At 32.8% G+C, this 72,089-nt stretch overlaps 5 protein-coding genes, 1 non-coding gene and 1 pseudogene across 11 annotated transcripts in view; 5 read left to right on the forward strand and 2 right to left on the reverse strand.

Annotated features, from left to right (window-relative positions):
• Positions 1-2,545, forward strand: part of LOC110008843 (uncharacterized) — a 2,662-nt gene extending 117 nt beyond the window's left edge. Inside the window, exons 1-9 of the mRNA XM_020676951.3 lie at positions 1-258; positions 421-607; positions 724-857; positions 941-1,053; positions 1,144-1,381; positions 1,811-1,966; positions 2,061-2,140; positions 2,267-2,316; positions 2,403-2,545. The exon at positions 1-258 is cut by the window's left edge and continues 117 nt beyond it. Of these exons, the coding sequence (XP_020532610.1) occupies positions 1-258; positions 421-607; positions 724-857; positions 941-1,053; positions 1,144-1,381; positions 1,811-1,966; positions 2,061-2,140; positions 2,267-2,316; positions 2,403-2,545 (1,359 nt within the window). The remainder of the gene's footprint in view (positions 259-420; positions 608-723; positions 858-940; positions 1,054-1,143; positions 1,382-1,810; positions 1,967-2,060; positions 2,141-2,266; positions 2,317-2,402) is intronic.
• Positions 2,546-3,084: 539 nt separating this feature from the next.
• On the forward strand, positions 3,085-3,156 carry TRNAC-GCA (transfer RNA cysteine (anticodon GCA)). Its single transcript has one exon. It is a non-coding gene; the product is annotated as a tRNA-Cys (tRNA).
• Positions 3,157-25,913: 22,757 nt separating this feature from the next.
• On the forward strand, positions 25,914-31,147 carry LOC105627984 (uncharacterized). Of its 2 annotated transcripts, XM_089719423.1 has the most exons (9): positions 25,918-26,534; positions 26,638-26,824; positions 27,212-27,345; positions 27,567-27,679; positions 28,549-28,801; positions 29,647-29,799; positions 30,011-30,090; positions 30,288-30,337; positions 30,893-31,147. In XM_089719423.1, exons 1-9 carry the CDS (start codon positions 26,130-26,132, stop codon positions 31,027-31,029), a joined length of 1,512 nt encoding a protein of 503 aa, XP_089575549.1. In that variant the 5' UTR covers positions 25,918-26,129; the 3' UTR covers positions 31,030-31,147. The 2 variants fall into 2 exon arrangements, with proteins under 2 accessions (XP_089575553.1, XP_089575549.1); XM_089719427.1 differs by lacking the exon at positions 30,893-31,147 and having other exon boundaries at positions 25,914-26,534; positions 30,206-30,340.
• Positions 31,148-31,196: 49 nt separating this feature from the next.
• LOC105627985 (glycosyltransferase family protein 64 C3) lies at positions 31,197-34,755 on the reverse strand. Its single transcript, XM_012209270.4, has 2 exons — positions 34,283-34,755; positions 31,197-32,527 (listed from the first exon to the last, which is right to left on the reverse strand). Exon 2 carries the CDS (start codon positions 32,320-32,322, stop codon positions 31,294-31,296), a length of 1,029 nt encoding a protein of 342 aa, XP_012064660.3. The 5' UTR covers positions 32,323-32,527; positions 34,283-34,755; the 3' UTR covers positions 31,197-31,293.
• A 25,892-nt stretch (positions 34,756-60,647) lies between these two features.
• On the forward strand, positions 60,648-65,003 carry LOC119369117 (uncharacterized). Its single transcript, XM_037640380.2, has 9 exons — positions 60,648-61,097; positions 61,201-61,387; positions 61,774-61,907; positions 62,115-62,227; positions 63,096-63,348; positions 63,553-63,705; positions 63,917-63,996; positions 64,184-64,233; positions 64,745-65,003. The coding sequence occupies exons 1-9, from the start codon at positions 60,690-60,692 to the stop codon at positions 64,879-64,881; spliced, it is 1,515 nt and encodes a 504-aa protein (XP_037496308.2). The 5' UTR covers positions 60,648-60,689; the 3' UTR covers positions 64,882-65,003.
• LOC149498871 (glycosyltransferase family protein 64 C3 pseudogene) lies at positions 64,956-68,599 on the reverse strand (annotated as a pseudogene). The gene is made up of 2 exons (XR_016320114.1): positions 68,105-68,599; positions 64,956-66,379 (listed from the first exon to the last, which is right to left on the reverse strand). The product of XR_016320114.1 is annotated as a glycosyltransferase family protein 64 C3 pseudogene (transcript).
• Positions 68,600-71,872: 3,273 nt separating this feature from the next.
• LOC149498872 (uncharacterized) overlaps positions 71,873-72,089 on the forward strand; it is a 3,372-nt gene continuing 3,155 nt past the window's right edge. For all 4 annotated transcript variants that reach the window (XR_016320113.1, XR_016320112.1, XM_089719430.1 and 1 more), the window contains exon 1: positions 71,873-72,089. This exon is cut by the window's right edge and continues 197 nt beyond it. Coding sequence is in view for 2 of the 4 variants with exons in the window: in XM_089719430.1 (XP_089575556.1) it covers positions 71,897-72,089 (193 nt within the window). In the remaining 2 variants the exon portion in view is untranslated.

The raw sequence follows: 72,089 nt of genomic DNA on the forward strand, positions 1-72,089 counted from the left end.
GCAAGCGGGGACTCTTTTGGACTCCCGCCAGAATTTGAAATACATTATTACACACAAACACTCGATCATTTTAACTACAAACCAGAAAGCTATGATACGTTTCAACAACGATATATATTGAATTACAAGTACTGGGGTGGAGCAAATAATAGTTCACCCATATTTGTTTATACAGGCGAAGAGGATGATGTAACTTATGATGTTGATGCCATTACTGATCTTGCTGCTCGTTTCAAAGGTTTGCTGTTGTATATAGAGGTAGTGTCCCTTTCATTTTCATGCGTTTATTGCCTTAATTAGATGTGTTGCTCATTGTCATTTCTATAGCACACTGAAGGTCTAGCTGAGATGGTGGTTGTAGTTGCTGTTGAGTTGGTAATCTTCGTGATGTGGGATTAATGGTAATGTCATTTGTTGCAGCATCGCTACTATGGAGAATCAATGCCATTTGGATCAGAAGACCAGGCATTTCAAAATTCTAGTACTCTTGGATACTTCAGCTCAGAACAAGCTTTAGCAGATTATGCACAGGTGGTAACAGATGTTAAAAAGAACCTATCAGCAGAAAATTGCCCAGCTATTGCAGTTGGAGCATCTTATGGTGGAAGTAAGTTAATGTTATACCAACATTTTTTTTCACTGAAAATTCTTGATTCTGATCCATTTTTTCTTGTTCTTGATTCAACCTGACCTTTTCATGTTCTTGATCTTGTTATTTGTCAGTGCTTGCATCCTGGTTTCGACTTAAGTATCCACACATTGTAATTGGTGCTTTAGCATCATCCTCTCCTATACTCTACTTCGACGATATCACCCCACAGAATGGATACCATGTTGTCGTCACCAAAGATTTTAAAGTAAGAATTTAATCAAAATAACATTGAAACTTTAATGATTTGGAATATCTAATGATTCTAATTTGCATTGATAATTGATGCAGGAAACCAGTGAGAGTTGTTATAACACAATTATACAATCTTGGCCTGAGATTGACAGAGTTGCAGCTGAACCAAATGGGTTACTAACACTTAGCAATAAATTCAATACTTGCAGGTAAATCCATAAGAAACTACATATATAAAATAAATATTTTATGCTTTTTACTAAAATTAGGCTTTTGTTGTTTTATCTCAAAACTTGAAGGACTTTGAACTCGTCCAAAGAGCTCAAAGACCGATTAGCAATCTCATATATATCCGCAGCCCAGTACGACAATCCTCCGTATTATCCAGTCCAGAATATTTGTCATGCCATTGACGGAGCACCAGAAGGAACAGATATTCTTGGCAGAGTTGCAGCAGGTCTCCATAGATATCCTGGTCAAGGATGTGTTAATATATTTTCATTTGAGCTAAGCAACAAGAGTGGTTGGGATTGGCAGGTATATATCTATGTAATATTTTAAGCCTTAAAATTCACTTCTCTAATATATACTTTCAATTAAGTCGTTTATATTCATTTTTCTGATAAAGTTTAATCATGCTAATTCCAGAAATAAATATATTCTTCCAAAATTTTCTTTTCTAGTCACCTAGGTTTGACTGTTTGATTTTGAAAATTGTATGATTTAAACTTCAAAATTTGATTCACTGTCTCATATCAGCATTCTGATAAACTTACCATTGAAATTAGCTTGACTAAACTTTATTGGAATAGAAATTAAATGTTAACAGATCATTTTTTTTTTGTTAGAGCAACGGAGTAGCTCATAATTTAGTGATAATTTCAATATTTTGCTTCTAATATATTTTATCTTCTCCGTGTTTCAAGAAGTAGTAGTTATATATATATTTTTTAATGCTTCTTTCAGACATGTACTGAAATTGTAATGCCCATTGGATATGGAGACAATGAGACTATGTTCCAAGCAGAACCTTTTGATTTAAAGAACTACACCAGAGACTGTGTAAATTGTTTTGGTGTTGTACCTAGGCCTCACTGGGTGACAACAGAATTTGGCGGCCATGTAAGCTTTTCTTTTATATTATTCCTTTTCCTTTCTCCTTTCTTTCGATTCCAAAAAAATCATAACATTAAAAAAAAAAAAAAATCTTCCTCAGGACATAAAAACTGTACTAGGGAATTTCGCCAGCAACATCATTTTCTCGAATGGACTACGCGATCCATGGAGCTCTGGAGGGTAATTAAAGAACCAAGAATTTTGTTTTTCTCCTTTATTATACATATTATTATTCATAGTTAGCATCAAACTCATAAGCTCCATTTATTCTTTAACCTTTTCTTTTTGAAAAAAATTCAACAACAGAGTTCTTGAAGACATATCAGATAGTGTTGTTGCAATACATACAGAATATGGTAACTTCTGTTCCTAATTATTTGATTTTGATAATTATTTACAGAAGATTTGATATTAATTGAGATTTGTTATGGTAATTAACTAGGAGCACACTGTGCGGACCTATTTCCATCTAGTCCAGATGATCCTGTCTGGTTGGTGGAACAACGCGAAAAAGAAGTCAAAATTATTGCAGTTTGGATAGCAGAGTATTATGCCAAGCTTTCTACCAAAGAGAGAAGTGTTTAAAACAATCTCCATTTTATGTTTTATAGACTTCAGAGAGAGACATGAAAGTTTGGTTTTTGCTTATTCCTTAATATTCACTAAAGACTTGAGCTTTATATATGCCTTGTTAGAACCAACTGTAACAAAAACATAATAAACATATGTTTTGTTATGGGCTAGTTACAAATACATAAATAAATAATCATGAGGTTTGTCTTAACTTTTACTATTCGAAAATTAGCAATTTTATTCCCTGAGATCTATTAATGACTCACAGTAATACTTCAATGTTAAATGTTTAATGAGATGATTTCATTTTAATGTTTAATAATGCTGACTTATCACTTATAAAGTTGGAATGAAATAGTGATGGTAGCAAACCACAACTATGTGAATTCATTAATCATTTCTATTTTTGTTTTAGTTGCTTTAAGGGGAGAGGTTTGAATTAATTTCTTAGCTTTAATGAAGTCTCCATCATACAGTATGGAAGTGGAATTGTATGGGAAGATGTAATATTTGGTTTATTTAATTTTCTAACTAAACAGAAAACATCAAACGGGTCCTTAGCTCAGTGGTAGAGCAATCGACTGCAGATCGATAGGTCACCGGTTCGAACCCGGTAGGGCCCTTTTTTGGCTTTGTTTTCTAATTTCCTATGCTACTTCCTCTTTCTTTGCTTTTTGTCCTTATTTTTTATCAATTTTCAAAACTTTCCTTTTCCTTATTTTCCCCTTCTTTCTTTTTCTCAAAGCTTTTTTAGGTCATCAATAAAATGTTTTATTCCTGCATATATTTATAAATAATTTACTTCTATATGCATATATATTTTCTTCCACCATTGATATTTTTCCTTTCCCTTTTTTCTTCTCCCTTTCTTTCTTGTTTTTTTTTTTTTTTCAAAGCTTTTTTTCTACCCTGTTTACAAAGTGTGAGAGTATATATAATGTAATTTAATATTTCTTTGGAATTTTATTTTCATATTATGAATTTCTTGTATGTACAACATACTTGTTGAATTTTATTTTCATTTTCAAAGTTTTTTTCAACCCAAACCAAGAATTCATTCTTGTATGTCACGACATTATTTAATAAAAAAAATATTTTATTATATGAAAAAAAATTTATTATAATGAAAAGAAAAAAAAGATAATATGTCCATCACCGCTATAGCGTACATGCTTTAATAATTATATATTTATCTAGATAGATGTTTTTATATCTTTAAAGAGAAAATCTCAACTCAAAAGTGAAATTTTCTAAATTTTATTATTTAAATAAAAATGCAATTAAGCCATTTAATTTTATTAATTTCAAAAATATCATTGGAATCCATGTATTATACTTTTTCAACTAAAAGATGGAATAGGAAATATTATTTGATTTTGCAATTCATAGATTTCATATACTATTTTATAAAATTTATGGATTTCACATTCTATCGATCCAAATCACCTCTAATTCGGTTATTGGTTCCCTCTTTCTCAGTTCCATTGAAAGTTCTTTTAAGTATCGGTGCAACTATAATATCTCAAGTCAACTTAATTGTATTAAACAAAAATAAAATGACAAATAGATTTTAAAAACAAAAATTATTATAACCTATTTGAAAATTCTATGCATGCTTTTCAAAGATAGTATCTAAAAAGGAATAAAAATAATTTTCACACAATTGGAGTGAAAACCAAATCCTCTAAACTATGAAAAATTTTATTGACCACGATGGGTCATTTAAAAATTTTATTGCATACAATAGAATGATAATTTTTATTTAATTATGAAAAAAAAATCATTTAAAAACATTTTTTTAATTAAATTTAATGATTATATATCATAGTTTTATTTTGATTAAAATTTAAATGTAAAAATTTCATAATTTTGAAAATGATTTTAATATTATTAAATAAGCAACTAGTTCATATATATTAGACCATTCATGTACGGATAATTTAGGAAGTTTGTCTAGCCAGCTATTTCAATTTTCATTAGGATTTCTTATTAGATCAACGAACAATAATTGTTTTAGTTATAATAGTTTTATTCTATATTTGATTTTTAGAAGAGGATTATGTCCTCCGGCATTATTTGTATTGATTTAAATTTTTTTTTAATGAAATCCTAATATTATAAAAAAAAATAAAAAGCTAATTGACTATACATCACAATGTAATAGTGAAACATTTTGGCTTGGTGTAGATTTGAATGAGGTCAACATCACATAAGCTTAATTGAGCTTGGAATGTCCTCACTATATAGTGATTAGACCTTGGTTTTGGAAAATAGCTCTTAGAACTTTTCATTTTCGGACCCAAAGAGGAATCTTGGACCAGCTTGTTGCAATAATGGAATAGTCAACACGAATCTTTAAATTCTCTAATTTATTTGTTAAATAATCTTTAATGTAGCCCAGATATATTGTTCATAGAATTTGTTTGACAAGAATATACAATAATCAGAAGCGTACCTTGATCCATAACGGTAGATCTATGTTATGGGTTACCTCGTTGGGATAATTCGATTGTCACCGTAACAGCAGATCTACGTTTCTTCATTCTGGCCTTTTGTCCGTAAGTGCTCTCTTAATGGTCAGAGAATAATCAACAGCTGCGGGAGTTTCTTTTATGAACTCTCTCAAACAAACTATCTCCGTATGTGTTTGAGGGAGCCGTCACACTCTCTTGTTTTTGTGTTAACCCTAATCTGTTGATTCCTTTATCTTTTATAAGGTAGAGGAAGGGTATTAAAACCCTAACTAGCTCTTATCCATTAAGTCCAATAACCATCATCTTAGGCCACCTTAATTAGAACCAGTCCTTTAATCACATGGGCCACATATAGATTAAATAATCTAACAATCTCTCACTTGGCCCATGTGCATTTCTTGAATCTATCATGTTTACCTTAATTAGAATTAAGTTGATCAGATTATGGCGGTCACAGGTCATTAATCGACATGATTCCTTCCATATATCACAGACCACTTCAATTCATAAAACTTTAATGGAGAAACTATTCAACAAACAATACATTGTTACAATCAACTGTTATTGTTATCTCACTCGAACCCGGTAGGGCCCTTTTTTGGCTTTGTTTTCTAATTTCCTATGCTACTTCCTCTTTCTTTGCTTTTTGTCCTTATTTTTTATCAATTTTCAAAACTTTCCTTTTCCTTATTTTCCCCTTCTTTCTTTTTCTCAAAGCTTTTTTAGGTCATCAATAAAATGTTTTATTCCTGCATATATTTATAAATAATTTACTTCTATATGCATATATATTTTCTTCCACCATTGATATTTTTCCTTTCCCTTTTTTCTTCTCCCTTTCTTTCTTGTTTTTTTTTTTTTTTCAAAGCTTTTTTTCTACCCTGTTTACAAAGTGTGAGAGTATATATAATGTAATTTAATATTTCTTTGGAATTTTATTTTCATATTATGAATTTCTTGTATGTACAACATACTTGTTGAATTTTATTTTCATTTTCAAAGTTTTTTTCAACCCAAACCAAGAATTCATTCTTGTATGTCACGACATTATTTAATAAAAAAAATATTTTATTATATGAAAAAAAATTTATTATAATGAAAAGAAAAAAAAGATAATATGTCCATCACCGCTATAGCGTACATGCTTTAATAATTATATATTTATCTAGATAGATGTTTTTATATCTTTAAAGAGAAAATCTCAACTCAAAAGTGAAATTTTCTAAATTTTATTATTTAAATAAAAATGCAATTAAGCCATTTAATTTTATTAATTTCAAAAATATCATTGGAATCCATGTATTATACTTTTTCAACTAAAAGATGGAATAGGAAATATTATTTGATTTTGCAATTCATAGATTTCATATACTATTTTATAAAATTTATGGATTTCACATTCTATCGATCCAAATCACCTCTAATTCGGTTATTGGTTCCCTCTTTCTCAGTTCCATTGAAAGTTCTTTTAAGTATCGGTGCAACTATAATATCTCAAGTCAACTTAATTGTATTAAACAAAAATAAAATGACAAATAGATTTTAAAAACAAAAATTATTATAACCTATTTGAAAATTCTATGCATGCTTTTCAAAGATAGTATCTAAAAAGGAATAAAAATAATTTTCACACAATTGGAGTGAAAACCAAATCCTCTAAACTATGAAAAATTTTATTGACCACGATGGGTCATTTAAAAATTTTATTGCATACAATAGAATGATAATTTTTATTTAATTATGAAAAAAAAATCATTTAAAAACATTTTTTTAATTAAATTTAATGATTATATATCATAGTTTTATTTTGATTAAAATTTAAATGTAAAAATTTCATAATTTTGAAAATGATTTTAATATTATTAAATAAGCAACTAGTTCATATATATTAGACCATTCATGTACGGATAATTTAGGAAGTTTGTCTAGCCAGCTATTTCAATTTTCATTAGGATTTCTTATTAGATCAACGAACAATAATTGTTTTAGTTATAATAGTTTTATTCTATATTTGATTTTTAGAAGAGGATTATGTCCTCCGGCATTATTTGTATTGATTTAAATTTTTTTTTAATGAAATCCTAATATTATAAAAAAAAATAAAAAGCTAATTGACTATACATCACAATGTAATAGTGAAACATTTTGGCTTGGTGTAGATTTGAATGAGGTCAACATCACATAAGCTTAATTGAGCTTGGAATGTCCTCACTATATAGTGATTAGACCTTGGTTTTGGAAAATAGCTCTTAGAACTTTTCATTTTCGGACCCAAAGAGGAATCTTGGACCAGCTTGTTGCAATAATGGAATAGTCAACACGAATCTTTAAATTCTCTAATTTATTTGTTAAATAATCTTTAATGTAGCCCAGATATATTGTTCATAGAATTTGTTTGACAAGAATATACAATAATCAGAAGCGTACCTTGATCCATAACGGTAGATCTATGTTATGGGTTACCTCGTTGGGATAATTCGATTGTCACCGTAACAGCAGATCTACGTTTCTTCATTCTGGCCTTTTGTCCGTAAGTGCTCTCTTAATGGTCAGAGAATAATCAACAGCTGCGGGAGTTTCTTTTATGAACTCTCTCAAACAAACTATCTCCGTATGTGTTTGAGGGAGCCGTCACACTCTCTTGTTTTTGTGTTAACCCTAATCTGTTGATTCCTTTATCTTTTATAAGGTAGAGGAAGGGTATTAAAACCCTAACTAGCTCTTATCCATTAAGTCCAATAACCATCATCTTAGGCCACCTTAATTAGAACCAGTCCTTTAATCACATGGGCCACATATAGATTAAATAATCTAACAATCTCTCACTTGGCCCATGTGCATTTCTTGAATCTATCATGTTTACCTTAATTAGAATTAAGTTGATCAGATTATGGCGGTCACAGGTCATTAATCGATATGATTCCTTCCATATATCACAGACCACTTCAATTCATAAAACTTTAATGGAGAAACTATTCAACAAACAATACATTGTTACAATCAACTGTTATTGTTATCTCACTCAAACCATTATTGTATACATCTATAATGTGGATAACACATAAATAAGCAAAACATGTCTTTAATTGAATTCCCAAGTGTCACAATGATATGAGCAAAACAACCATTTGTATATATATATACAAGTTTAACCATCATGCTAACAAGGACTTATCTATAATGCCCATCCTATCAACATGGCCAGTGAAGATTTTGGGCGGTAGGCCTTTAGTTAGCGGATCCGCTATCATCAGATCAGTACCTATATGCTCAATTGACACTTTGTGTTTTTGCACTTCTTCTTTCACAGATAGGTACTTTAAATCCATGTGCTTTGTACCCTTAGAGTACCTATCATTCTTAGAGAAGAAGATAGCTGCGGAATTATCACAGTAAATTCTTAACGGTCTAACTATACTGTCGACAATGCCTAGACCTGAGACAAAGTTCTGCAACCACAATGCATGAACAGTGGCCTCAAAGCATGCCACAAATTCAGCCTCCATAGTGGAAGTAGTAATGACAGACTGCTTTCCACTTTTCCATGATACTGCTCCTCCGGCTAGAAGAAACAAGTAGCCAAATGTAGACTTTCTCGAATCTACACAATCGGCATAGTCTGAATCCGAGTATCCCACCAGTTCTAGATGATTGGACTTTCTATAAGTGAGTATATGATCCTTAGTGCCTTGTAAATACCTAAATGCTTTCTTTGCAGCTTTCCAATGGTCCATCCCGGGATTACTTTGATATCGCCCTAACATTCCTACGACGAAACTAATATCCGGTCGAGTATATGTCTGAACATACATTAAGCTCCCAACCATTGACGCATATGGAATAGACTCCATCTCTTTATGTTCCAAATCATTTTTAGGACATTGCATTTCGCTGAACCTATCTCCTTTCTGAATTGGAACTATTCCTGCGGAGCATTTTTCCATTCTAAATCTCTCTAATACCTTATCAATGTAAGCTTTTTGAGACAATCCTAACAGTCCTTTTGATCTATCACGGAATATTTCTATTCCAATCACAAAGGATGCCTCTCCCATATCTTTCATTTCAAAGTTCTTAGAGAGAAAACCCTTTACTTCATGCAACAACCCAACATCATTCGTAGCAAGAAGAATGTCATCAACATATAGGACTAACATAATGGGCTTGCTCCCACTGACCTTCATATAAATACACCGATCAACAGTGTTTTCTATAAAACCATATGAAGTGATGGTATTATTGAACTTAAGATACTATTGACGGAAGCTTGCTTCAGTCCATATATTGACTTCTTTAACTTACACACCAAGTTTTCCTTTCCTATGACCACAAACCCCTCTGGTTGGTCCATATATACTTCCTCCTCTAAGTCACCATTAAGAAAGGCTGTCTTTACATCCATTTGGTGAAGCTCTAGATCATAATGAGCCACCAAAGCTAAAATAATTCTTAAAGAGTCCTTTTTGGAAACTGGAGAAAATGTCTCTTTATAATCAATGCCATCCTTCTGAGTGTAACCTTTAGCAATAAGTCTGGCCTTATATCTTTCAATGTTGCCCTTAGAGTCCCGTTTGGTCTTAAAAACCCATTTACAACCAACTTATTTTGACCCCTCAGGCAACTCGACTAAATCCCAGACTTGATTGTCACTCATTGATTGCATTTCTTCCTTCATGGCATTAAACTACTTTTCAGAATTATCACATTCCATGGCTTTCTGGAAAGAGACTGGATCCTTATCAATGCTCAATTCACATTCATGCTCAAGTGAGTAAACCACATAATCACTAGAAATAGCTGGCCTTCTTTGCCTTTGTGACCTTCTTAATGTTATTTCTTGTGAAACCACTTGATCATTCGTGAATTGTTCATTATTTGTTGGTTCATCATTTATATGGTCATTTTGTGGGTTCGGAATGTTGTTTTGTTGTTCAACCGTGTTGTTAAACCGTGATACAACAAGTGGAACAACAACCGAAGAAGAGACATTAGGAAAATCCATTTGAGTTGGATTTTCAATCTGAATCTCTTGCATATTCACCTTACGTGGTTTACTACTCCCACTAATTTGGCCATTTTCAATAAACCGAGCATTACCAGACTCAACAATTCTCATACTATGGTTAGGACAATAAAATCTGAACCCTTTTGACTGTAACGGCCTAGCCCATGTGTGATATTGTCCGCTTTGGGCCACACAGGCCCGCACGGTTTTGTTCTTGGGGGAAATGGGAAACTTCCCAGGAGGTCACCCATCCTAGGATTTCCGTTAAGCGAGCACGCTTAACCCTGGAGTTCTTCCAACTCTCCCAGGATTTCTACAGAAGTAGCACTTCAATTCCTTACGGATTTGGCCCTCATTAACCTTCATTGGGGCACTGTCCCTTTTCTTGCCTTTCTTCCCTGATTTGTTGTTGCTGCTAGTAGCTCCATTATCAAATGTGAGATTGATGGAGTGTTCCTTCAATTTCTTTAATCTCCCTTCCTTTTATATCAACATGGCCTTGATTTCCTGAATGTTCCATTTTTCCTTAAGGGTGTTGTAATTCACCTGGAACTGACCCAAACTCAAGAGGAAGTGAGTTAATAATAAATTGAACTAAAAAGGATTCACTCACATCCATTCCCATTGATTTCAGTTTGGCTGCCAAATTCTGCATGCCAGTCACATGATCATGAACGGATTGTGACCAATCAAACTTCTTGGTCGTTAGCTCACTCATCAAGGATCCTACGATGGACTTGTCAGCTATGTCCGATTGGGAGTATTCCTTAATTTTCAGCATGTACTCTCTAGCATTGTCTATTTTGGGCATTGATGGCTTAACATTTTCAGCCATTGTCATCCTCATTAAGTTCAAGCTCAGCCTGTTAGACCGCTCCCAAGCCTCATAATGAGACTTGTCAGCTTCAGTGCTGGTCTTTGTAATGGCTGCTGGCTTTTCAGAGACTAATGCCAAATCCAAGTCCAGAACTCTGAACTGATAATGGATTTGTTCGGACCAATCAGCATAGTTCAATCCATTGAACTTAATCAACCCAGTGCCCATAGCAAACATGTTAAAAGAAACTGCAACATTACACATATATTCATACGTTAATGCTTTGAGTAAACATAAAATGGATTCAAACCAATAACAACTTTAATTATGCATCTAGATTCACCTTTGGGTAATATTTAAATGCATAGCTTTAATCAATAATGATGCCAAGAAGAAAAATACTTTAATAGACTTTCATTGTGGAGCAACTTGCGAGCCTTTATGCAAGTCAGAGAGAAGCACGCCCGTGTTTCATTACAGCACGCCTGTGCTCCTTTCTGGAATCCAGTTACTTTTTTTTTTTTATTCCATTCAACTATTTAATAATGCTCCATACAATATGCATGTTATCTTTGAATATACATTCATATTAATTAGTACAATGATAAGTCTCTTTAATGCCATTGACTATAATTAATGGTCTACCTTTGGGTAACCTAACAAATTATAATCAACGAACTCAATTGTTCAATTTTAACTTTCATATCATATAATGGCATCACACAAATATGAACAATTGAAAACTGCATAATCAATGTCTAAAACAATTCAAACAAGGCCACTTTGGTGACTAACAAGTTTTTCATTCATTAAACATTGATTTATGCAAAACTTTTATGAGATTGAATTAAGATCTCAAAACTTTAACGACATAACCCAATAATATGTCATAACCATTCTCTATAAATAACAACAAAATAATTTATAAAGCATAAAAAAAAACAAACAGTTTTCAACTTTCTATAATTTTGGCTTCGCTTATACCATATAAATCAATTTCACAATACGAAATTAATTTTCATTAATTAAGCCAAACAAAACGCTGTCAAACAAATCTAGAACAGGTATAGGCTCTGATACCACATGTTAAATAATCTTTAATGTAGCCCAGATATATTGTTCATAGAATTTGTTTGACAAGAATATACAATAATCGGAAGCTTACCTTGATCCATAACGGCAGGTCTATGTTATGGGTTACCTCGTTGGGGCAATTCGATTGTCACCGTAACAGCAGATCTACGTTTCTTCACTCTGGCCTTTTGTCCGTAAGTGCTCTCTTAATGGTCAGAGAATAATCTTTAATATAGCCCAGATATATTGTTCATAGAATTTGTTTGACAAGAATATACAATAATCGGAAGCTTACCTTGATCCATAACGGCAGATCTATGTTATGGGTTACCTCGTTGGGGCAATTCGATTGTCACCGTAACAGCAGATCTACGTTTTTTCACTCTGGCCTTTTGTCCGTAAGTGCTCTCTTAATGGTCAGAGAATAATCAACGGCTGCGGGAGTTTCTTTTATGAACTCTCTCAAACAAACTATCTCCGTATGTGTTTGAGGGAGCCGTCACACTCTCTTGTTTCTGTGTTAACTCTAATCTGTTGATTCCTTTATCTTTTATAAGGCAGAGAAAGGGTATTGAAATCCTAACTGGCTCTTATACATTAAGCTCAATAACCATCATCTTGGGTCACCTTAATTAGAACCAGCCCTTTAATCACATGTGCCACATATAGATTAAATAATCTAACATTATTAACTAGCTTCCACAACTAATAATGTTTTTATGTTTATGAAATCTCCAATTTTAATTTTCTGCTATTCATTTTTTTTTCTTATTGCAATGGTCCAGCACTACCAGCAGCCGCTTAATATGCACTTATATCCCGAACTTTGGAGCATATTTCATTTACATCCTATTTTGAATTTTGTGACAAACCACACCCCAAAATGATATGTTGCGATTGTCTATACCATGAAATTAAATTGATGGTTGATTTATAATAAAAAATACATTTTCATGAGACCTAATGAAAAATCCATTTTCTGTTTGTTGCACTCCCATGTGTACTCCATTTTCTTCAGAATATACATATATTAAAATTAAGGGTGTTAAAACGGGTTTGACACGCAAAAATGATTCGCCTAATATGCGAAATACAGATTATGGTTGAGTGTAAACAAGTTCGTATCATAAATAGGTCACCAATTTATGAGACGAATATGTATCATGTCGCGAGTTGACACATTAGTTAGGCGAGTGACTCGTTTATTTTAAGAGTTAATAAGTAATTTTAGTGTCAAATATAGATACTTTAACTAAAAAATATTTAAACTTTATTGTTATATTAATTTTTATTGTTTTAGTCACGAATCTTAAAGAATCTATAGATTTTATGTATAAAAATTATTTTCAAATATAATTTGAGTTAAATAAATTAAAATTCAAAAATATTATAAGCAAGTTAAGTGGGTCATATACAGATCAACACGACCCACTTAACCTGTTTATGATATTAAGCGCGTTACATTGATTGTGTATGGTCAGCACGATCTACTTAACTTATTTATGAATTTGACACGATTATTAAATGGTTATATTCGTATTGACCATAATCTTGCTGTGTGTTGGAAATTTCCATTAGGTCCCATAAAAATATATTTTTTTTATTACAAATCAACTCTTAATTTAATTTTAGGGTGTAAACACTCTCTATCTTTTATTTTAGAGTGTAATTGTCATAAAGTTCAAAGTAAAGTTTAAATGTAATAAATTTCAAAGTTTAGGGTATAAAAGAATATTAAGCCATTGGTATTGGCATCACATTCCCATGTTTGGTAGTCATTTTCCTAGAAAAATTGAATTTCTAAGCTTATAAGTTCTATTCTTACTCTCCAAATGTATATATAAACATACTTTTCCATCACAAATAGTGGAAAATTATGACAATTATACTACTTTCCAAAAAACTTCTACCGTCATCCAAACATCATAATACAACTTTATTGTAATTTTTTTTTTAAATTTCGCTTTTCAATAATAAAATAGAATTTCGATTACTAAACGCCACCTTAAATAAATGGAGCAATTCTCCCTTTTTTTTCAACTGAGAATCTGTTCGGCAAAATTAACTGTTTTGATAGCTATTAACTGTTTTGAGTAACTTTTCATAAAACGTTAAAAGCTAAACATAACGAGTTAACTTTTCAAAACATGCTATTTTAATGTCTAAAAACTACTTCAAATGCTATGTGATCAAACACTATAAAAAATATCATTTAACATGTTGCCGAATACAATCCTAGTGTCATCACTAATTATATACAAGAATCCAATATCACTGAGTCAAAATAAATTAACTTTTATAAGTGGAAATTTATACCAATATTTTGAATAGTATACATACAAGAAAAGGACTATGGAAATTAAGTGAATGACATGGACCCAATGATGGATCTACACTTTTATTGATACTTTTTTCTTAATTTTTATTGTAATTTTTTTTAAATTTCACTTTTCAATAATAAAATAGAATTTCGGTTACCAAACGTCACCTTAAATAAAGGGAGCAATTCTCCCTTTCTCTTAAAACCTAGGGTCTGTTCGGCAAAATTAACTGTTTTGATAGCTGTTAGCTGTTTTGAGTAACTTTTCATGAAACGTTAAAAGTTAAACGTTACGAGTTAACTTTTCAAAAAATGCTATTTTAACCTCTAAAAACTACTTCAAACGCTATGTTATCAAACATTATAAAAACTAACATTTAGCGTGTTGCCGAACACAACCCTAGTGTCACCACTAATTATATAAAAGAATCCAATATCACTGAGTCAAAATAAATTAACTTTTATAAGTCAAAATATATACCAATATTTTGAATAGTATACACACAAGAAAAGGACTATGAAAATTAAGGGAATGAAATGGACCTAATGGTTATCAATTGATTTTTTTTTTTCATAATTTTTATTGTAATTTCTTTTTAAATTTCACTTTTCAATAATAAAATAGAATTTCAGTTACCAAACGCCACCTTAAATAAAGGGAGCGTTTCTTCCTTTTTCTTCAACCTATGGTCTGTTTAACAAAATTAACTGTTTTGATAGCTGTTAGCTGTTTTGAGTAACTTTTCATGAAATATTAAAAGCTAAACGTTACGAGTTAACTTTTCAAAAAATGTTATTTTAACCTCTAAAAACTAATTCAAACGCGAAGTTCCTAAACACTATAAAAAGTAGCATTTAGCATCTTGCCGAATGCAACCCTAGTGTCACAACTAATTATATACAAGAATCCAAAAATCACTGAGTCAAAATAAATTAACTTTTATAAGTGGAAATATATAGCAATATTTTGAATAGTATACATACAAGAAAAGGACTATGGAAATTAAGGGAATGACATGGACCCACTGCTGGATCTACATTTTTATCAATTGATTTTTATTTCTTAATTTTTATTGTAATTTTTTTTAAATTTCACTTTTCAATAATAAAAAATTTCGGTTACCAATCGCCACATTAAATAAAGGGAGTAATTATCCCTTTCTCTTCAACTTAGGATTTGTTCAGCAAAATTAATTATTTTAATAGCTGTGAGCTGTTTTGAGTAACTTTTCATGAAATGTTAAAAGTTAAACGTTACAAGTTAACTTTTTCACAAAATGCTATTTTAACCGCTACATACTAATTCAAACATTATATTCCCAAACACTATAAAAAATAGTATTTAGCGTGTTGCCGAACACAACCCTAGTGTCACCACTAATTATGTACATGAATCCAATATCACTGAGTCAAAATAAATTAACTTTTATAAGTGGAAATATATACCAATATTTTGAATATTATACATACAAGAAAAGGACTATGGAAATTAAGGGAATGAAATAGACCTAACGGCGGACTATATTTTTACCCATTGATTTTTTTTTCTTAATTTTTACTGTAATTTTTTTGAAATTTCACTTTTCAGTAATAAAATAGAATTTCGATTACCAAATGCCATCTTAAATAAATGAAGCAATTCTCCCTTTCTCTTCAACCTAGGGTCTGTTTGGTAAAATTAATTATTTTGATAGCTGTTAGCTGTTTTGAGTAACTTTTCATGAAACGTTAAAAGCTAAATGTTAAGAGTTAACATTTCACAAAATGCCATTTTAACCTCTAAAAACTAGTTCAACCGCTATGTCACCCAACACTATAAAAAATAGCATTTAGCGTGTTACCGACCACAACCCTAGTGTCACCACTAAATATATACAAGAATCAAATATTACTGAGTCAAAATAAATTAACTTTTATAACTGAAAATATATATCAATGTTTTAAATAGCATACATACATGAAAAGGAACATGGAAATTAAGGGAATGACATGGACCCAATGGCGGATCTACATTTTTATCAATTGATTTTTTTTTTCTTAATTTTTTTTTGAAATTTCACTTTTTAATAATAAAATATAATTTCGATTACCAATTGCCACAGTAAATAAAGGGAGCAATTCTTCATTTCTCTTCAACGTAGGGTCTGTTCGGCAACATTAATTGTTTTGATAGCTGTGAGCTATTTTGAGTAACTTTTCATGAAACGTTAAAAGCTAAATGTTACAAGTTAACTTTTCACGAAATACGATTTTAACCTCTAAATACTAATTCAAACGCTATGTGACCAAATATTATAAAAAGTAGCATTTAGCGTGCTACCCAACACAACCTTAGTGTCTCCACTAATTATATACAAGAATCCAATATCACACGGTCAAAATAAATTGACTTTATAAATTGAAATATATACCAATATTTTGAATAGTATACATACATGAAAAAGACTACGGAAATTAAGGGAATGACATGGACCTAATGGCAGATCTACATTTTTATCCATTGATTTTTTTTCTTAATTTTTATTGTAATTTTTTTTTTGAAATTTCACTTTCAATAATAAAATAGAATTTCGGTTACCACACGCCACTTTAAATAAAGGGAACAATTCTCCCTTTTTCTTAAACCTAGGGCTTATTCGGCAAAATTAACTGTTTTGATAGATGTTAGCTGTTTTGAGTAACTTTTCAATAAACATTAAAAGCTAAATGTTACGAGTTAACTTTTCACAAAATGCTATTTTAACATCTAAAATCTAGTTCAAACGTTGTGTTATCAAACACTATAAAAATTAGCATTTAGTGTGTTGCCGAACACAACTCTAGTGTCAACACTAAATATATACAAGAACCCAATATCACTGAGTCAAAATAAATTATTTTTTATAAGTGAAAATATATACCAATAGTTTGAATAGTATACATACACGAAAAGTACTATGAAAATTAAGGGAATGATATGGACTCAATGGCAGATCTATATTTTTATGAATTGATTTTTTTTTCTTAATTTTTTTAATACACAAATAATTTTTTAAATTGACCCCTCTTAAAAGCTGCGAATAATTTTTTTTTTTTTTTTTATGATCGTTTATTATATATTGACCCGGAAAATTTTTCTCCTCAAACCGTTACTGCATGGACCAATATTATATTCCATCTTTTGCAATGCTAATCTTACATGATATATTTCAGTTTTTTTTTTTTTTTACGGAAAGCACAAAAACAATTGTTGCTGGCAATTTTTAGATTGAAAGCGTGAAGGTAACTTCTAGCAGGGGATTTTAAGTGCACTCAATCATATTGTATATACAAGCAAAAGAACTCCGCAGGTTGCTGCGATGCTAACATGAGATTATGTTTTTAAAAATTTATTCTACCATAAATATACTAATATTTTGAAATAATTATAATTAATAATTTGAAATATTTCATCAAAAAATTTTTAAATTGTTTTACATTTTGTTTAAAGAAATAAGAATTCAAAGTGGCAAATCATTTAGACTTGATGATAGAATTATATATAACTAGTCAATAGTCATGTATCCGTGTTATGCACGTTTATAATATATAATTATTAAAATTTTAAATATCATCAAATATAATATTATTGAAGCTTTAAATACCTGAAAAGTGATAAGAGTAATATTATTTAAACCTCGTAGTCAAACTTCTATTATTCCTATTCCTTGATCACAGGGATGTTTACTAAGATAGTGTAAAACGTATTCCTGTATTGTAGGCATTTTGTTACTGCTCTTGTATTTTATATACTCATCAATAGCAATCTGAAAATCATTATCCCTTCCATCTGTTTGCCATTCTTTATGGTATCAGAGCAAATTTAAGGTTTCAATACCGTGTGTTTTTTTTTTCCCATGGCGCCTTCTACCACTTTTGCATCATCTTCTTCTGTTATTCCCTCAATCCAGAATCATGTTACAGTGAAACTCACCACAACAAATTATATTCTATGGAAAACCCAACTTGTGCCTTTTCTTCATGGTCAACAGCTGTACCATCATATTGATGGTTCTATCTCTTCTCCTCCAAAGTTTATTAATGATCTTCCTAATCCTGCTTTCCAAGACTGGTTTCTCAAAGATCAAACAGTGTTGGGCTGGATTCTTAGTTCTCTATCTGAATCGGTTCTGTCACAAGTTGTCGGTGTCAAAACTGCTCACGAAGCTTGGACTCGGCTTCAAACGACTTATGCATCTGGCTCTAGAGCACAAATTCGTACAATAAAAACTGCTCTTTATACCTTGTCTCGTGATACCGAAACTATTGCTGTCTATATGAATCGAGCAAAACAATTATTCGATCAATTACTTGCTCTTGATGCTCCTATTTCTGAAGATGATCTCATCGATCATATTTTAAGGGGGCTAGGTCCCGATTACAGACCTTTCACTCGAAATATTGAAGCAAGACTCACATCAATTTCATTTGATGATCTCTTTGGCTTGTTATTATCCGAAGAAATGCAGATTCAAAGTTCCAATACCTCACTTTTTACACCAGCAGTTGCTCACTTTACCAATCGGCAGTCATCTCGTGGAGGTTATAGAGGAAGGGGACGAGGTGGCCGGAGAGGAGGCTATCAATCCAATGGAGGTCGTGGAAGAAATCAAAATTTAGAGAATTATTGTCCTACCTGTTACAATTGTGGAGGCAGTGGTCACACTTCCAATGTTTGCCCCAGTCCTAAAATCACCAACCAAAATACCAAACCTGCCAGCAACTACTCTTCTTCACCAACTCCATCCAATAAGCCGTGGATTGTGGACAGTGGAGCAACCCATCATCTGACATCTGAACTGGAAAACATGGCCATTCATTCTGAGTATTCTGGGACTGATGAAGTAGCTCTCACAAATGGTAAAAACTTGCCAATTTCTAGTATCGGTTCCAATCATATTTCTCTCAATTCTCATAATTTTTCTTTAGATAATATCTTATATGTTCCCACTTCTAACACCAATTTGTTATCTGTTCGTCAGTTTACAGTTTCTAATGATGTCTCATTGGAATTTTTCCCTAATTTTTTTGTGATTAAGGACCTTCGCACGAAGCAAATACTTCATCGGGGACACGTTAAAGATGGACTGTATTTTCTTGCATCCACCATGCCTCCACCAGCTATTCATTCAGTTTCCTTGTCAACATGGCATGCCCGTTTGGGTCATGCTTGTTCTCAAACAATTAATAAAATTCTTTTGTCAAATAAGTTGTCTGCTTCTCCTAATAATATGAAATATTTGTGTGAAGCATGTTGTGTTAGCAAATCATATAAATTACCATTTGTTGCTTCTTCTTTTGTTGCTAAACAACCATTAGAATTAATTTGTTCTGATTTATGGGGACCTGCACCTATTTCCACATCTGATGGTTGTTTATATTATGTCATATTTTTCGATCATTTTACTAAATATACCTGGATATATTTCCTTCGCAAAAAATCTGATGTCTTCTTATGTTTTGTTAAATTCCGGCAAGTCGTTGAAAAATTTTTTGATAAATCCATTAAACAATTTCAATCTGATTGGGGTGGAGAATACCAAGCTCTCCAAAAATATTTGAGTGACAATGGAATAATACAACGTAGTTCTTGTCCACACACCCCTAAACAAAATGGGTGTGCTGAGAGAAAACACCGTCACATAACTGAAATTGGTAGAGCTTTTTTAATTCATGCTTCTGTTCCACCGAAATATTGGAATCATGCCTTTGCTGCGGCAGTTTACACTATTAATAGACTTCCTACACCCACACTTAAGCACAAATCTCCTTATCACGTTATTTTTCAACGACATCCGGATTATCAATTTTTTCGTACCTTTGGTTGTGCGTGTTATCCATGGTTGCGTCCTTATTCTAAAAATAAATTGGAACCACGCTCCACTAAATGTGTCTTTCTTGGGTATAGTATTCTACACAAAGGTTACAAGTGTCTCTCTTTGTCTACTCACAAAATATTTTACTCACGTCATGTCTTGTTTGATGAACAGGTTTTCCCATTCAAAGAAAGTGATGGGTGTTCTTCTGTCCTCGGTGCACCACCTCCACTACCTTCAATCTTCTCACTTGCTCAACCACGCACTACTGCTTCTAGTAATGCACTACCCAACCTTACCAACTCAACCAATAGCCTACCTGCTGCTGTACCTCTACCTCAACCGAACTCTCCAACATTACCTTCTGCTGCTAATACATTGGAACAAGCAGTCCCTATTGCCATAACCATACCTGAAACCACTGCTGCACCTATCTCAGAACCTGCCATAACAGATTCTGTGTTAGTTTTGCCACCATCCACTACAAATTCTGCACTTACCAATGCTCTACTTCCTCCACAAGAAGAGGCTACAATCAACCGCCATCCTATGGTAACCCGTTCAAAAACGGGAAATTTAAAGCCTAAAGTGTTTATCACTTCTGTTCCTTCTGTGACACCTACTTCTTATACAGAAGCCGCAAAATCCTCGATTTGGAGACAAGCAATGTCTGAAGAAATTGATGCTCTTCTTGCCAATGGTACTTGGGATTTAGTCCCTCGCTCTCATGCTTCAAATATTGTTGGGTGTAAATGGATTTATCGTACAAAAACAAAATCAGATGGGTCTGTTGAACGTTATAAAGTTCGCTTAGTTGCGAAGGGTTTTCACCAACGGCCAGGGATAGATTACATTGAGACGTTTAGTCCAGTTATTAAACCTGCTACTATTCGATTAATTCTATCTATTGCTGTTAGTAGTGGCTGGCCTATACGTCAACTTGATGTTTCCAATGCTTTTTTGCATGGAAAACTAGAGGAATCTGTTTTTATGGAGCAACCCCAAGGATTTATTGATGATAGCAAGCCTGATTATGTGTGTGCCTTAAACAAATCTTTGTACGGGTTAAAACAGGCTCCTCGAGCATGGTATTTTTGTCTAGCTCAAGCTTTGCAACGGCTTGGATTTCAGAACTCCAAGGCAGATAGCTCCTTGTTTATTTTCTCACATGACTCTCATGTTGCTTATTGCCTTGTGTATGTTGATGATTTGATTTTAACAGGGTCTAGCATCAGTTTTCTGCAAACACTAATACACAAGCTGAAATCCGATATAGCTTTAAAAGACTTGGGGCCTCTTAGCTATTTTTTGGGTGTTGAAGTTCTATCTTCTACTGCTGGTTTACATTTGTCCCAAACAAAATATATTTGGGAAATTCTACGACGTGTCAATATGCATGAAGCTTCATCTGTGAGTACACCCTCTTCTCCACAAACTTCATTCTTTGTAGACAACTCTCCAACTTTTGAAGATCCAAAATTATTTTGACAAGTTGTGGGAATGTTGCAATATCTAGCTCTAACGCGGCCGGACATTACAATGGCTGTTAATAAAACTTCACAATTCATGCACTCCCCTTCGGTTCATCATTGGCAGGCGGTGAAAAGAATTCTTCGTTACCTTCGAGGCACTGCTGACCATGGGTTGTTGTTTCAATCATGTTTGACACCATCATTAATTGCCTTCAATGATGCAGATTGGGGTGGTGATAAAACTGATCGTAAGAGTACCTCGGCTTATGCAGTTTTTCATGGTCCAAATTTAATTTCTTGGTGCTCCAATAAACAAAAAACAGTTGCTCGCTCAAGCACAGACTCTGAATATAGAGCCTTGGCTTCAACGGCATCTGAGGTTTATTGGTTGCAGTGTTTACTTCGTGAACTTCGGCAGTCTGTTCAAGCTACACCTCGCATTTGGTGTGATAATGTTTCTGCAACATATCTAGCAGCCAACCCGGTATTTCATTCAAGATCAAAACATCTCGAGCTTGACTTTCATTTCGTTCGTGATCAAGTTCGCAAGAAAGTTCTTCAAGTTTCTCATATTTCCACAACAGATCAGCTTGCAGATTTACTTACAAAGCCATTGTCCAAACCACGGTTTCTTCAATTGAAATCCAAACTCAAGGTGGTTCCTTCCATGAGTTTGCGGGGGGGTGATAAGAGTAATATTATTTAAACCTCGTAGTCAAACTTCTATTATTCCTATTCCTTGATCACAGGGATGTTTACTGAGATAGTGTAAAACGTATTCCTGTATTGTAGGCATTTTGTTACTGCTCTTGTATTTTATATACTCATCAATAGCAATCTGAAAATCATTATCCCTTCCATCTGTTTGCCATTCTTTAAAAAGCAATAAATACAAATTTTATTATTCTATTTTTACAAGTTATATTATTTTATAAATAATTAAATTTTAACCAATTTATCAAAATATCACACATTGTATTTTATCACAAACATCATAGCATGTCTCACAAATATTCTACAAATAGCAATAGCCAAAGACATATTACAATACCCCGATTCAGATTCAGGTGTTTGCAACATAAATCTCCACGCAACGAAAATCACAAATTAAATTTTAATTAATTTATAAAAATATCATTAAATATTTTATGAAGAACTTACTTGAATAAATCGATGGTTGATTTCATATTCATTACTATTGTTTCTATAATTTTTCCAAACGGTTGATTTTAGATAATTCATAAAAAAATTTAATATTTTATAAATTAATTCTTTGAATAGGGTAGAAAATATTAGATCCTATATCCATTAGGAAATAAATTTTATGAATAATAACAACAAGACAAGGAATCAAAATGTTACTAGGATTTAACGTTAACCTAGCTATTACATAAGCACAAGAACAACGGACAAGATTGTATTCCATAAAAAAAAGTAATCTTTGAGGTTTGATATCAAGAATTATGGGGATAATGGAGTCTTGTCGATCATTGTTATTGTCCTTATTGAAGGGAAAATTCTTTGAACCTTGTTGGTTTAAGAAAGTATAATTTTTATATGAATTGTCCAAAATCAACCGTTCGTGGAAGTTGTAGAAAAGACAGTAATAAACATGAAAGCCACAGATTTAGTCAAGTTCTTCATAAAATAATTTATGATATTTTTATAAATTGTTTAAAGCTTAATTTATGATTTCCGTTGTGTCCAGATTTTCATTTCAGAGGCTTGAGTCTTAACCCAGTTAAGTCTCACGGTTCTATAATAGATTTTTGGAGATTACTGTTTGTAGAATAGTTGTGAGATGTGATATTTATAATAAAATATAATTTATGACATTTTGATAAATCGGTTAAAACTTAATTTTTTTATAAAAATAATACTCCATCCATCTCATATTTTTTTACTTGTTATTCATTTTTTGAATATTTTAAAATATTTACAAAGTTTCTAATTTGAGAATGAAAAAGGGCAAAATAAATTTTATTTACTAAATTTTTAATTTGTATATTTTGTCAAACCTTAGAAACAAAATGGAACGGAGAAAATACTATCTTAATTTGAAATCAACAAAATTTATTTCCTAGTTTAGAGATCACTTATAGCCTAAGGCTTCATTGGCTAAATAATCACTAAATTACAGATTACTGGTATCTTAATTAAAATCCCAAGCAAGAACGTTACTTCCTGTTTGAAAAACAGATTTCTTTTGCGAAAACAGGAATCTGTTTTTTATTCTAGAACTGAAATGTGAAAAACGTGAGTAGAAAGTGAGGAAGGAACTTTTATTTAAAATATATACATATATATAAAGTCTTCAAGCCACGTAAGTTGACTGCTTTTTTGTTTATGGGCACTTGCACTTTAGCTTTGATTATTTTATTTCAGTATTGGTGGGACAATGTTGTCTTTTGACAACACTATTGTCAAGTGACGTCACTTTTAGCTAAGTCACCACCATGGCCTCATATAGTGCAACTTCATTCAAACCAAATTCCACTTTATCACATTATTGGAGACCCTGCTTCCTTCTCCATCTTCCAAATATCGCTCGTTAATTGTTTAATTAGGTAAATTTGGAAAAAAACTTTAAACTATGTTACGAGATGCTATAATTAATATGTATAGAATTTTGATTTAATAAAGATGCTTAAAGCTAGGGGTGGCCATATTACGGTTCCTGGAATCGGAACCGGTCTGAATCGAAATCAAAATCGGATATTTTCGGTCGGTTCCGGTTCCAATGTTGTTGGAACTGCAAACCGGCAGTTCCACAAACCGGTCAGAACCGGATGGAACTGCCGGTTCTCCGGCCGGTTAGAACCGTCGGTTTGAACTGGTTTGAACCGGCGGTTCTAACCGTTTGAACCTTTTAACTTTTTTTTAAAAAATTTTATTGGCAACTTAACTACGTGGGCTTTGATTCATCTAAACCCCAAGAGGATACGTAGTCAACTTAATTTTTTTTTTTTAAAAAAAAAAATAAGTTCAAGCCTTTTTTTTTTTTTAAATTATGTTCAAACTTTTTTGGACAAAAAATAAATTCAGTTGAAGACTTTTTTAAAAAAAATAATTAAGTTCAAGTCTTTAAAAAAAATAAATTTAATTGAAGCATTTTTTAATTTTTTAGGTGTATTTTTTTAAGAAATAACTTTCACAAATTTTTTAAATTTTGAAAACCGGTCTTTAATATTTAAAATTTAAAATTTAAAATTATGCGATTCGCCGGAAAATCGATCGGAACCGTCGGTTTTGAAACCGTTAAGGAACCGGAACCGGAACTGGAACCGTTCGGTTTCAAACCGGAATCGGAATCAAATCCGATTCCAAAAATTTTGGAATCGGAACCACCGGTTCCGGAAGCGGGGGAACCGTGGACATGCCTACTGAAAGCTATCTTTACTGTGAAACTGAGCTGAAGTGTAAAATCATTTTTTGTTTCTTCTGCAGTACTTAACTGCCTGAGATGGCACAAGCTGGCAAATAGATACATGCAAATCAAACAATATATGCCGGCTTGGCTTTGAAAATCCTTAAAACTTTTGTTCGTCTTTTTCTTTTTTAAATATTTTGAAGCAACTGCTTCTTTTGAGTCATTTTGTAATAGTCAGTCAATGCTTTACCACTTCCAGCTTATTCCCTAATTTTAAATTCCATTGACCTCTATAGTAGTCTATACTTATCCAAGTTATAGTTTTACTCCAAGCAAATCACTACACAGCCCTAGGATAAGTAGTTAATTAGTGGGATATATTATAATTTATATCCAAAATCAGGACAAAGTTATTTCCTAATTTAGATCTACTAAAACAGATAAAAATTTTTATATTTATTGGTTAAAAGCAATAAATTTTTAGATTTTAAAGATGAGCTCAATGAACTAAAAGAATATTATAGGTACACAATAAAGATAGTCCTCCCATCACATAAGTAAAAAAAATTAACCACCCATCCATTGGCAGCCTTTTATCACTTCAGCACTTAAATTAGAAAATAAGAAACCACTACAAATTATTAACTTGGTTCAGCGCATGTTGTTCCACTCAAAATACAATAATGTGTTCTATATGAACATGATGTAGCCCACTGGCCACCCATCCTGTAATAGCGCCACCACCAATTTACCATTAAAGCTAAAACGGTGGAAACTTTTTATGTACACAAACACAAGTGCATGAGGTCATTCTACATGTCTAGCCAATATATGAAAATGAGTTATAATTTTTTTTTTCATTTTAGAGCATTCTTCTAAAAACTCCATTTAAATTCTCTCTCTCATATTGTCTATGCAAAGACCTTGAGATATTTTATTTAAAATTTTTATCTCATATCGCTTGTGCAAAGATTTCGAGATTTTTTTGCAATTTATTAGGCCTTCAAACCTTAATACCTGTATCTTAAAGTTGGGTTTTGATTTTTAATTTTTTGTAGTGTGTCATTATCAGATTGACCGAGTTTTTACACCCACATTTAAGTAAAATAATTTTATGCAAAAAATATAAGCAAATAAGCAACTATTGGTCTATAAATATGCTCCTTGTACATACTTTATTTCACAAGTAAAACCTTGGAAACAAATAGATATTCTTGAAGCAACATTACAATGTCTTCGAAATGTCTATTCCAATGGTTTCTGTTCTTCTTCTTCTTCTTCATTCTCTTAACTTCTGCAACTTCAAAAAAATTTAATATACCAAGACTTAGCCCAATAGGACCAAGAATTTCTTTAGAAGACCCTGAAAGTTTATCTGAATCATCACTCTCTGATGATTTGGAGACATATTTCTACAACCAAACACTTGATCATTTCAATTATAACCCTGAAAGCTACAATACCTTTCAGCAAAGATATGTAATAAGTTCTAAGTACTGGGGTGGTTCTAATTCTAAGTATGCACCAATTTTCGTATATTTTGGTGCAGAGGCACCTCTTGATGGTGATCTTTATATTGTTGGTTTTCTTTCTGATAATGCTATTAAATTTAAAGCTCTCTTGGTATATATAGAGGTACAAATTAGTGATTTTAACTTCTTTGAGGGATTCGATTATATATTAATATTTGTGATTAATATAAATATATATTTATATATTTCTTTTAAAAATTTATCAGCACAGGTTTTATGGGAAGTCAATCCCATTTGGTTCACAAGAAGAAGCTGTGAAAAATGCTAGTGTTCGGGGATATTTCAATTCCGCTCAAGCTCTTGCAGATTATGCAGAGATTATACTTCATGTAAAGAAAACCTTTGACGCTGAAAATTCTCCGGTCATCGTCATCGGAGGATCATATGGTGGAAGTAGGTGCCTGTACATGTATGCGTATACAAGAAATTATTAAGTATTACTCATCAATTATGAAAGACTTATAATACATCTCGTAATATAGTGATACAACATGCTCCTGTCATATTTAATAATTTTTTATGTTTCTATTTATTTATTTAAATTATTATTAATGTTTGATTTAAAGTATATAACAGGTTTTGAAATTAGGAGGATAAAAAAATTTTTAAGAATAGGGATGCAAGGATGAGATTTTTCAAAATAATTTTTAGTTTATCCTTTTTCTTTTCAATGAATGTTCAAAAATATCCTCGTTTCAATGAAAAGTTGATTTGATTCATAAATGGACTCGTAAACCTCCTCTAGGTCAATCAAACTCATTTCGTTTTTCTGTGTTTCAGTGCTGGCTTCATGGTTTCGTCTTAAGTACCCTCACATAGCACTTGGAGCCTTGGCCTCATCAGCGCCAATTCTTTACTTTGATGATATCACTCCGCAGGATGGATACTATTCTCTTGTCACCAAAGATTACAAGGTTTGTAAGTTCTTGAATTTTGGATATTATATATTGAAAATTTCTAATCAGCAAGATAATTTTTCTTGAAGTTTTCAATTACAGTGGTTTTTTCAAATTCAGATCAGGATACTGATTAAATGTAATTATCTTTTTAATTAATGGTTTTGTCCATTAATGTAGATGTTACATCACATTCACATGAAAAGGTTTGATTGATGAATAATTTATTACTTATGCAGGAAGCTAGTGAGAGTTGCTATCAGACAATACAAAAATCATGGCCAGAAATTGATCAACTTGCTTCTCAACCTAATGGCCTTGCAATCCTCAGCAAGAAATTCAAGACTTGCAAGTATTAATTTCCTCCACAAATAAGTGATAATACATGTTATATTTTGTTTTTTATAAAAATATTTATATAATAATATAGTTATTGGATCGATAAAGTATTCTGCATCCATATTTATAACTTAATTCATAATCTAACCACTAAGTCTTAATTCATAATAATTAATTAGGCCTTTTTCGCAACATAGTTTAATATAACGTTTAGTGTCTTTACTATTCCCTTTGTCCCATTTTGTTTGTATGGTTTGACAAAATCCACATGTTAAGAATTTAGTCAATAAATATTATTTTGCCTTTTTTACCATTAACTTATTAAAATATTAATAAAAACTCTAATGAATAATCATAAAGTTTATTATGAGAAAAATAATTATTTAAATAGATAAATTTAAAAAACTTACAAACATTTAGTACATAAAAAAAAAAAAGGAATAACAAGCAAACAAAAATGAGACAGAAGGAGTATTATTTATAACTTTATATGATGCAACGGTGGAACCAAGGTAGGCTAGCAATAACCTTGCCCCTAATGTTAAAAGTTTTCTAAAATTTACCTTATAAAGCATATAAATTTTTATATTTTATCTTAAAATATTAAACTGTTTTCAATTTTCACCCCTCTAAATGTTGAAAATTTTTTTCATCCCCTCTAAATATTTTTTTTGATTGGTGTGATGTAATTATGAAACATTATCTTACGTTTGATGAAATGCTAGTAAAATAGCTTATAACTACAAGGATCAGCTAACAATAACTTAAATAACTATTTTTGTGGAACATCACCCAAAAAGTTTTCTTGTATACAACTATATATATATATATATATATATCTTGTAATTTATCAATTATTTGCTTATATTTCTTGTTTTCTAGACCATTAACCGATGTGGATGAGCTCAAAGATTACTTGGACACAATGTATAGTGGTGCTGCTCAGTACAATAAGCCACCAAAATATCCAGTGACAGTGGTCTGCAATGGCATAGATGGAAGCAATACTGATAGTGATGGGAATGATACACTCAGCAAAATATTTGGCGGTGTTGTTGCTTATAGAGGAAACAGAACTTGCTATATTCATTCACCCACCAATGTATCTGAAACATCTGTGGGTTGGAGATGGCAGGTATTTAATCAAATTCTCAATTCTGGCCGTTACTTATTACTCTATCCCCACTTTTCTATCGCTTTCCATGGTAGTGCTAATAATCTTTCTAGGAGTGTCAAAATTGTTAGGATTAATTCAAAATAATATTATGAAAAATCTGTTGAGATTTCAATTTTATTTAGTGCAGATTTTCTGCATAGAATTTGATATTTTTGTTATTAGGATTAATGATTTTTAGGAGTATTTTTAGGTCTTATTTGATTCACTTGTAAGCCTATAAATAGACACATTCTTTTGTTAATTGAAGCCTATAAATAGACACATTCTTTTGTTAATTGAACAAAGTGCAAAAAACATAAAGTGCAAAATATTATTAATCATCTTATGCATTTTCATTTTTCCTTCCCAAAAATTTCAACAAAAATGCTAATGATAAACATTGTCACGATGCTAGAATTTAAATATAAGAGACAAATTTTTAAATATAGAAATAAAAATATAAAAAGAATTTTTGAAAGGTCTAAACGTTTTTAGATAAGAGGCGTTTTCTGGTTTAAAATTGTAAATGTAAAATTCATCGTTAAATTAGGAGAGTTAAGGAGAATTTTTTAATTTCAAATTTCTGGGAATAAGGGATTACAACCATTTTTTATATTAATATTTCAGTTGAGCCTGACAGATGTTGTACCAAAAATTTTTATGGTTTCCATTTTTAACATAGAGGTTATTCTGTATGCATTTTCAGTATAGAGGTTAAGGATTCTGTATGACAAGACATGTATATTGAATTATTGAGATTTTTAATTATGTAATTATATTAATTAATCATGAAGAGAATTGATTAATGAAATATGGATGTTTAGACATGTAGCGAGATGGTGATACCAATTGGGCGTGGCAATGATACAATGTTTCCACCTGCTCCTTTTGATCTCAATGCCTTCGTTCAAGAATGCAAGGCATCCTATGGCGTACCACCAAGGCCCCGTTGGGTCACTACCTATTATGGAGGCCATGTATGTTAATTATTTTATTTGTCTTAATTTATTTATTTATTAAATAGTTCAACAAATCTAAGCTAGCTACCTTAGGATAATTATTTAATTTTCTTTTTTAATCCCAATTTTCCCTAATTTAATTATATATTTCGCTTAATTAATCACATCCAACATCCAAGATATTAAATTTACTATTGGTTTAATCATTTAATTTTTTTGCAATTTGCAGAGTATAAAACTCGTTCTGCAGAGGTTTGGTAGCAACATCATTTTCTCCAATGGATTAAGAGATCCTTTTAGTAGTGGCGGGTAAATAAAAATCTTAAAATAGAGAAATTCGTGGTTTTACATTTATTTTATGGATTTTGTTTAATTTTTTTCTACTAAAAAAAATTTAAAAATATTATTTTTTTTTTCTCTTCAGGAAAAAAAACTACAAGTTGAGGGAAGAAATCCAATATTTTTTTTTTTTATTATTTTAACAAGAATTTGTTCTCGGATTATAGGGTGTTGGAGAACATATCAGACACTATTGTTGCTGTTTATACAAGCAAAGGTATGCTTTCAAGTCTATACAACAAATGTGTAAACTTTAATTGAACACCATACATTTTCATTTTAATTCAGTTTATTTATTTCAAAAGATAATTTTGGTCCTATTTGATTATTAATAATGAATATATTTTAAATAGTTCTGCTTCAGTTCTTACACTTATAAATGGAAATAATTGAATTAGCCTCTAAATATTTAATATTATTAATTATTCTCATTGTCTTTGAGGGAAATACATCTTCGTTTTTAACAAAAAAAAAAAAAAAAAACTATAAATGATTCAAGTGATATAATATTATTGAGTTCAACGGTCAATTTCTACAATATAAGAAGTTCGATTCGTGAAAAATACTCTATGAAAAGCTGCAGCTATAAATCCTGAATTAAGAATAATTTCTCTCACACATTAAATCCTGAATTAAGAATAATTTCTCTCACACATTAAGAATACGCAAATGGCATAAAAAAAAAATTTTGTAAATTGGTTCAAGAATAGAAAAGTAATATACATTTTATTTTTGGAAGATGTTATTAATACAGAAAAGTTGTATATTGCAGGGTCTCATTGCTTGGACATACTTCGAGCGAACAAAACAACAGATCCAGAGTGGTTGGTCGCACAAAGAAATACTGAGATCAATATTATAGACCAATGGATTAATAAGTACTACGATGATCTACATAATCAACAATAGATACACTTATAATTACTAATAGTTCAAAGTTTAAAATTGTATACATATATCGAATCATAGTGAGAGCAAATATTATAAAGTTTGTCTTTTGAAAGAATAAAATTATCATCTTTAGCTATTTGCTTTGCTGACAAAATTTCTTTTGTTTCTGTACATTACAAGCAACATGCTAACTTTTTTTCTGATATATTAGAGAATTTTAAATGGGAAATGAAATTTCAGTTTGAACAAATATTTTCTTGGACAATGAAAAAAAAAAAAAAATCATTGGTATCTATCGCAAAAGACCAACTTGCCCCCTTTCATGCACAGTCCTTGTTCACCAACTGAATTAACTATTTTCCCATAATTATACCTCAATGGCATTCTTCCTAACAACTTGTGGAATTCTGTTATGCACTGTCCTCTCCTCTTCCTATGCTCCCTTTTCCTACTGCTCAACCCCGCTGCTGTTACCTTGCTCCCTCCTGCATCTTTCAATCCCAGCCCTTGTTTATTGTCTTCGTTACGAGCATCTCCCCAATCCCTAACCTTATCTGCACCCACCAATATAGGTCCTGCATTTGTCCTATCAGCCACCACAAAATTCATCAGTATATCTTCACAGTTCTTCATCTGATCGACAATTCTCCTCATTTCGCTCATGTTAGGCCCCCCCTTGCAACTGTACTCGAACAAATACTGGCTTTTCAAAATCATGAACTTTGTGAGCACAATCGAGTACTTATCTGGATGCACAGTGTAAATCCACTTCCTTGATGACAAATCGAGATCATGGGATCTGATAAAGAGCCCAACTAGTCGGTTAGGATTCAATCTCCAAATCTGAAATGCAAAGTCAAAGGATTTACGATCAACTTCCACATCATCGTCGCAAATCAAGACAGCTTGTGTCCTAATGGATGATCTAGGGAGGAAGCGGTCATTGAGGCTGCTTGAAGGCTGGCGTACAAGGGTGATGGTAGCCATGCCAAAGGAGGAGAGGGAGAGATTATGGGCCAAGTGGGCCAGTGTTTGAGGCGGAGTGGAAGGGTTCCCCCAGAGGACCAGCACAGAGGATACAAGCGGGGAGGCAGAGTATGTGGCAGCAATTGTTTGGAGGAGAGGGATGCGGGACTCGGAGTATCCATTAATAAGGACAGTGATTTGATCTGCTCTGAGGGCTTGTGGGTCCAACTCATTTGATGGGTCACATGGATCAGAAAGAAGAGTGCGAAGAGAGAACACACCAAGAGGCAACAATAACAACAAGCATATGTATGTTGCAATGTTGCATTTTGACAGACTCTTCATCTTTGCTCAAGGGATGGGTTGGATTGCCTATCATGGCCTTGATTCGTCAGCTTGCCAATCAATACCAATCAACTTCTCACATTTTTATTAACAAAATCATGTTAAAAAAATATGTTATGCCTGCATTCTTCTCCAATGTCCTATTTCCATGAGCTTGATTCCTTTGATTCAACAATATCTCCATTTTCAATGGCGTGCCTTAGATCTGAAAATTTATCTTCATCATTAGTAGCAAATAATAGTGCAATAAAGAAAAATACGTGTATTTATCCATTTTCAGAGTCTCATCTCACTCAATTCTCGTTAATTTTGCTTGGGAGAGGAGAAAAAGATATACTAACAAAATGGAGAAAATAGCAGTGCTGTTAGGGAATACAGGAAAAAGTTAAAAGACAATTCAATGCCAGTGCAAAATGTGCTGGACGGAAACAGGTCATTGCTCTGCGCGCGCACACACACATATATGTGACTAACATCACGCAAGTGCTGAGCAACTTTTTTTTTAATATAATTCTTGTGTTTCTTGTACAAGAAATGAAATAGTAATAATTCTAAATGTTTCAGTTAACGCTCATCAAACTACCAAGATTCATATGCAAATGACTTCAAGCCTCTTCATTCTCTCATTCTCACTCTTCTTTGCGGCTCATAAATCAGTTGAACACTACCAATCACAATTTCAATCGCAGCCATTTGAACCAGTTTAACGCTACCAATCACCATTTACTCACTATTTCATAAATCACCATGTCATTTATGATAAGACATTCCGCTCTATTCCCTTAGTTTATCCAAACACCCACTGTCTGAGGATCTATTACTTCCTAATTATTCAACTCTGAAAAACCTGGAAATGAAACTCTCCTTCAAAATTCACAATATTGATTATTGACTAGAACACATCAATCCCCTTTGAAATATAAGTTCAAGACATTCTCTTCTTATTCTTTGAAGTAAGACCTAATGGACTCATAAAGAGAATCAGTTCTTGAAAATCCAAGATCCGCTAAAAAGTTGTTATCCCATGTCTTCACCAACAATGGTCTCTCTGGTTTCAAAGGATTTTTCTTTCCCCTTTGCTTCTTCTTCCTTTTTCCTCGCTTCTAGCTTGTATTCTGTTACCTCGGTTTTTTATTTAGTCCCCCTTAAATTCCCTGTTCCTTGAACACTAAAGGAAATGGTGCTAGAAAATCGTCTCCCTTCCTTATTTCATTATGGACAAAAACTTCATCCAGTGAATTGACGCACAAACACCCAGCTATGCACTAAGTCAATACAACTCAAGGACACAAATTCAGCACCTAAAAACTCTCAACAGCTAAGTTTTCGATTGAAATAGTCCCAAAATATCGGACATTTTTCAAGATTGATACTTTAGAGAAAGCAATCACAAACTAATAAGCAAATCAAACCAACAAGAGAAGAAACAAGTCCAAGCTGATAAGCACAATCAGCAAATTCAAGTATCAAAAGGCAACATTCAGTTAAATCAACTCATTGACGATGTAATAGTGTCAAAGAAACATGATAACAAACCATATAGCCATGTCATTCGAATAATGCAAGAATGATCCTCACAGCTTAATTTCCACAACTCTGGTCACAAATGTAAATTCATTACAATTAATGATATCCCCAATTTCAATCACAAATGGGTTTTGCTATATCAGGTTGTCGATTTAAGAAAAGAAAACCATGTTCTATTTTGGAACAAATTGTCCATTTTAATAAAATCATTTTGCTTCAGTTGCCTAAAATCCAATAACATAAGCCAAACAACTACAATTATGCTATAGAGATAATCTGCATTTTAATATGATAAACATAGAACCGACATAAAAAAAACTAAGTAAAAACAAAAAATAACTAATCAGGCATCAAATCAAGAAATTATCTACCGCAAAAAACAAAACGAAAAGAAAAAAAAAAGAAGAAATTTGTCTTTGGCAATGGAAATTACCTAATAGAGAACCATTTCAGCAGAGATGCCTGAAAATCTAATCTTTTCTAAAAAAATCTCCCTCTGGACATAAAAAGAAACCCAGTAAAATAAAGTGAATCCCACGAAAACTTAGCTCAAATCTAATGGAGCTATCTTTCGTTTCGAGGCATTGAATGTAGAACTCTTTTGTGGGTCCTGTACTTGGGAATTTTATGGGTCTTGGTTAGCTTTCTTTTTTGTTATATGATCTAAAGGAAGAAGATGATAATGAGATTTTTGGACTTTGGCTGATAGAAAGAAGAAGAAGAAGGAGAAGAAGATGCTCAAAAGGGAAAATGTTATTTAACGCGAGATAGTTGACTGCAACATTTTGCTGCCAGTTTTTCTGCTTTCTTCAAGAGGAAGCGATCAAAGAAAAAAACGGGGGGAATTTTACCATGAGCTTAACCTGTTCGAATAAATGCCAAGCAGAAATTTTACACTGACGTGTCGCTTTATCATTCTATGGAGGATTTTTAGTCGTGCCTTTTATTATTAAAATTGTTATATATACTTAAAATTTATTTATTTTCAATTTTAATTTCATTTCATAATAAATTTATGAAATATAAAGAAAAATAATAATTTTATAATATTCATAAAAGGGGGTGGATGTGTGGGGTATATATGCCATTCAAACTAAGACCACTCTATCATAGATTCATAGGTCAACTTAAGTTTGGCTACCACCCACTAAGAACCAAAATGTCGTTAGAATATATACCCACATGAAAATTGAAAAGATGGTCTGCAAGATATAAAAGAAAGGTAGAATACCCTAAGGGATGCCTCTTTTCAGTGCAACGACATCAATGCAAGGGGTTTTATTCAAAGCAAGGGCATAGTTTTTATTTATTTTTTGAAAAAAAAAAATCGATCCTAAATTATTGTTAAATTAACACATAAGGATTTCTGTTTCCAAAAACTGAACATAATATTTCTAAATTATAATTCTGATAACACTTTTGTACTTCTGTCTAAAATAAAGATATTAAAGTGTTAATGAAATCATAATTTAAGAAATCTCATAGTTAGTTTAATTATAATTAGGGATCAATTTCTTAATCAATTAACAGTGAAAAGAGACTTTTTTTGAATAGAAAAACCAAAGTATATTTTAACTATAATTAAGCGACCAATTTATATCTTTCCCTTATTTTTGTGTTACTTTTTTAATTTAATTTTTCCAAACATATATTGTTTGGAAGTTAATTATTTATTAGGAAACAATTTTTTTTTTTTAGTATTTAGTTCATATTATTGTTTTTCTCCAACAATCGGAGGGCAATATTGTATTATGTAAAAATCTATAATAACAATTCAAAAATATTAAAATCTAAATCGCATCTTTCCTTGTCCATAGGTGTTTATGTCACGACTGTTACCTTAGGCCGAACCGACACTAAGACTTGGATAGGCTTAAAGCCATCAACGCCCGTATACTGAATAAATTTTCATGTTCATTAGAAATGGCTTTAGGCCTAATATTATCGACATTCAAATATCATAAGTCTTAGGTTCGTTTGGCTCATATCATCATATTTAATGATAAATCAATTTTCCACAATTCTTTAGGTTAATATTAATGTATTACATAATAGAAATTTTAATATGTAATACATTAATAATTTTCTAAATTTATTATACATGACTATCGTAATTACGGAACAATCTAAGAACTTAAAATTTCAAAATATTTATTAAGGTATCTTCTAGACATCTATCTGATGACAGAGGACAACAAGATGTTCAAAGACTTGTAATCTAGAAAAATATTAAGGCAAGGGTGAGTGCCTAAACTCAGTAAGTAGGATTAGACAACTTTCACACCCCATACAATCACACAAATACGTATTAAATTCAATCTAGTCATCCAACTAGTTATATAATTATACAGTCAATCACACAAATGGCATAGTATCATCAACCATACATACTAACACTTTCACATAATCACATTAAGTGGAGATAGGTCAGTGGCGTCACCAAAAATCCTGACGAGCCGTTCTCACACATGACCTACCCTCTCATTACGTGTGCACCAGGGAACCGATCCCCTTACATAGCTGATTAGTCTCCACCTTACTTGACCAGCCCTCTCATTTTATTTATACTCTCTTTTCTTTTCCCTACCAACGGGAGGCCATCTGTGATTTTCCATATCATCCATATCATATTTCATCAGATGCACTCGGGGGCATTGATCTCTCCATACATAGCCGACAGTATCGAAGCCACCCTTACAATCCCAATAGTAACTCACTTCATTCCAATTCCACATAAACAAAAAATATGTAAAACACGCCACAACTAATCAGATAATGTTCATTAACAACAAATAATGCAACACAAATAACAATTCCTTAAATAATGCAACTATACCTAGATGGAATTTATTTATCATGTATGAATGCATAACATTTATCCGTGTATGCATGTATGCATATGCAATGGACAGTATACGTTATCCAACACTACTCACAATTTCATATTGTCCTTAACAGGGCTATTTTTTACTACTGCTCCTTTTGAGCTTTTGTCTTATCATTCTGGAACTTTGCATGCATCTAGGAAAGAGATTCTAAGTAAGAATTCTAATTCAAGGAATTTAGTTCTCATTTATTTACTAATTACAGTCACACAACCGCGTTTCTTAATTTATCAAACTATATAGTTATAGCACTTTTATTTATCTACTTATCCTCGTTTATAACTTTATCAAGGTGTTCTCGGGTAAATTTTAATGTATAATAATAATAATAATAATAATAATTTTAAAAAATAACTAAACAAAATATTTTATTTAAAATTTTATAAAATTAGAAAATATTTGATTATATGAATATTTGGTATAAAAAATGTTATTATTTTTTTGTTCAATTATTTCTTAATTGTATTTATCTAAATGAAGTATTTTGTTATTTTTAATTATATTTTAATTGAAATTAAAATTCTTTTAAGCAATAAACTGAGATTTTTGTTCTTTTGGTACAAATTTAAAGCGTAAATCGTACAAAATTAATTTTTGAATAAATTAATATTACTCCCAAGTTCAGGGGGCAAATTGAATTTTATTCCTAATTCTAATATTTCAGTCCAAATTTTGCGTTAGGTACTTCATAATAATTTGCCTCGAGAATTATTTGAGCTTTTTCCCCACATTCCTATAACTTTTATCCTTAATTATATCTTCAGAAAAATAAATGGAAAAAAAATCTTTTTAAACTGGATCTATTGGCACACTGATGGATTAAATCAATAAATTAATGATTTTTATTGAAATGAGAATAATTCTTCATACACTTGGAAAAAAATGAATAAAGTCAAAATACTTTTTAAAAAATCATGAACTTTGTTGATTTGGTCTATAAGCGAAGCCATGGATCTGGGCTAAACATGTTTTTTCCTAAATAAACACAGATTTGTGCAACAAGTAGCCACTACACTAGTTAATAGTTGGCTCCACTATATAATACTATACTGAAATTTGAATTTATAATGTAATGTCTTTAAGATAATTTCAGTATCAGTAGCTAAAATTTTTGGAGTGAAATCTAATTAACTATACATATATTAAAATGATAAAAAGGGCATTAATTAATTCCCATTTTGCCAGCTACTCTTATCACCACATAAGCCATATGAAGCTGGATGCCAATTCTTGCACTATAAATAGGTCTCAAAGGAGACACAGCTAGCATCTTAATATAACTATATGGAGACTCTAATTAGATTCTCATATTTTCAATTCTTGCCTTTAATATTATTCTTCCTCCTAACTTCCCCACTTGATGATGTCTCTGCAAGGCTCAGAAAAAATTTCCATCATCCCCAACAAACTATAATTTCTGATCAATCTGTTTCAAATGATTTTGAGACATTTTATTACACCCAAACACTTGACCATTTCAATTATAAACCAGAAAGCTATACTACTTTCAAGCAAAGATATGTAATGAATTTCAAGTATACTTTCATACTTGTATGAATTTCAAGTATTGTTGAATTTTATTTTCATTTTCAAAGTTTTTTTCAACCCAAACCAAGAATTCATTCTTGTATGTAACTACATTATTTAATAAAAAAAATTTTATTATATGAAAAAAAAAATTATTATAATGAAAAGAAAAAGAAGATAATACGCCATCAGTACTTTCATACTTTAGTATGTCACCGCTATAGTGTCCATGCTTTAATAATTATATATTTATTAGATAGATGTTTTTATATTTTTAAAGAGAAAATCTCAACTCAAAAGTGAAATTTTCTAAATTTTATTACTTAAATAAAAATGCAATTAAGCCATTTAATTTTATTAATTTCAAAAATATCATTGGAATCCATGTATTATACTTTTTCAACTAAAAGATGGAATAGGAAATATTATTGATTTTGCAATTCATAGATTTCTAGACTATTTTATAAAATTTATGGATTTTCACGTTCTATCGATCCAAAATCACCTCTAATTCAGTTATTAGTTCCCTCTTTCTCAGTTCCATTGAAAGTTCTTTCAAGTATCGGTGCAACTATAATATCTCAAGTCAACTTAATTGTATTAAACGACAAATAGATTTTAAAAACAAAAATTATTATAACCTATTTGAAAATTCTATGCATGCTTTTCAAAGATAGTATCTAAAAAGGAATAAAAATAATTTACACACAATTGGAGTGAAAACCAAATCCTCTAAACTATGAAAAATTTTATTGACCACGATGGGTCGTTTAAAAATTTTATTGCATACAATAGAATGATAAGTTTTATTTAATTATGAAAAAAAAATCATTTAAAATATTTTTTTAATTAAATTTAATGATTATATATCATAATTTTTATTTTGATTAAAATTTAAATGTAAAAATTTCATAATTTTGAAAATGATTTTAATATTATTAAATAAGCAAAACTAGTTCATATATATTAGACCATCCATGTACGGATAATTTAGGAAGTTTGTGTAGCCAACTATTTCAATTTTCATTAGGATTTTTTATTAGATCAACAAATAATAATTGTTTTAGTTATAATAGTTTTATTCTATGTTTGATTTTTAGAAGAGGATTATGTCATCCCTGCATTATTTGTATTGATTTGAAATTTTTTTTTAGTGAAATCCTAATATTATAAAAAAAATAAAAAGCTAATTGACTATATATCACTGTGCAATAATGAAACATTTTGGCTTGGTGTAGATTTGAAAAAAATAAAAAGCTAATTGACTATATATCACAATGTAATAATGAAACATTTTGGCTTGGTGTAGATTTGATTGAGGTCAGACATCACATAAGCTTGATTGAGCTTGGAATGTTTTACTATATAGTAATTAGACCTTGGTTTTGGAAAATAGCTCTTAGAACTTTTCATTTTCGGACCCAAAGAGGAATCTTGGACCAGCTTGTTGCAATAATGGAATAGTCAACACGAATCTTTAAATTCTATAAAATTCTATAATTTATTAACTAGCTTCCACAACTAATAATGTTTTTATGTTTATGAAATCTCCAATTTTAATTTTCTGCTCTTCATTTTTTTTTTCTTGTTGCAATGGTCCAGCACTACCAGCAGTAGCTTAATATGCACTTATACCTTGAACTTTGGAGCTTATTTCATTTACATCTTATTTTGAGTTTTGTGACAAACCACACCCCAGAATGATATGTTGAAAGTATCTATACCATGAAATTAAATTAATGGTTGATTTGTAATAAAAAATCCATTTTCATGAGGCCTAATGAAAAATCCATTTTCTGTTTGTTGCACTCCCATGTGTACTCCATTTTCTTCAGAATATACATATATTAATATTAGGGGTGTTAAAATGGGTCTGACATGCGAAAACGATTCGCCTAATACGCGAAATACAAATTATGGTTGAGTTTAAATGAATTCGTATTATAAATGGTTCACCAATTTATGAGACGAATACATATCATGTCGCGAGTTGACACGTGAGTTAGGTGAGTGACTCGTTTATTTAAGAGCAAATAAATAATTTTAGTGTCAAATATAGATACTCTAACTAAAACCTATTTAAACTTTATTCTTATATTAATTTTTTTTGTTTTAGTCATGAATATTGAAGAATCTATGGATTATATATATATAAATTATTTTTAAATATAATTTAAGTTAAATAAGTTAAAATTCAAAAATATTATAAGCAAATTAAGTGGGTCATATACAAATCAACACGACCCACTTAACCTGTTTATAATATTAAGTGCGTTACATTGATTGTATATGGGTCAGCATGATATACTTAAGATGTTTATGAATTTGGCACGATTATTAAATGGTCATGTTCGTATTGATTATAATCATGCTGCGTGTTAGAAATTTCCATTAGGTCCCATGAAAATATATTTTTTTATTACAAATCAACTCTTAATTTAATTTTAGAGTGTAAACACTCTCAACCTTTTATTTTGGAGTGTAATTGTCATAAAGTTCAAAGTAAAATGTAAATGTAATAAATTTCAAAGTTCAGGGTATAAGAGCATATTAAGCCATCGGTATTGGCATCACATTCCCATATTTGATTGTCATTTTCCTAGAAAAATTGAATTTCTAAGCTTCTAAGTTCTATTCTTACTCTCCAAATGTATATATAAAAATACTTTTCCATCTCAAATACCGGAAAATTATGACAATTATACTACTTTCCAAAAAACTTCTACCGTCATCCAAACACCATAATTCAACTTTATTGTAATTTTTTTTTTTTGAAATTTCACTTTTCAATAATAAAATAGAATTTCGGTTATCAAACGCCATCTTAAATAAAGGGAGCAATTCTTTCTTTTTTTCAACCTAGAGTCTGTTCGGCAAAATTAACTGTTTTGATAGCTATTAACTATTTTGAGTAACTTTTCATGAAACGTTAAAAGCTAAACGTAATGAGTTAACCTTTCAAAAAATGCTATTTTAACGTTTAAAAACTACTTCAAATGTTATGTTATCAAACACTATAAAAAATAGCATTTAGTGTGTTACCGAACACAATCCTAGTGTCACCATTATATATAAGAATCTAATATCACTGAGTCAAAATAAATTAACTTTTATAAGTGGAAATATACACCAATATTTTGAATATTATACATACAAGAAAATGACTATGGAAATTAAGGGAATGACATGGACCCAATGGCGGATCTACACTTTTATTAATTGATTTTTTTCTTAATTTTTATTGTAATTTTTTTAAAATTTCACTTTTAAATAATAAAATAGAATTTCAGTTATCAAACGCCACCTTAAAGGGAGCAATTCTCCTTTTCTCTTAAACCTAGGGTCTGTTCGCCAAAATTAACTGTTTTGATAGCTGTGAACTAGTAATTTTTCATAAAACGTTAAAAGCTAAACATTACTAGTTAACTTTTCAAAAAAATGCTATTTTAACGTTTAAAAATTATTTCAAATATTATGTTATCAAACACTAAACATTACGAGTTAACTTTTCAAAAAATGCTGGTTTAACTTCTAAAAACTAATTCAAACATTATATTTCTAAACACTATAAAAAGTAGCATTTAGCGTGTTGCCGAACACAACCATAGTGTCACCACTAATTATATACAAAAATCCAATATCACTGAGTCAAAATAAATTATTTTTTATAAGTGAAAATATATACCAATAGTTGAATAGTATACGAAAAGTACTATGAAAATTAAGGGAATGATATGGACTCAATGGCAGATCTACATTTTTATGAATTGATTTTTTTCTTAATTTTTTAATGCACATAATTTTTTCAATTGACCCCTCTTAAAAGCTGCGAATAATTTTTTTTTTTATGATCGTTTATTATATATTGACCCGGAAAATTTTTCTCCTCGAACTGTTACTGCATGGACCAATATTATATTCCATCTTTTGCAATGCTAATCTTACATGATATATTTCAGTTTGTTTTAACGGAAAGCACAAAAACAATTGTTGCTGGCAATTTTTAGATTGAAAGCGTGAAGGTAACTTCTAGCAGGGGATTTTAAGTGCACTCAATCATATTGTATATACAAGCAAAAGAACCCCGCACGTTGCTGCGATGCTAACATGAGATTATGTTTTTAAAAATTTATTCTACCATAAATATATTAATTTTTTGAAATAATTATAATTAATAATTTGAAACATTTCATCAAAAATTTTTAAATTGTTTTACATTTTGTTTAAAGAAATAAGAATTCAAAGTGAACCATTTAGATTTGACGATAGAATTATATATAACTAGTTAATTGTCATGTACCCGTGCATAGCACGTTTATAATATATAATTATTAAAATTCTAAATATTATCAAATATAATATTATTGAAGCTTTAAATACCTAAAAAGCAATAAATACAAATTTTATTAATCTATTTTTACAAGTTATATTATTTTATAAATAATTAAATTTTAACCAATTTATCAAAAAATCATACATTGTATTTTATCACGAACATCATAGCATGTCTCACAAATATTCTACAAATAGCAATAGCCGAAGACATATTACAATACCGCGATTAAGATTCAGGTGTTTGCAATATAAATATCTACGCAACCAAAATCATAAATTAAATTTTAATTAATTTATAAACATATCATTAAATATTTTATGAAGAACTTACTTGAATAAATCGATGGTTAATTTCATATTCATTACTATTGTTTCTACAATTTTTCCAAACGGTTGATTTTAGATAATTCATAAAAAAATTAATATTTTATAAATTAATTCTTTGAATAGGGTAGAAAATATTAGATCCTATATCCATTAGGAAATAAATTTTATGAATAATAGCAAAAAGACAAGGAAACAAAATGTTACTAGGATTTAACGTTAACCTAGCAATCATATAAGCACAAGAACAACGGACAAGATTGTATTCCATGAAAAAAAGTAATCTCTGAGGTTTGAAATCAAGAATTATGGGGATAATGGAGTCTTGTCGATCATTGTTATTGTCCTTATTGAAGGGAAAATTCTTTGAACCTTGTTGGTTCAAGAAAGTATAATTTTTATATGAATTGTCCAAAATCAACCGTTCGTGGAAGTTGTAGAAAAGACAGTAATAAACATGAAAGCCACAGATTTAGTCAAGTTCTTCATAAAATAATTTATGATATTTTTATAAATTGTTTAAAGCTTAATTTATGATTTCCGTTGTGTCCAGATTTTCATTTCAGAGGCTTGAGACTTAACCGAGTTAAGTCTCACGGTACCATAATAGATTTTTGGAGATTACTGTTTGTAGAATAGTTGTGAGATGGGCTGTTTATAATAAAATATAATTTATGACATTTTGATAAACCGGTTAAAACTTAATTTTTTTTTATAAAAATAATACTACATCCGTCTCATTTTTTTTTTTTGTTATTCATTTTTTGAATGTTTCAAAATGTTTACAAGATTTCTAAATTAAACGTGAAAAAAGACAAATAAATTTTATTTATTAAATTTTTAATATACATATTTTATCAAACCATGCAAACAAGATAAAATAAATTTTATTTATTAAATTTTTAATATATATATTTTATCAAACCATGCAAACAAAATGGGACAGAAAGAATCCTATGTTAATTTGAAATCAGCACAATTTATTTCCTAGTTTAGAGATCACTATATAGCCTAAGGCTTCATTGGCTAAATAATCACTAAATTACAGATTACTGGTATCTTAATTAAAATCCCAAGCAAGAACGTTACTTCCTGTTTGAAAAACAGATTTCTTTTGCGAAAACAGGAATCTGTTTTTTATTCTAGAACTGAAATGTGAAAAACGTAAGTAGAAAGTGAGGAAGGAACTTTTATTTAAAATATATACATATATATAAAGTCTTCAAGCCACGTAAGTTGACTGCTTTTTTGTTTGATTATTTTATGTCAGTATTGGTGGGACAATGTTGTCTATTGTCAAGCGACGTCACTTTTAGCTAAGTCACCAGCATGGCCTCATATAGTGCAACTTCATTCAAACCAAATTCCACTTTCTTCTCTTTAATCCCATTATCACATTATTGGAGACCCTGCTTCCTTCTTCATCTTACAAATATCGCACCTTAATTGTTTAATTAAGTGAATTTGGAAAAAAACTTTAAACCATATTACGAGATGCTATAATTAATATGTATAGAATTTTGATTTAATAAAGATGCTTAAAGCTATCTTTAAGTGTAAAATCATTTTTTGTTTCTTCTGCAGTACTTAACTGCCTGAGATTGCACAAACTGGCAAATAGATACATGCAAATCAAACAATATATGCCGGCTTGGCTTTGAAAATCCTTAAAACTTTTGTTCGTCTTTTTCTTTTTCAAATATTTTGAAGCAACTGCTTCTTTTGAGTCATTTTGTAATAGGCAGTCAATGCTTTCCCACTTCCATTTGGAAAATAGAGCTTATTCCCTAATTTTAAATTCCATTGACCTCTATAGTAGTCTATACTTATCCAAGTTATAGTTTTACTCCAAGCAAATCACTACACAGCCATAGGATTGTGAAGAATATGATTCTTATATATTTCACAGATATAGTTACAGCACTATTTATATATACCAAGACTATAACTAACCTATATATAACATAGGCGTATATAAAGGAGATCATAAATACAAATTATAAATACAGAGATAAGTAGTTAGTGCTTAGCTTTATCCTTAATACGCCCCCGCAAGATGGAGGATCCATTGGAAACTCCAATCTTGGATCGAAAAAATTGAAACTGTGGGCGACCAAGAGGCTTGGTGAGCATATCTGCATTTTGATCTTTAATGCTAATATGATGGACCCGAAGCTGACCAGCATGTATTCTTTCTCGCACGAAATGATAATCCAAGGCAAGATGTTTCATCTTGGTGTGATATATTGGATTTGCACAAAAGTAAGTGGCTCCAATATTATCACAATGAATAACTGGGGGTTCTAAAACAGGAAAGCTCAAATCTTTTAACAAATTTTGAACCCATATTAATTCAGCTGCAGCATTAGCCAATGCCTTATATTCTGTCTCAGTGGAAGATCTAGACATCGTCTTCTGCTTAGTGGATTTCCAGGAGATAACATTAGAACCAAAATATAAAACATAGGCAGTTGTTGATCTTCCATTTTCAAGTGATCCTCCCTAGTCAGAATCAGAAAATGCTGTTAATTTATGATCAGAATGGCGACGAAGAAATAATCCATAATAGATTGTACCTTTTAAATATCGCATAACTCTCTTCAAGGCTTGAAAATGATTTTGTGTTGGAGCATGCATGAACTGAGATAAATGATTGACTGCAAAAGACACATCCGGCCGTGTAATAGCCAAGTACTGCAAAGCTCCAATAATCTGCCTATAAACAGTAGCATCGGCAGAAGGGGACCCATCACATAAAACTAACTTGTCACTAGTGGACAGAGGTGTACTAACCGCTTTTGCACCTGCCATGTTGAATTTAACCAAGAGATCATGGATATGTCGATGTTGCGAGAGAAAAAGGCCTGTAGATGTAGAAATAACCTCCACACCCAGAAAATGATGCAAGGTATGTAACATCCTAGTGCGTTGAGTTGAGTCATTTCATAGAGGAAGGGTGAGTTGGGTTGAACCAAACCTGGTTGGGGTAGCATGAGATGATAAGTGGACTTATTTGCATGAAAAAGTTTAGGCCTTGTTTGCAGCCAAACATACAGTGTGGGTATTAAGTTGTGTCTTTGTACACTTGAGGTACCAATTAGAGAGTTTACACAGCCAAATCACTTCTTCTAGAGTCTATCCGTTCCTATCATTTTCACTTTCCTATTTTCACGTTTTTCATTTTCTTCTTACGTTTCCCTTCCATTTCCTTGCACTTTTCATGCAAGTTACGCAGTAAGTCCACTCCAAGTAAGTAGAATTCCTTGAAGCTATATGTTATTCACTCTTTAATTGAGTTATATTGGAGATGAGTTATGAGAATTCTTGTGTATAGGAGAAGAAAGTTCAAAGGTAGCAGAAAAGAGAAGTTAAAACAGAGCCCCAGCTTTGTGGCAAGACAGGTTTGATATCTCTTGTTATTTCCCATGTTCTTTGCATGAAAAATTGTGTGGTGTGTTGCCAATGAGATGATATGTTGCTTGTTGTTGGGTGGAAGTACTGGAAATGATGTGAAAACAGGGGATGAATATATGAAGCGGAAACAGAGTTTGCTGGAAATGTTACCAGCAACTTCATCTTGATTTTGAACCCATATAATGATGGAATTAGGAATTGTCATAGAAGAGTTATTTGTTCCTTTCTATGTTAGCTTTACATGGGCTTTTGAATCATTCAATTTGGAGTTAACTATTGAGAGTTATGGCCAAAAGAACACAGACTGCACAGAATCACGTCGCGCGCTCGCGCATACTGGAAAGCAAGTCGCGCTCGCGATTTCCTATTGCGCGCTCGCGACTTGAGTCAGGTAGCTCTCTGACTCTCAAATGGCACAACTCGCGCTCGCGACTTTCACATGCGCGGTCGCGACTTTGGCCAAAAACTCTCTGACTCTCAGTTTGCGCATTTCGCGCTCGCGAACTCCACAAGCGCGCTCGCGACTTCATCTCGCGCTCGCGACTTGTGCTGCGCGGTCGCGACTTGAGCCAGAAACCTCTCTGACTCTCGATTGCACTTCTCGCGCTCGCGAGGTTTGAAGACGCGCTCGCGACTTCTCCCTGGGAAGCATCTCGCGCTCGTGACTTTTCCCTGCGCGCTCGCGACTTGTGTTTTCCTGCATTTTGGACTTCATTTTCTATACAATTACATTCCTTTGCTCAACATGCATGCATCCAATCATTGTAAAACAAAAATATAATATAAGAAAATGGATTAAAACAACATGTAAGCATTTATATGGTGCGAAATCAAATCAATATGATGAACTATGACGTTGTGAAACCATTTATGTGCTATTGTGTTACATTGTTGACATGCTAATCTTAAGCTCCATTGAGGTTAGGTAGAAACCATGTAGATAAGGCTATGTCGCGACATAGAATAGCAGATCTGCGCCCCATACAGTTTGGAACTCCGGCTACAGGCCGTTGAGTGGATATGATTAAACCGTGCGGTGCAAATCCGGTTAGGGGCACCAAAACGGACATTATTGGCATAGGCGAATCCGGTTCGGGGCCTATAGCATACAGTTTCATCCAGTTTCATACAGTTTATCTTATCACTTCGGTTTCACTATAACCTTATGGAGCCATACAGATATTTTAACTTGCTATTGCATGAATCAGACAGTAAAATAAACAGTAAGAAAGATCATCAAGGTGAAATGAAAGCCGTATGTTATGTGTGATTATATGTACTTATATAATTCTTTCTGCATATATGTGTGCTTAATTATGTCTTTCTATATTGAGATATCCACTGGGCTTGTATAGCTCAGCGAGTTACCTGTTTAACTCGCAGGTTTTGAGACTGGTCCATAGAGAGTCCGCGTACAACTGCTGCAGTTCATCTGTAGAAGACTCGGTCTTCAGGGTAGAAACTCATTTTGTTTTTCTTTTTATGGCATGTACAGGGCACACAGTTGGGCCCATTTCATTTTATAAACTTATATCATGTTTTGTAAATATAAATTACATTATTTTTGGAAACAGTACCAGCATGTTATTATATTCAATATACAGTATGTTTTCAGCATGTCAGACCATACAGTCAACCAGTGTTATAGCATCTCGACTCGGTTCATTCGGGTTAACGGGTGGACCGGGAAGGGGTGTTACAAATTTTGGTATAAGAGCCCTAGGTTTAATTTCCCCGGGCTTGAACGCATAAGTCAGTATATGTACATGCCATGACTACCCTGATGAACTAAGCAGTTGTTATTATTTTAGGAGGATGTCTCAAGAAGGAGAAAGTGAGTCACACGCCTCCAGAGCAGTGGAGGGTGAGGCTCCAGTAGCACCAAGTCAAGCTAGACCAGTGGAAGGTGTAGCACCAGGTCAAGCTAGAACAGTGGAGGGTGAGGCTTCAATGGCACCAGGTCAAGAGGTGCTGTTAAAGCAACTTGCAGATACTTTTCGACAGATTGCAGGGGTGATGCCTCAAGCACCAGTAGTGGTGGAGAGAGAGAGAAAACCCCCATTGGAGAAGCTTAGAAAATATGGTGCAAAGGAATTCAAAGCGAGCAAAGATGATAGTCCCGAAGTAGCTGAGTATTGGCTAGATGGGACATCGAGAGTCCTAGAACAATTGCAGTGTACAGCCGAAGACAAGTTGATTTGTGCCACTTCATTGCTGATAGAGGAGGCATATACATGGTGGACAACTGTACAACAGAGAGTAACAGCAGATCAGCGTACTTGGCAATTATTCTTGGATGAATTCAAGAAGAAGTTCATTACCGAGGCTTACCTAGATGCTAGAAGGAAAGAATTCTTATACCTGCGACAGAACAAAATGTCTGTAGCTGAATACGAAAGAGAATTCACTAGACTTAGCAGGTATGGTAAGCAGATAGTGTCTACAGAGGCCGAGAGGTGTAAGAAATTTCAAGAAGGCCTAAATGATGAGATTCAGATGGGAGTGGTAGCTTCCAGATTCAGAGAATTCTCAGCCTTGGTAGAGGCAGCTCAGGAGATAGAGCGAATTCAGGCTAATCAGCGTACTAGACGCCAGCGGTCTCAGCAAAGAAGAGATCAGATTCCGAGTACACCGAGTACCTATCAGCCGGAAAGCAAGAGATTCAGAGGTGCTAGTAGTTCAGCTGGTTCTAGACCTTCTTTTAGCCAAGGCATAGCTAGGGGTGTTCATGTACCAGCAGCATCAGTTGTGGCTAGTTCTGCCGGTGGTATTCGAGGTTCAGGCAGAGGAACTGGTAGAGGCACCGGTAGAGGTGCAGAGTCAGCCGGTTATCCGTATCCACCTTGTGAGCATTGTGGTAGACGACATGGTGGAGATTGTTGGTTGGTGACCGGTAAATGTTGGACATGTGGAGCATCAGACCATCAGAAGAAAGACTGTCCGAAGAAGGCAAGAGTTCCTACCCAGTTCATAGCAGGTAGAGGTAGAGGTGAGCCCTCTGGAGTGCAGAGACAGCAGTCAGAGACTGTGGACAGGCCTGAGACTAGGGGTCCAGCCAGGGTTTATGCTATGCGAGCCAGAGAAGAGGAGGAAGCTCCAGATGTTATAGTTGGTGAGTTTTCTTTATTTGAGCATGTAGTTTATGCTTTGATTGATCCTGGCTCATCTCATTCATACATTAGTGTACCTAAACCTTGGGTTAAAGGGTTAGCGGTTGCACATGTGGGTCAGGGTATGTTGGTTACTAATCCATTAGGAGATGTAGTAACAACTCATACAGTGATCAAAGACTGTCCAATTGGTATTCATGGAAAGGAATTTCCAGGAGATCTTATGGAGTTGCCATTTAGAGAATTTGATGTTATTCTGGGCATGGATTGGCTATCTAGACATAATGCTCTAGTTGATTGTGCAAAGAAAAGGGTGACATTATCTACACCAGCAGGGGAAGAGATTACAGTAGTTGGGAAGCGGCGAGATTTTTTGAGTAATGTGATATCAGCCATAACAGCAAAGAGATTAATTCAGAAGGGTTGTGAAGCATACTTGGTATGTGCATTACACGCAGAGAAAGAAAAGTCGAAAGTGGAAGACATACCAACAGTGTGTGATTATCCAGATATATTTCCAGATGAGTTACCAGGGTTACCACCAAGGAGGGAAGTGGAGTTTACCATAGATGTCTATCCTGGAGCAGCACCAGTATCTATTGCACCTTACAGAATGGCACCAGCAGAGTTAAAAGAGTTAAAGATTCAGCTACAGGAGTTATTGGATAAAGGCTTTATCAGACCCAGTGTATCACCTTGGGGAGCACCGGTATTATTTGTAAAGAAGAAAGATGGATCATTCAGATTATGCATTGATTACAGACAGCTGAATAAGCTGACGATCAAGAATAAGTATCCATTGCCTCGAATCGACGATTTGTTTGATCAGTTAAAAGGTGCAGGTATATTTTCTAAAATCGACCTCAGGTCGGGATACCATCAGGTGCGGATAAAGGAAGAAGATATCTCCAAGACTGCATTTAGGACCCGATATGGTCACTTTGAATTTTTAGTAATGCCATTCGGTCTCACAAATGCACCGGCGGTTTTCATGGATCTCATGAACCGCGTATTTCATTCATACCTGGATCAGTTTGTGGTGGTGTTTATAGATGACATTTTGGTCTACTCCAGAGACAGGGCAGAACATGATAAGCATTTACGGATTGTACTTCAGACATTGAGAGATAAACAGTTGTATGCTAAGCTCAGTAAATGTGAGTTTTGGCTAGAAGAAGTTTCTTTCTTAGGACATGTGGTGTCATCAGAGGGTATCAGAGTGGATCCTAAGAAGATTGAAGCTATTGTTGATTGGAGACCACCCAGGAATGTCACAGAAGTTCGAAGTTTTCTGGGTTTAGCCGGTTATTACAGAAGGTTTGTAAAGGGATTCTCCATCATTGCATCACCTTTAACAAGATTATTGAAGAAAGAGGTTGTATTCCATTGGGATAATAGATGTCAGCAGAGTTTTGACACTTTGAAGAGAACGTTGACTGAAGCACCAGTGTTAACTCAGCCAGTGTCAGGTAAAGACTTTGAGATTTACAGTGATGCCTCTCATACTGGGTTAGGATGTGTGCTCATGCAAGATAGGAAAGTGGTGGCCTATGTATCCAGACAATTGAAGCCACATGAATTGAATTATCCAACCCATGATTTAGAACTAGCAGCCATTGTTCTAGCATTTAAAGTATGGCGGCATTATCTGTATGGTGAAAAGTGTTACATTTACACAGATCATCAGAGTTTAAAGTATTTACCAACACAGAAGGACTTGAATTCAAGACAACGGAAGTGGATGCAAATTCTGGCTAATTATGATTATGTCATTAATTACCATCCGGGCAAAGCTAATGTAGTAGCTGATGCCCTTAGCCGGAAATCCTTGTATGCTTTGAGCTTAATGAGAATCAGCATGGAGTTGCAACAGCAGGGAGTTATTCTAGCACAGATGCAAGTCCAGCCATCTTGGATTCAGGAAGTTGCAGAAGCACAAAAGAAAGATGCACAAATAGCACTATGGGTTAAACAAGTACAGGAAGATCATGGTGGGAAATTCAGATTGGATAATAGTGGAGTCTTATTCTATGAAGACAGAATTGTTGTTCCATAGACAGGTGAGATCAGACAAAAGATTTTGCATGAAGCTCATAACGGTCTATATACAATGCATCCAGGTAGTACCAAGATGTATCAAGATTTGAAGACAGGCTATTGGTGGCCGGGCATGAAGAGAGACATCGGAGATGTTGTAACAAGATGTTTAACATGTCAACAAGTAAAAGCAGAACATCAACTGCCATCCGGGTTACTTCATCCAATAACAGTGCCAACATGGAAATGGGATCAGATCACGATGGATTTTGTTACTGGCTTACCTCAGACACAGCGGAAGCATGATGCAGTATGGGTAATTGTGGACAGATTAACCAAGTCTGCTCATTTCCTACCAGTTAAGACGGACTATTCTCTGGACAAGTTAGCAGAAATTTATGTTAGTGAGATAGTTCGACTACATGGAGTTCCATCATCCATTATCTCTGATCGTGATCCAAGGTTTACATCGAAGTTCTGGGGTAAACTTCAAGAGGCATTAGGAACGAAACTGCATTTCAGCACTGCATTTCATCCGCAGACAGATGGCCAGTCAGAGAGAGTGATTCAAATCCTGGAGGACATGTTGAGATCATGTGTTATTGAATTTGAAGGCAGTTGGGACAAATATATATCTCTCATGGAGTTTGCCTACAACAACAGCTATCAAGCGAGCATCAAGATGGCACCCTATGAAGCATTGTATGGTAGAAGATGCAGAACACCTGTATGTTGGACAGAACTTAGTGAGAAGAAGATTTTGGGTCCAGATTTGGTGAGAGACACAGAAGAGAAAGTAGAAACCATCAGAAGACGGCTGAAGGAAGCAAGTGATCGACAGAAATCCTATGCGGATTTAAAGAGAAAGGATATTGAGTATTCGGTTGGGGATAAAGTATTTCTGAAAGTTTCACCATGGAAAAAGATCTTAAGGTTTGGACAAAAGGGTAAGCTTAGCCCTAGGTTCATTGGTCCATACGAGATTGTTGAACGCGTAGGACCATTAGCCTATCACCTAGCATTACCTCCAACTTTAGATCGAATTCATAATGTCTTTCATGTATCAATGTTAAGGAGATACAGATCAGATCCCTCACATGTATTATCAGCGGAAGAGATTGATATTCAGCCGGATCTCACTTATGAAGAAGAACCAGTTCAGATCCTAGCCAAAGAAACTAAAGAATTGCGGAACAAGAAAATAGCATTGGTGAAAGTTCTTTGGAGGAATCATAAGACAGAAGAAGCAACTTGGGAATCAGAAGAAACCATGCGACAACAATATCCGCATTTGTTTACAACAGGTAAACTTCGGGACGAAGTTTTTATTTAGAAGGGGAGAATTGTAACATCCTAGTGCGTTGAGTTGAGTCATTTCATAGAGGAAGGGTGAGTTGGGTTGAACCAAACCTGGTTGGGGTAGCATGAGATGATAAGTGGACTTATTTGCATGAAAAAGTTTAGGCATTGTTTGCAGCCAAACATACAGTGTGGGTATTAAGTTGTGTCTTTGTACACTTGAGGTACCAATTAGAGAGTTTACACAGCCAAATCACTTCTTCTAGAGTCTACCCGTTCCTATCATTTTCACTTTCCTATTTTCACGTTTTTCATTTTCTTCTTACGTTTCCCTTCCATTTCCTTGCACTTTTCATGCAAGTTACGCAGTAAGTCCACTCCAAGTAAGTAGAATTCCTTGAAGCTATATGTTATTCACTCTTTAATTGAGTTATATTGGAGATGAGTTATGAGAATTCTTGTGTATAGGAGAAGAAAGTTCAAAGGTAGCAGAAAAGAGAAGTTAAAACAGAGCCCCAGCTTTGTGGCAAGACAGGTTTGATATCTCTTGTTATTTCCCATGTTCTTTGCATGAAAAATTGTGTGGTGTGTTGCCAATGAGATGATATGTTGCTTGTTGTTGGGTGGAAGTACTGGAAATGATGTGAAAACAGGGGATGAATATATGAAGCGGAAACAGAGTTTGCTGGAAATGTTACCAGCAACTTCATCTTGATTTTGAACCCATATAATGATGGAATTAGGAATTGTCATAGAAGAGTTATTTGTTCCTTTCTGTGTTAGCTTTACATGGGCTTTTGAATCATTCAATTTGGAGTTAACTATTGAGAGTTATGGCCAAAAGAACACAGACTGCACAGAATCACGTCGCGCGCTCGCGCATACTGGAAAGCAAGTCGCGCTCGCGATTTCCTATTGCGCGCTCGCGACTTGAGTCAGGTAGCTCTCTGACTCTCAAATGGCACAACTCGCGCTCGCGACTTTCACATGCGCGGTCGCGACTTTGGCCAAAAACTCTCTGACTCTCAGTTTGCGCATTTCGCGCTCGCGAACTCCACAAGCGCGCTCGCGACTTCATCTCGCGCTCGCGACTTGTGCTGCGCGGTCGCGACTTGAGCCAGAAACCTCTCTGACTCTCGATTGCACTTCTCGCGCTCGCGAGGTTTGAAGACGCGCTCGCGACTTCTCCCTGGGAAGCATCTCGCGCTCGCGACTTTTCCCTGCGCGCTCGCGACTTGTGTTTTCCTGCATTTTGGACTTCATTTTCTATACAATTACATTCCTTTGCTCAACATGCATGCATCCAATCATTGTAAAACAAAAATATAATATAAGAACATGGATTAAAACAACATGTAAGCATTTATATGGTACGAAATCAAATCAATATGATGAACTATGACGTTGTGAAACCATTTATGTGCTATTGTGTTACATTGTTGACATGCTAATCTTAAGCTCCATTGAGGTTAGGTAGAAACCATGTAGATAAGGCTATGTCGCGACATAGAATAGCAGATCTGCGCCCCATACAGTTTGGAACTCCGGCTACAGGCCGTTGAGTGGATATGATTAAACCGTGCGGTGCAAATCCGGTTAGGGGCACCAAAACGGACATTATTGGCATAGGCGAATCCGGTTTGGGGCCTATAGCATACAGTTTCATCCAGTTTCATACAGTTTATCTTATCACTTCGGTTTCACTATAACCTTATGGAGCCATACAGATATTTTAACTTGCTATTGCATGAATCAGACAGTAAAATAAACAGTAAGAAAGATCATCAAGGTGAAATGAAAGCCGTATGTTATGTGTGATTATATGTACTTATATAATTCTTTCTGCATATATGTGTGCTTAATTATGTCTTTCTATATTGAGATATCCACTGGGCTTGTATAGCTCAGCGAGTTACCTGTTTAACTCGCAGGTTTTGAGACTGGTCCATAGAGAGTCCGCGTACAACTGCTGCAGTTCATCTGTAGAAGACTCGGTCTTCAGGGTAGAAACTCATTTTGTTTTTCTTTTTATGGCATGTACAGGGCACACAGTTGGGCCCATTTCATTTTGTAAACTTATATCATGTTTTGTAAATATAAATTACGTTATTTTTGGAAACAGTACCAGCATGTTATTATATTCAATATACAGTATGTTTTCAGCATGTCAGACCATACAGTCAACCAGTGTTGTAGCATCTCGACTCGGTTCATTCGGGTTAACGGGTGGACCGGGAAGGGGTGTTACAAGGTACCCAAGTCCTTAGTAGAAAATCGTTTGGCCAAACGAGAAACAGATTCATCCAGAAATTTAGTGTCATTGCCAGTAAGCACTATATCGTCGACATATATGAGAAAATAAGCAATAACACCATTTGAGCTAAAGATAAAAAGAGAAGCATCAGCATTAGATTTCCGAAACCCAAGTGATCCTAAGAATGTGGTAAGCTCAATATACCAAGCGCGTGGCGCTTGTTTAAGACCATAAAGTGACTTACGTAAGCGGCAAATATAATCAGGATAATCAGTATTCACATACCCCGGAGGTTGTTGCATATAGACACTTTCATGAAGAGTACCCTGTAAAAAAGCATTATTAACGTCAAGCTGCCGCAATGACCAACCGTGTGAAACTGCCAGTGTAAGAACCACTCTAATCGTGACAGGTTTTGTGACAGGACTGAATGTCTCAAAATAATCACGACCCTCTTCTTGTAAAAAACCTTTAGCGACGAGTCTCGCCTTGTACCTGTCAATAGTGCCATCAGGTTTCCGCTTAATGCGAAACACCCATTTACACCCAATGGGTTTATGATGAGCTTGAGGAACCAACTCCCATGTTTTATTTGTCAACAAGGCATTATATTCAGAATCCATAGCCTGACGCCAGAGGGCATCTTGCAGTGCTTGCTTAACAGTTCTCGATTCAACAGAATCTCGTATGGGATATTTAGTTGTAACATTCACAAAAGAATCATTAAAGTACCGTGTATTAAGTTTCCGTTGACGTTGAGACCGAGAACCAACAACCAATGGTAATGCAGCAGAAACTAAGGAACTATCAGTAGCAACCAAAGGCACAATACCAGGTGAGACAGTTGAATCTGAAGTAGGACTACCATGTGGAGAGACTGACATTTCAGCAGAAGAACCAGCAATTGAAGTAGAAACATCTTGTTGCTGCTGTTCAGGAGCTGGAGTTGAAACAACAGCAGATTGGAGTGATATATCAGGGACTGGCAGCTGATCAACCATGACAGGACTAGTGTCAGTTTGTTGTGCAACACCTGCGCAGGGAACATCTGAAAATAACATTGTAAATTGACTAACATTAGTGCAAACTTTGAAGGGATAAACATGCTCGACGAATTTAACATGCCGAGAGAGATACAACTTTTTGGTAGATGGATCATAACACTTATAAGCAGATTGTGTAGAAGAGTAGCCCAAAAATATACAAGGTTGTGACCGAGATTGCAATTTGGAACTGACATAAGGACGCAGCCAAGGAAAGCACAAACAGCCGAAAGATTTAAGACGATTAGAATTGTGAGACCGACCAAATAACTAGAAAAATGGTGTCGCAAAAGAAAGAACAGATGATGGTAAACGATTTATTAGATAGACATCTGCAAGAAATGCATAAGACCAAAATTCAGGAGGCAAAGATGCAAAATGTAATAGAGAGAGACCGGTTTCAACAATAAATCGATGTCGTCTTTCAGCGGTTCCATTATGTTCGGGAATGTGTGGCGGCGATGTATAGTGAGAAATACCACAAGATAGAAAATGCGATTGTAATTTTTGATATTCACCGCCATTATCAGAAAAAACTGATATTATTTTGGTTTGAAAATAATTCTCTACTAGTTTTTGAAAATGAATAAATAAATCATGTGTATCTGATTTTTTTTTCATTGGATATAGCCAGGTATATTTAGTAAAGTGGTCAATGAATGTGACATAATACACATAACCATCAATGGATTGTTTTGTTGGTCCCCAAACATCAGAATACACAAGTTGCAAAGGTTTAGTACTAGTAAGAGAATTTTCTGAAAAAGGCAATTTATGGCTTTTACTCATTGAACAAGAAACACAATGAAAATTGGAAACAGACTTAAACAATGACTCATAACCCATACGTTTAAGAGCTATACTAAAAAATTTATTAGACGGATGACCAAGCTTATGATGCCAAGTAGAAAGAGAAGACACACGAGCTGTAGTATGCAACTGTGAACTGGAATGACACTGAGAAAAGTTGGCACAATAAATGTCATCAATATTCTGGCCTCGTAGCAGAGACGCCCCCGTGCGCAGATCCTTCACAACAAAATAAAGTGGAAAGAATTCCACAGAAACATGGTTAGTCCGACATAACTTGGCAATAGAAATCAAATTTTTGTGCAAATTTGGTACACACAACACATCAGGAAGAGATAAATATGTAGAATCAGCCGGAAGAGTAGCAAATATAGTATGTGTTACAGCAAGAGTTTTACCATCACCAAGTTGAATTTCATCTGGTCCACCATAATCTGTATAGCCCTGTAAAGAAGAAGGGTTAGAAACTACATGATGAGATGCCGCACTGTCAAAAAGCCATTGCTGTGGCGATGAAGAAGTCATGGCAGAAGTAGCATTAACTGAAGGAGGTGCCACTGAAGAGGTAGACGATTCTGTCCGAACAACCATATTATTCTCTTTAAGAAACCTTGCAAGCTTGCGGCATTCAACTGTTGCATGCCCTATAATCTCACAAAATTGACAAACAATATTCGAGCGATAAGTACCCCGACTGTTATATTGGGAATTACGCGAGTTATTCCCATTATAACTACCACGACCTCTGCGTGTATTAGAGCCACGATTGTGACCTCCAGCTCTAGATCTTTGTGTATAATAGCAGTAGCAATAGCTGGAGCAATGGGTTGCTCACTGGTTTTCAAGGATCTCTCATGATCTGTAAGTTTCTCAAACAAGTCAGGGAACGAAATAGCGGTTTCACGAACTTTCAGTGCAGCAACAATTGGAGCATAATCATCCCCTAACTGTGTAATTATATGAACAATTAGATCATCATCACTGATCGGATTCTGTGTGAGTGCCAGTTCATCTGCGATGGCTCGCATTTCATTAAGAAAAGCTGCAACAGGCTTATCTCCTTTAGGATTTTGAATGAGCTTGGTTTTGAGAGATAAAACCCTAGATCTAGAAACATTAGCACAACTTTGATGGAGACGATCCCATGCCTCCTTAGCCGAATCAGCTGACAAAATTAACTGCTGAATTGCATCTGAACAACTGCCCAAAAGAGCACTAACAAGAATTCGATCTTGTCGAAACCAAAGTAAATAATCTAGGTTGGCTGATTTGTCTTTATCATTAAGAAATTTGGATGCTGCAACCCGTGAACCATCAACAAACCCAAGAAGATCGAGTCCAATCAGAGTAGACTGAACTTGCTTCCGCCAAATTGGAAAATTTTCCTGTGTGAGTTTAATAGGAAAGTGAGTCGGAGCATTCAATTGAATGACCAAACTATTTGATGCGAAAGCCATGAGAAAAGAAGAAATAAAAAGAAGAGATAGGTTGGATCAGGAACGACTCGTTAGAGTTTTAGAATGGCTCTGATACCATGTGAAGAATATGATTCTTATATATTTCACAGATATAGTTACAGCACTATTTATATATATCAAGACTATAACTAACCTATATATAAGATAGGCGTATATAAAGGAGATCAGAAATACAAATTATAAAAACAGAGATAAGTAGTTAGTGCTTAGCTTTATCCTTAATAAGAATAAGTAGTTAATTAGTGGGATATATTATAATTTATATCCAAAACCAGGACAAAGTTATTTCCTAATTTAGATCTACTAAAACAGATAAAAATTGTTATATTTATTAGTTAAAAGCAATAAATTTTTAGATTTTGAAGGCGAGCTCAACCAACTAAAACAATATTATAGGTACACAATAAAGATAATCCTCCCATCATATAAGTAAAAAGATTAACCACCCATCCATTGGCAGCTTTTTATCACTTCAGCACTTAAATTAGAAAATAAGAAACCACTACAAATTATTAACTTGGTTCAGCGCATGTTGTTCCACTCAAAATACAATAATGTGTTCTATATGAACATGATGTAGCCCACTGCCCACCCATCCTGTAATAGCACCACCACCAATTCATCATTAAAGCTAAAACAGTGGAAACTTTTTATCTACACAAACACAAGTGCATGAGGTCATTCTACATGTCTAGCCAATATATGAAAATGAGTTATAATTTTTTTTTTTTCATTTTAGAGCATTCTTCTAAAAACTCCATTTAAATTCTCTATCTCATATTGTCTATGAAAAGACCTTGAGATATTTTATTTAAATTTTTTATCTCATATCGCTTGTGCAAAGATTTCGAGATTTTTTTGCAATTTATTAGGCCTTCAAACCTTAATACCTATATTTTAAAGTTGGGTTTTGATTGTTAATTTTTTGTAGTGTGTCATTATCAGATTGACCGAGTTTTTACACCCAGATTTAAGTAAAATAATTTTATGCAAAAAATATAAGCAAATAAGCAACTGTTGGTCTATAAATAGGCATGGCCGGTTCAGTGAACCGCCGGTTCGAAATTTTTAAAATTTTGAACCGAAACCGACCCTTGAACCTCCGGTTCCGGTTTCGGTTCCGGTACGGTTTAGCACGGTTCCGGCGAACCGACAATTCAAATTACGGTTCCGATTCGGTTCCGTCATTACGCAAATTTTAAAAAAAATAATAAAATTTTGATTCCGAATTCATGAATAAATAATAATTTTAAAATGTTTAAATTTTATTAACTAGATGAATTATTATAAATTTTAAAAGAAAAACTTCTATTAACTAACTTAGAACTATTATTACATTAAATTTACAAATTTTGCTAATTTACTAATATAAAAAACTATAAATGGAATATAAAATTAATGGAATGAGTGGGAAATTATTATTTTCAAATAGTAAGAAAATTATTTAAAAAATCAAATAAAGTAAATTTATGAATGGAAAAATTTGATATCAAAGAAAGAATTTGGAATTGGATGTAAGAAAATAAAAAATAAACAATAGATAATTCCAATATTAAGGAAAATAAAGCAATAGAAAAAATAATAAACTATGAAAATTTGAGAGAATTTTGATTGAGAATAAGAGAAGAGTTAGGATATAATTGATTGTGAAATAAAAAATCATCAACTCATCGTATTTATACATGTTTCTCATTTATTAGTTTTCCAAATTGTCCCTTATAACAGAAAAATAACAACTATATTTTTGGATAATTTAGTAAATTACAGTAAATAAATAAATAAATGAATAAAATTTATTTACCAAAAAAAAATAAAAAACACCTATCATATAAAAAATTATCCGTTGCACTCTTTTTTTGTACATTTAAAAGTTTTTTTTATATATAAATCAACTATTCATGTACCATTTTTTATATAAATTAAGTCAAAAAATGTGTATTTTTTTCTCAACTTTTTATAACTTATGTACCATTTTACTTCTCTTCACCATAAATCAAATCAACTACAATCAAATCAAGCGATATAAATTTTTTTATAAAAATTTTAAGCTACAATTTTTTGTGCATCCGGTTCGAACCGAACCGGAACCGCCGGTTCCGGTTTTTATTTTAACATTCACATGAACCTTAACCAGCCTTTGAACCGCCGGTTCCGGTTCAAAATTATGAACCGCCGGTTTCAGTCCGATTCCGATTCGTCTACAGTACAGTTCCTGTTAGAACCGAACCCGTTGCCATGCCTATCTATAAATATGCTCCTTGTAAATACTTTATTTCACAAGTAAAACCTTGGGAACAAATAGATATTCTAGAAGCAACATTACGATGTCTTCGAAATGTCTATTCCAATGGTTTCTGTTCTTCTTCTTCTTCTTCTTCATTCTCTTAACTTCTGCAACTTCAAAAAAATTTAATATACCAAGACTTAGCCCAATAGGACCAAGAATTTCTTTAGAAGACCCTGAAAGTTTATCTGAATCATCACTCTCTGATGATTTGGAGACATATTTCTACAACCAAACACTTGATCATTTCAATTATAACCCTGAAAGCTACAGTACCTTTCAGCAACGATATGTAATAAATTCTAAGTACTGGGGCGGTTCTAATTCTAATTATGCACCAATTTTCGTATATTTTGGTGCAGAGGCACCTCTTGATGGTGATCTTTCTATTATTGGTTTTCTTTCTGATAATGCTATTAAATTTAAAGCTCTCTTGGTATATATAGAGGTACAAATTAATGATTTTAACTTCTTTGAGGGATTAGATTATATATTAATATTTGCGATTAATATAAATATATATTTATATATTTCTTTTAAAAATTTATCAGCACAGGTTTTATGGGAAGTCAATCCCATTTGGTTCACAAGAAGAAGCTGTGAAAAATGCTAGTGTTCGTGGATATTTCAATTCCGCTCAAGCTCTTGCAGATTATGCAGAGATTATACTTCATGTAAAGAAAACCTTTGACGCTGAAAATTCTCCGGTCATCGTCATCGGAGGATCATATGGTGGAAGTAGGTGCCTGTACATGTATGCGTATACAAGAAATTATTAAGTATTACTCATCAATTATGAAGGACTTATAATACATCTCGTAATATAGTGATACAACATGCTCCTGTCATATTTAATAATTTTTTATGTTTTTATTTATTTATTTAAATTATTATTAATGTTTGATTGAAAGTATATAACAGGTTTTGAAATTAGGAGGATAAAAAAATTTTTAAGAATAGGGGTGCAACGATGAGATTTTTCAAAATAATTTTTAGTTTATCCTTTTTCTTTCAATAAATGTTCAAAAATATCATCGTTTCAATGAAAAGTTGATTTGATTCATAAATGGACTCGTAAACCTAGTCTAGGTCAATCAAACTCATTTCGTTTTTCTGTGTTTCAGTGCTGGCTTCATGGTTTCGTCTTAAGTACCCTCACATAGCACTTGGAGCTTTGGCCTCATCAGCACCAATTCTTTACTTTGATGATATCACTCCGCAGGATGGATACTATTCTCTTGTCACCAAAGATTACAAGGTTTGTAAGTTCTTGAATTTTGGATATTATATATTGAAAATTTCTAATCAGCAAGATAATTTTTCTTGAAGTTTTCAATTACAGTGGTTTTTGGATACTGATTAAATGTAATTATCTTTTTAATTAATGGTTTTGTCCATTAATGTAGATGTTACATCACATTCACATGAAAAGGTTTGATTGATGAATAATTGATTACTTATGCAGGAAGCTAGTGAAAGTTGCTATCAGACAATACAAAAATCATGGCCAGAAATTGATCAACTTGCTTCTCAACCTAATGGCCTTGCAATCCTCAGCAAGAAATTCAAGACTTGCAAGTATTAATTTCCTCCACTAATAAGTAAAAATACACGTTATATTTTGTTTTTTATAAAAATATTTATATAATAATATAGTTATTGGATCGATAAAGTATTCTGCATCCATATTTATAACTTAATTCATAATCTAACCACTAAGTCTTAATTCATTATAATTAATTATGCCTTTTTCGCAACATCGTTTAATATAACTTTTAGTGTCTTTACTATTACCTTTGTCCCATTTTATTTGTATGATTTGATAAAACACGCATGTTAAGAATTTAGTCAATAAATATTATTTTGCCATTTTTTACCATTAACTTATTAAAATATTAATAAAAACTCTAATGAACAATCATAAAGTTTATTATGAGAAAAATAATAATTTAAATAGATAAATTTAAAAAACTTATAAACATTTAGTACATAAAAAAAAAAAGAAATAACAAGCAAACAAAAATGAGACAGAAGGAGTATTATTTATAACTTTATATGATGCAATGGTGGAACTAAAGTAGGCTAGCAATAACCTTGCCCCTAATGTTAAAAGTTTTCTAAAATTTACCTTATAAAGCATATAAATTTTTATATTTTATCTTAAAATATTAAACTGTTTTCAATTTTCACCCCTCTAACTGTTGAAAATTTTTTTCATCCCCTCTAAATATTTTTTCAAATTCCGCCGTTGGTGTGATGTAATTATGAAACGTTATCTTACGTTTGATGAAATGCCAGTAAAATAGTTTATAACTAGAACCAGCTAACAATAACTTAAACAACTATTTTTGTGGAACATCACCCAAAAATTTTTCTTATATATATATATATATATATATATTTCTTGTAATTTATCAATTATTTGCTTATATTTCTTGTTTTCTAGACCATTAACCGATGTGGATGAGCTCAAAGATTACTTGGACACAATGTATAGTGGTGCTGCTCAGTACAATAAGCCACCAAAATATCCGGTGACAGTGGTCTGCAATGGCATAGATGGAAGCAATACTGATAGTGATGGGAATGATACACTCAGCAAAATATTTGGCGGTGTTGTTGCTTATAGAGGAAACAGAACTTGCTATATTAATTCACCCACCAATGTATCTGAAACATCTGTGGGTTGGAGATGGCAGGTATTTAATCAAACTCTCAATTCTGGCCGTTACTTATTATTCTATCCCCACTTTCTATCACTTTCCATCGTAGTGCTAATAATCTTTCTAGAGGTTAAGGATTCTGCATGATAAGACATGTATATTGAATTATTGAGATTTTTAATTATGTAATTATATTAATTAATCATGAAGAGAATTGATTAATGAAATATGGATGTTTAGACATGTAGCGAGATGGTGATACCAATTGGGCGTGGCAATGATACAATGTTTCCACCTGATCCTTTTGATCTCAATGCCTACGTTCAAGACTGCAAGGCATCCTACGGCGTACCGCCAAGGCCCCGTTGGGTCACTACCTATTATGGAGGCCATGTATGTTAATTATTTTATTTTTCTTAATTTATTTATATATTAAATAGTTCAACAAATCTAAGCCAGCTACCTTAGGATAATTATTTAATTTTCCTTTTTAATCCCAATTTTCCCTAATTTAATTATATATTTCGCTTAATTAATCACATCCAACATCCAAGATATTAAATTTACTATTAGTTTAATCATTTAATTTTTTTGCAATTTGCAGAGTATAAAACTCATTCTGCAGAGGTTTGGTAGCAACATCATTTTCTCCAATGGATTAAGAGATCCTTATAGTAGTGGCGGGTAAATAAAAATCTTAAAACAGAGAAATTCGTGGTTTTACATTTATTTTATGGATTTTGTTTAATTTTTTTCTACTAAAAAAATATTTAAAAATATTTTTTTTTTCTCTTTAGGAAAAAAAACTACTAGTTGAGGGAAGAAATCCAATATTTTTTTTATTTTAACACGATTTGTTCTCTGATTATAGGGTGTTGGCGAACATATCAGACACTATTGTTGCTGTCTATACAAGCGAAGGTATGCTTTCAAGTCTATACAACAAATATGTAAACTTTAATTGAACACCATACATTTTCATTTTAATTCAGTTTATTTATTTTATAAGATAAGTTTGGTCCTATTTGATTATTAATAATGAATATATATTTTAAATAGTTCTGCTTCAATTCTTACACTAATAAATCAAAATAATTGAATTAGCCTCTAAATATTCAATATTATTAATTATTCTCATTGTCTTTGAGGGAAATACATCTTCGTTTTTAACCAAAAAAAAAAAAAAACTATAAATGATTCGTAAAAAATACTCAACAGTCAATTTCCACTATGTGAGAAGCTCGATTCGTAAAAAATACTCTTATGAAAAGCCGCAGCTATAAATCCTGAATTAAGAATAATTTCTCTCACACATTAAGAATATGCAAATGGCATAAAAAAGAAAATTTTGTAAATTGGTTCAAGAATAGAAAAGTAATATGCATTTTATTTTTGGAAGATGTTATTAATACAGAAAAGTTGTATATTGCAGGTTCTCATTGCTTAGACATACTTCAAGCGAACAAAACAACGGATCCAGAGTGGTTGGTCGCACAAAGAAATACTGAGATCAATATTATAGACCAATGGATTAATAAGTACTACGATGATCTACATAATCAACAATAGATACACTTATAATTACTAATAGTTCAAAGTTTAAAATTGTATACATATATTGAATCATAGCAAGTGAGAGCAAATATTATAAAGTTTGTCTTTTGAAAGAATAAAATTATCATCTTTAGCTATTTGCTTTGCTGACAAAATTTCTTTTGTTTCTGTACATTACAAGCAACATGCTAACTTTTTTTCTGATATATTAGAGAATTTTAAATGGGAAATGAAATTTCAGTTTGAACAAATATTTTCTTGGACAATGAAAAAAAAAAAATCATTGGTATCTATCGCAAAAGACCAACTTGCCCCCTTTCATGCACAGTCCTTGTTCACCAACTGAATTAACTATTTTCCCATAATTATACCTCAATGGCATTCTTCCTAACAACTTGTGGAATTCTGTTATGCACTGTCCTCTCCTCTTCCTATGCTCCCTTTTCCTACTGCTCAACCCCGCTGCTGTTACCTTGCTCCCTCCTGCATCTTTCAATCCCAGCCCTTGTTTATTGTCTTCGTTACGAGCATCTCCCCAATCCCTAACCTTATCTGCACCCACCAATATAGGTCCTGCATTTGTCCTATCAGCCACCACAAAATTCATCAGTATATCTTCACAGTTCTGCATCTGATCGACAATTCTCCTCATTTTGCTCATGTTAGGCCCCCCCTTGCAACTGTACTCGAACAAATACTGGCTTTTCAAAATCATGAACTTTGTGAGCACAATCGAGTACTTATCTGGATGCACAGTGTAAATCCACTTCCTTGATAACAAATCGAGATCATGTGATCTGATAAAGAGCCCAACTAGTCGGTTAGGATTCAATCTCCAAATCTGAAATGCGAAGTCAAAGGACTTACGATCAACTTCCACATCATCGTCGCAAATCAAGACAGCTTGTGTCCTAATGGATGATCTAGGGAGGAAGCGGTCATTGAGGCTGCTTGAAGGTTGGCGTACAAGGGTGATGGTTGCCATGCCAAAGGAGGAGAGGGAGAGATTATGGGCCAAGTGGGCCAGTGTTTGAGGCGGAGTGGAAGGGTTCCCCCAGAGGACCAGCACAGAGGATACAAGCGGGGAGGCAGAGTATGTGGCAGCAATTGTTTGGAGGAGAGCGATGCGGGACTCGGAGTATCCATTAATAAGGACAGTGATTTGATCTGCTCTGAGGGCTTGTGGGTCCAACTCATTTGATGGGTCACATGGATCAGAAAGAAGAGTGCGAAGAGAGAACACACCAAGAGGCAACAATAAAAACAAGCATATGTATGTTGCAATGTTGCATTTTGACAGACTCTTCATCTTTGCTCAAGGGATGGGTTGGATTGCCTATCATGGCCTTGATTCGTCAGCTTGCCAATCAATACCAATCAACTTCTTACAATTTTATTAACAAAATCATGTTAAAAAATATGTTATGCCTGCATTCTTCTCCAATATCCTATTTCCATGAGCTTGATTCCTTTGATTCAACAATATCTCCAGTTTCAATGGTGAGACTTAGATCTGAAAATTTATCTTCATCATTAGTAGCAAATAATGGTGCAATAAAGAAAAATATTATTCGCGTATTTATCCATTTTCAGAGTCTCATCTCACTCAATTCTCGTTAATTTTGCTTGGGAGAGGAGAAAAAGATAGAAACAAAATGGAGACTAAAAATAGCAGTGCTGTAAGGAATACGGAAAAAAGTTAAAAGACAATTCAATGCCAGTGCAAAATGTGCTGGACGGAAACAGATCATTGCTCTGCACACACACACACACACACACATGTAATAATTCTAAATGTTTCAGTTAACGCTCATCAAACTACCAAGATTCATATGCAAATGACTTCAAGCCTCTCCATTCTCTCATTCTCACTCTTCTTTGCGGCTCATAAATCAGTTGAACACTAGCAATCACCATTTCAATTGCAGCCATTTCAATCAGTTTAACGCTACCAATCACCATTTACTCACTATTTCATAAATCACCATGTCATTTATGATAAGACATTCCGATCTATTCCCTTAGTTTATCCAAACACCCACTGTCTGAGGATCTATTACTTCCTAATTATTCAACTCTGAAAAACCAGGAAATGAAACTCTCCTTCAAAATTCACAATATTGATTATTGACTAGAACAAATCAATCCCCTTTGAAATATAAGTTCAAGACATTCTCTTCTTATTCTTAGAAGTAAGACCCAATAGACTCATAAAGAGAATCAGTTCTTGAAAATCCAAGATCCGCTAAAAAATTGTTATCCCATGTCTTCACCAACAATGGTCTCTCTGGTTTCAAAGGATTTTTCTTTTCCCTTTGCTTCTTCTTCCTTTTTCCTCGCTTCTAGCTTGTATTCTGTTACCTCGGTTTTTTATTTAGTCCCCCTTAAATTCCCTGTTCCTTGAACACTAAAGGAAATGGTGCTAGAAAATCGTCTCCCTTCCTTAATTCATTATGGACAAAAACTTCATCCAGTGAATTGACGCACAAACACCCAGCTATGCACTAAGTCAATACAACTCAGGGACACAAATTCAGCACCTAAAAACTCTCATCAGCTAAGTTTTCGATTGAAATAGTCCCAAAATATCGGACATTTTTCAAGATTGATACTTTAGAGAAAGCAATCACAAACTAATAAGCAAATCAAACCAACAAGAGAAGAAACAAGTCCAAGCTGATAAGCACAATCAGCAAATTCAAGTATCAAAAGGCAACATTCAGTTAAATGAACTCATTGACGATGTAATAGTAGTGTCAAACAAACATGATAACAAACCATATAGCCATGTCATTCGAATAATGCAAGAATGATCCTCACAGCTTAATTTCCACAACTCTGGTCACAAATGTAAATTCATTACAATTAATGATATCCCCCAATTTTAATCACAAATGGGTTTTGCTATATCAGGTTGTCAATTTAAGAAAAGAAAACCATGTTCTATTTTGGAACAAATTGTCCATTTTAATAAAATCATATTGCTTCAGTTGCCTAAAATCCAATAACATAAGCCAAACAACCACAATTATGCTATAGAGATAATCTGCATTTTAATATGATAAACATAGAACCGACATAAAAAAAATAAAAATTAAAAAAAAAAAAAAACTAAGTAAAAACAAAAAATAACTCATCAGGCATCAAATCAAGAAATTATCTACGGCAAAAAACAAAACGAAAAGAAAAAAAAAAAGAAAAAAAAAAGAAGAAATTTGTCTTTGGCAATGGAAATTACCTAATAGAGAACCATTTCAGCAGAGATGCCTGAAAATCTAATCTTTTCTAAAAAAATCTCCCTCTGTACATAAAAAGAAACCCAGTAAAATAAAGTGAATCCCACGAAAACTTAGCTCAAATCTAATGGAGTCATCTTTCGTTTCGAGGCATTGAATGTAGAACTCTTTTGTGGGTCCTGTACTTGGGAATTTTATGGGTCTTGGTTAGCTTTCTTTTTTGTTATAGGATCTAAAGGAAGAAGATGATAATGAGATTTTTGGACTTTGGCTGATAGAAAGAAGAAGAAGAAGGAGAAGAAGATGCTCAAAAGGGAAAATGTTATTTAACGCGAGAAAGTTGACTGCAACATTTTGCTGCCAGTTTTTCTGCTTTCTTCAAGAGGAAGCGATCAAGAAAAAAACGGGGGAAATTTTACCATGAGCTTAACCTGTTCGAATAAATGCCAAGCAGAAATTTTACACTGACGTGTCGCTTTATCATTCTATGGAGGATTTTTAGTCGTGCCTTTTATTATTAAAATTGTTTTATATACTTAAAATTTATTTATTTTCAATTTTCATTTCATTTCATAATAAATTTATGAAATATAAAGAAAAATAATAATTTTATAATATTCATAAAAGGGGGTGGAAGGGTGGGGTATATATGCCATTCAAACTAAGACCACTCTATCATAGATTCATAGGTCAACTTAAAGTTTGGCTACCACCCACTAAGAACCAAAATGTCGTTAGAATATATACCCACATGAAAATTGAAAAGATGGTCTTCAAGATATAAAAGAACGGTAGAATATAAAAGGGATGCCTCTTTTCAGTGCAACGACATCGATGCAAGGGGTGTTATTCAAAGCAAGGGCATAGTTTTTATTTATTTTTTGAAAAAAAAATTGATCCTAAATTATTGTTAAATTAACACGTAAGGATTTCTGTTTCCAAAAACTGATTATAATATTTCTAAATTATAATTCTGCTAACACTTTTGCTCTTCTGTATAAAATAGAGATATTAAAGTGTTAATGAAATCATAATTTAAGAAATCTCATAGTTAGTTTAATTATAATTTAGAGATCAATTTTTTAGTCAATTAACAGTGAAAAGAGACTTTTTTTTTAATAGCAAAACCAAAGTGTTAATGAAAACATAAATTAAGGCCCTCATAATTAGTTTTTTAAATGAAGGCTGTCATGTATATTTTAACTATAATTAAGCGACCAATTTATATCTTTCCCTTATTTTTGTGTTACTTTTTTAATTTAATTTTTCCAAACATATATTGTTTGGAAGTTAATTATTTATTAGGAAACAATTTTTTTTTTAGTATTTAGTTCATATTATTGTTTTTCTCCAACAATTGGAGGGCAATATTGTATTATATAAAAATCTATAATAACAATTCAAAAATATTAAAATCTAAATCGCATCTTTCCTTGTCCATAGTTGTTTATGTCACGACTGTTACCTTAGGCCGAACCGGCACTAAGACTTGGATAGGCTTAAAGCCATCAACTCCCTTATACCAAATAAATTTTCATGTTCATTAGAAATGGCTTTAGGCCTAATATTATCAACATTCAAATATCATAAGTCTTAGGTTCGTTTGGCTCATATCATCATATTTAATGATAAATCAATTTTCCACAATTCTTTAGGTTAATATTAATGTATTACATAATAGAAATTTTAATAAGTAATACATTAATAATTCCTAAATTTATTATACATGACTATCGTAATTACGGAACAATCTAAGAACTTAAAATTTCAAAATATTTATTAAGGTATCTTCTAGACATCTATCTGATGACAGAGGACAACAAGATGTTCAAAGACTTGTAATCTAGAAAAATATTAAGGCAAGGGTGAGTGCCTAAACTCAGTAAGTAGGATTAGACAACTTTCACACCCCATACAATCACACAAATACGTATTAAATTCAATCTAGTCATCCAACTAGTTATATAATTATACAGTCAATCACACAAATGGCATAGTATCATCAACCATACATACTAACACTTTCACATAATCACATTAAGTGGAGATAGGTCAGTGGCGTCACCAAAAATCCTGACGAGCCGTTCTCACACATGACCTACCCTCTCATTACGTGTGCACCAGGGAACCGATCCCCTTACATAGCTGATTAGTCTCCACCTTACTTGACCAGCCCTCTCATTTTATTTATACTCTCTTTTCTTTTCCCTACCAACGGGAGGCCATCTGTGATTTTCCATATCATCCATATCATATTTCATCAGATGCACTCGGGGGCATTGATCTCTCCATACATAGCCGACAGTATCGAAGCCACCCTTACAATCCCAATAGTAACTCACTTCATTCCAATTCCACATAAACAAAAAATATGTAAAACACGCCACAACTAATCAGATAATGTTCATTAACAACAAATAATGCAACACAAATAACAATTCCTTAAATAATGCAACTATACCTAGATGGAATTTATTTATCATGTATGAATGCATAACATTTATCCGTGTATGCATGTATGCATATGCAATGGACAGTATACGTTATCCAACACTACTCACAATTTCATATTGTCCTTAACAGGGCTATTTTTTACTACTGCTCCTTTTGAGCTTTTGTCTTATCATTCTGGAACTTTGCATGCATCTAGGAAAGAGATTCTAAGTAAGAATTCTAATTCAAGGAATTTAGTTCTCATTTATTTACTAATTACAGTCACACAACCGCGTTTCTTAATTTATCAAACTATATAGTTATAGCACTTTTATTTATCTACTTATCCTCGTTTATAACTTTATCAAGGTGTTCTCGGGTAAATTTTAATGTATAATAATAATAATAATAATAATAATTTTAAAAAATAACTAAACAAAATATTTTATTTAAAATTTTATAAAATTAGAAAATATTTGATTATATGAATATTTGGTATAAAAAATGTTATTATTTTTTTGTTCAATTATTTCTTAATTGTATTTATCTAAATGAAGTATTTTGTTATTTTTAATTATATTTTAATTGAAATTAAAATTCTTTTAAGCAATAAACTGAGATTTTTGTTCTTTTGGTACAAATTTAAAGCGTAAATCGTACAAAATTAATTTTTGAATAAATTAATATTACTCCCAAGTTCAGGGGGCAAATTGAATTTTATTCCTAATTCTAATATTTCAGTCCAAATTTTGCGTTAGGTACTTCATAATAATTTGCCTCGAGAATTATTTGAGCTTTTTCCCCACATTCCTATAACTTTTATCCTTAATTATATCTTCAGAAAAATAAATGGAAAAAAAATCTTTTTAAACTGGATCTATTGGCACACTGATGGATTAAATCAATAAATTAATGATTTTTATTGAAATGAGAATAATTCTTCATACACTTGGAAAAAAATGAATAAAGTCAAAATACTTTTTAAAAAATCATGAACTTTGTTGATTTGGTCTATAAGCGAAGCCATGGATCTGGGCTAAACATGTTTTTTCCTAAATAAACACAGATTTGTGCAACAAGTAGCCACTACACTAGTTAATAGTTGGCTCCACTATATAATACTATACTGAAATTTGAATTTATAATGTAATGTCTTTAAGATAATTTCAGTATCAGTAGCTAAAATTTTTGGAGTGAAATCTAATTAACTATACATATATTAAAATGATAAAAAGGGCATTAATTAATTCCCATTTTGCCAGCTACTCTTATCACCACATAAGCCATATGAAGCTGGATGCCAATTCTTGCACTATAAATAGGTCTCAAAGGAGACACAGCTAGCATCTTAATATAACTATATGGAGACTCTAATTAGATTCTCATATTTTCAATTCTTGCCTTTAATATTATTCTTCCTCCTAACTTCCCCACTTGATGATGTCTCTGCAAGGCTCAGAAAAAATTTCCATCATCCCCAACAAACTATAATTTCTGATCAATCTGTTTCAAATGATTTTGAGACATTTTATTACACCCAAACACTTGACCATT

Source organism: Jatropha curcas, chromosome 1, assembly GCF_041381405.1.
Source record: "Jatropha curcas cultivar XTBG-Jc1 chromosome 1, XTBG_Jcur_1.0, whole genome shotgun sequence".
NCBI classification, from domain to species: domain Eukaryota; kingdom Viridiplantae; phylum Streptophyta; class Magnoliopsida; order Malpighiales; family Euphorbiaceae; genus Jatropha; species Jatropha curcas.

Bases quoted from the DNA above. Each gene is read 5' to 3' on its own strand.
- LOC105627984 (XM_089719423.1), top strand. From the start codon at position 26,130: ATGTCTTCGAAATGTCTATTCCAATGGTTTCTGTTCTTCTTCTTCTTC. The intron at 26,535-26,637 runs GTACAAATTAGT...AAAATTTATCAG, and splicing joins CTCTCTTGGTATATATAGAG to CACAGGTTTTATGGGAAGTC. The intron at 27,346-27,566 runs GTTTGTAAGTTC...TTACTTATGCAG, and splicing joins TTGTCACCAAAGATTACAAG to GAAGCTAGTGAGAGTTGCTA.
- LOC105627985 (XM_012209270.4), bottom strand. From the start codon at position 32,322: ATGAAGAGTCTGTCAAAATGCAACATTGCAACATACATATGCTTGTTG.
- LOC119369117 (XM_037640380.2), top strand. From the start codon at position 60,690: ATGTCTTCGAAATGTCTATTCCAATGGTTTCTGTTCTTCTTCTTCTTC. The intron at 61,388-61,773 runs GTAGGTGCCTGT...TCTGTGTTTCAG, and splicing joins CGGAGGATCATATGGTGGAA to TGCTGGCTTCATGGTTTCGT. The intron at 63,706-63,916 runs GTATGTTAATTA...TGCAATTTGCAG, and splicing joins CTACCTATTATGGAGGCCAT to AGTATAAAACTCATTCTGCA.